General features: G+C 44.1%; 1 protein-coding gene and 1 gene segment (V, D, J or C); both read right to left on the bottom strand.

The window, feature by feature from the left end:
• Positions 1-9,925: 9,925 nt before the first annotated feature.
• On the bottom strand, positions 9,926-17,259 carry LOC119958708. The segment is given in 5 exon segments: positions 9,926-10,370; positions 12,060-12,114; positions 15,408-15,686; positions 15,802-16,171; positions 16,994-17,259. Coding segments are annotated over 4 exon segments (444 nt in total).
• A 24,553-nt stretch (positions 17,260-41,812) lies between these two features.
• Positions 41,813-69,758, bottom strand: LOC119958587. The gene is made up of 7 exons (XM_038787066.1): positions 69,467-69,758; positions 69,047-69,376; positions 54,396-54,497; positions 54,261-54,291; positions 49,858-49,910; positions 49,104-49,153; positions 41,813-42,377 (listed from the first exon to the last, which is right to left on the bottom strand). Exons 1-7 carry the CDS (start codon positions 69,756-69,758, stop codon positions 42,297-42,299), a joined length of 939 nt encoding a protein of 312 aa, XP_038642994.1. The 3' UTR covers positions 41,813-42,296.
• Positions 69,759-72,089: the final 2,331 nt, after the last annotated feature.

Genomic DNA, 72,089 nt, shown 5'->3' with positions numbered 1-72,089 from the left:
AACGTTCCCCTTCTCACCTTGAGATCGTGACCCCTTGTAATTGGCACCCCGAATCTTGGAAAAAACTTGTTGCTATCCACCCTGTCCATACCTCACATAATTTGTAGAACTCAATCAGGTCCCCCCTCAACCTCTGTGTTTCCAACGAAAACAATCATCATCTACTCAACTTTTCTTCATAGCTAGCACCCTCCATACCAGGCAACATCCTGGTGAAGCTCCGTGCACCCTCTCTAAAGCACCCACGTCCTTCTGGTAATGTGGCGACCAGAACAGCACGCAGTATTCCTAAATGTGGCCTAACCAAAGTCCTACACAACTGTAACATGACCTGCCGACTTTGTACTCAATACCCCGTCCGATAAAGGCAAACAAGATGTATGCCTCAAATTCTTGCATCGCCTCATAAAGGAAACTAAATATAAATTAACACAGTGGGCAACGGAAACGAGTTTGATAGTAGGTTTTGTAAGTGTTCACAAAGAATAAATAACAAAGAAAAGTACAGCACAGGAACTGGCCCTTCGGCCCTCTAAGCCTGCGCCGATCATAAGAACATAAGAACATAATAACTAGGATCAGGAATAGGCGATCTGGCCCCTCGAGCCTGCTCCGCCATTCAATGAGATCATGGCTGATCTTTTGTGGACTCAGCTCCACTTTCATGCCCGAACACAATAACCCTGAATCCCTTTATTCTTCAAAAAACTATCTATCTTTACCTTAAAAACATGTAATGAAGGAGCCTCAACTGTATCACTGGGCAAGGAATTCCATATATTCACAACCCTTTGGGTGAAGAAGTTCCTCCTAAACTCAGTACTAAATCTACTTCCCCTTATTTTGAGGCGATGTCCCCTAGTTCTGCTTTCACCCGCCAGTGGAAACAACCTGCCCGCATCTATCCTATCTATTCCCTTCATAATTTTAAATGTTTCTATAAGATCCCCCCTCATCCTTCTAAATTCCAACGAGTACAGTCCCAGTCTACTCAACCTCTCATCGTAATCGAACCCCTTCAGCTCTGATATTAACCTAGTGAATCTCCCCTGCACACCCTCCAGTGCCAGTATGTCCTTTCTCAAGTAAGGAGACCAAAACTGAACACAATACTCCAGGTGTGGCCTCACTAACACCATATACAATTGCAACATAACCTCCCTAGTCTTAAACTCCATCCCTCTAGCAATGAAGGACAAAATTCCATTTGCCTTCTTAATCACCTGTTGCACCTGTAAACCAACTTTCTGTGACTCATGCCCTAGCACACCCAGGTCCCTCCGCACAGCGGCATGCTTTAATATTTTGTCGTTTAAATAATAATCCCGTTTGCTGTTATTCCTACCAAAATGGATAACCTCACATTTGGCAACATTGTATTCCATCTGCCAGACCCTAGCCCATTCACTTAACCTATCCAAATCCCTCTGCAGACTTCCAGTATCCTCTGCACTTTTTTCTTTACCACTCATCTTAGTGTCATCTGCAAACCTGGACACATTGCCTTGGTCCCCAACTCCAAATCATCTATGTAAATTGTGAACAATTGTGGGCCCAACACGGATCCGTGAGGGACACCACTAGCTTCTGATTGCCAACCAGAGAAACATCCATTAATCCCCACTCTTTGCTTTCTATTAATTAACCAATCCTCTATCCATGCTACTACTTTACCCTTAATACAATGCATCTTTATCTTATGCAGCAACCTTTTGTGTGGCACCTTGTCAAAGGCTTTCTGGAAAATCCAGAGATACCACATCCATTGGCACCCCAACTGCACTGGTAATGTCCTCAAAAAATTCCACTAAATTAGTTAGGCACGACCTGCCCTTTATGAACCCATGCTGCGCCTGCCCAAAGGGACAATTTCTATCCAGATGACTCGCTATTTCTTCCTTGATGATAGATTCCAGCATCTTCCCTATTACCGAAGTTAAGCTCACTGGCCTTTAATTTCCTGCTCTCTGCCTACCTCCTTTTTTAAACAGTGGTGTCACGTTTGCTAATTTCCAAACCACCGGGACCACCCAAGAGTCTAGTGAATTTTTGGTAAATTATCATTAATGCATCTGCAATTTCCCTAGCTATTTATTTTAGCACTCTGAGATGCATTCCATCAGGGCCAGGAGACTTGTCTATCTTTAGCCCCATTAGCTTGCCCATCACTACCTCCTTAGTGATAACAATCCTCTCAAGGTCTTCACCTGCCATAGCCTCATTTGCATCAGTCGCTGGCATTTTATTTGTGTCTTCCACTGTGAGGACCGACCCAAAAAACCTGTTCAGTTCCTCAGCCATTTCCTCATCTCCCATTATTAAAACTCCCTTATCATCCTCAAAAGGACCAATATTTACCTTAGCCACTCTTTTTTGTTTTATATAGTTGTAAAAACTTTTGCTGTCTGTTTTTATATTCTGAGCAAGTTTACTCTCATACTCTATCTTACTCTTCTTTATAGCTTTTTTAGTGGCTTTCTGTTGCCCCCTAAAGATTTCCCAGTCCTCTCGTCTCCCACCAATCTTTGCCACTTTATATGCTTTTTCCTTCAATTTGATACTCTCCCTTATTTCCTTAGATATCCACGGTCGATTTTCCCTCTTTCTACCATCCTTCCTTTTTGATGGTATAAACCTTTGCTGAGCACTGTGAAAAATCGCTTGGAAGGTTCTCCACTGTTCCTCAACTGTTCCAACATTAAGTCTTTGCTCCCAAATCTACCTTAGCTCGTTCTTCTCTCATCCCATTGTAATATCCTTTGTTTAAACACAAAACACGAGTATTTGGTTTTACTTTCTCACCCTCCATCTGTATTTTAAATTCTACAATATTGTGATCGCTCTTTCCGAGAGGATCCCTAACTATGAAATCATGAATCAATCCTGTCTCATTACACAGGACAAGATCTTGGACCGCTTGTTCCCTCGTTGGTTCCATTGCATACTGTTCTAGGAAACTATCGCGGATACATTCTCTAAACTCCTCCTCAAGGTTGCCTTGACCGACCTGGTTAAACCAATCGACATGTAAATTAAAATCCCCCATGATAACTGCTGTACCATTTCTACATGCATCAGTTATTTCTTTGTTTATTGCGTGCCCCACCATAACGTTACTATTTGGCCGATAAACTACTCCTATCAGTGTCTTTTTCGTCTTACTATTCCTGATTTCCACCCAAATTGATTCAATCTTATCCTCCATAGCACCAATGTCATCCCTTACTATTGTCCGGATGTCGTCCTTAAATAACAGAGCAACACCACCTCCCTTATCATCCACTCTGTCCTTCCGAATAGTTTGATACCCTCGGATATTTAACTCCCAGTCGTGACCATCCTTTAACCATGTTTCAGTAATGGCCACTAAATCATAGTCATTCACGGTGATTTGTGCCATAAACTCATTTACTTATCATGCTGCCCTTCTAAACTAAAATATTCTACACTTCCGGATTTCCGAGAATTCTGGCCAAAAAACCCAAATACATCAACTGATTTTTAAGAAACATTGCGTGGAAAGGATAATTCACTCGAGGTGCGATTCCACTGAAAATAGATATATTTTATATTTTTTTAATGTTATTCCTAACACAGGGTCACAAACATTAATGTCACAGAAAATAGCTTTTCAATTAACAGTTAAACAATTCTTAAAATAAAAGGAAACGCTTTTTACTATTCACCTATACTTATTCTATATCAAATTAATCAAAGCACATCACAGGTCAAAATGCACATTTAACTAAAATGAGCGAAAAAAAGAGTTACATGTTGTACACTTATGTGGGTATTTCTTGGAAAGACCGTTTGAAGAGAGTAGGTAGCTTTCAGCAAACTGCCTGCAGAGCCTGCTGTCTTTTTTCTGGCTTTTGCCGTTGCTCATCTTAAAACTCTTCGGAGTCTGACACTTCTGTAAAACTGCCAAGACTACTTAGAGACCTGACACCTCCGATTATTTACAATAATCTATATCACTCTCAGATCCCATGACATGCTTACCTAAATCTAAACAAATCGTCTCAAACTATCCACTCACCTGAGAATCTCCAGCAATCACTTAGAGTCCATTTGACCTCTCTTTGTAACAATACCTTCTTCGAGTAAATTATAACATAACTTTTACGACATCCTAATTGTACGTTTTTCAGATGCACTGTCTGCCTGCAGGTTAAATCACAATTTGAAACATATACATATATATATATATGGATAGACATAGATATGTATATTAATCATGACAGAATCATCACATAATATTTGAGGTGGACATTTAGAAAAATAATATATGAGGAATGAGATGAGGCACGATGACTACTTGCATTCCTCATTGAAGGATCAGACAGAAACACGATGGGCCGAATGGCTTCCTTCTGTACATGATTCGATGACACTTTGTTACAGGACGGGGTAAATTGAAATCCTATGTCAGTCATTTTGATGATTAGATTTAACATATTTCCGAACGTCGGGGGTGGTCTGTCTAAACCTTCCTGATGTTTAAAGCGTTGGAAACTAGATTCAATTAGGAGGATCAGAGAAACGAAAGTGGATGTTTTCTAGGAATTTTAGACGAGGCAGGATTTTTTAAAAAACTAGGAACTGAAAATGGAGCCAAGAAAACACTCAATAAACAAGTAAAATGGCGCTAACTTTTGTGAAATGTAAAAAATGCTGTTTCAAACATATGCCTGCAAATCAAGTGAGATAAAAACCGGGAACAAAGCGTAGAGCCCTTCCTGAGTTTATCTGACCCTATTTTCTTGAATCTGGAACTTCGTTGACTGACATCATTCTAATTTATTGTAAAAATCTACATTTAAATAAAATAAAGTATTACTCGATAATAACGATGCAGAAGATGTTTGTATTGATCAACAATTAACTATTAAGACAATGTCAAATAGATTAAACTGCAAAGCATGTCATGCTGACAACATCGATAGTGAATTGCGAGGCTGTGAGTGGTTGGTTGCTGTCAGATGTGATGTGTTAGCATTTAAATAATTGGAATCCATCAGGGCATGCGCAGTGGTGACGGAAATTTGATGTGGTTCCTTTTGCACAGTAAAATGTGTGCTTTATTTTTAATTTCAAAGTCAGAGCCATTGGTTGAGTTTTGGAAGAAGAGGTGAATTTGAAGTTGTAATTCCGAAATTCTATGACGTCTGATGGAACTGTTCTTCATATCTGTAATGCGTTGGAACAATTAATAAAGATTAATTATCATGACAAGCCACTTGTAATTTTATCGCGTAACAACCAGGATGGGAGGACGCAATCTAAATTGAATTTGATTTGATTTGTGTCTTTCCTGCCTTGATATTCTTATTTTACTCATTGTAAGTTTGCTAAGCTTTGCAAAACGTTTTCCGTAAGTGACAGCGGATTTCATTGCATCTGGTTACACAGCATTTCCGATCCGAATCACACCCAGTTAAGTATTTCCATTCTGTTTATTCTTGAATCAAAATATTAAATCAGATGAAATTCAAGTGCAACAGATGCAGTTTCTGATAAAATATATTGCAAGATCCATCTCCCACACACTACCCAATAAACGTGTCTCTGATTTAAATATTCTTCTGAATGTCATATTCTTGTTCACGTGAACTCAGATTGCTGATAACAGGAAACAGTGGTTCAGCTCAGCAGCTCTTGAAGCATTTGCGAGAGAGAAACAGCTTCGAGTGCAGCTTCTGTGACACTTTCACAGAATGTACATTGTATTGTTGAGCTATCTGACTAGTCCCATATTCCCTCCAGTATATGGGATGGTCTAATAAACGTGATTAAATTGCAAAATAATTCGACAGTGTCGATGGAGAAAAATCCTTTGCTCTGATAGGGCAGGACGGTAATACACGTGTGTAGCACTGTGGCTTCACAACGCCAGATTTCCAGATTCGATTCCCTGCTGGGTCACTGTGTGCCGGGTCTGCACGTTCTCCCCGTGTCTGCGTGGGTTTCTTCCGGGTCCTCTGCTTTCCTCCCACAGTCCAAAGACGTGCAGGATAGGTGGATTGGCCACGCTAAATTGCCCTCCGTGTGCAAAAAGATTAGGATGAGTTATTGGGTTATGGGTATAGGATGGAAGTGTGGGCTTAAGTGGGGTGGTGCGAGCACGGTGAGCCGAATGACTTCCTTCTGCACTGTATGTTCTATGTTCTATGATCGAGGCAGAGTAGGGAATGCGTATCAAGGAGGCAGACTTTCAAAATGCAGCCAGGCCGTTTCTGGGTGATGTCAGGAAGCCGTTTCCCAGAGTGGAGTGATATGCTGGATCACTCTCGCCACGAATACCATTGGGGAAGGGATGTACTCCATTTTGTGGGGGAATACTATGGTGGCCCGTTTTCAATCCTACCACAGCATATGTTATAATTTAAATGAAACGAAAAATCTGGAATTAAAATGTAAATGGATAATTAGACGACACTGTTGTGGAAGCCCATTTTGCAAAATTGTCTGACATGCCAATGCGTTCAATGGCAATAATGAATGGGCAATAAATGCATGCCTAGCCAGTGACATACACAACCAATGACTGAACAAATTGAAGAATTAGTGGAGTTTTGGCTGTTAAAATGCAACGGTGTCAAGCTTCCAATTAAGTTTGTAATATCGACCTTTTAGGGAAATGTGTCACCATCTCAATTAACGGTCTTTTGAATTTCACTTACATATGTATTTAGTTATTTTGTTGTGAAGAGCAATGTCTGTTCCTGGTCAAAATCATTCACATTGCCAAGGATAAACTTTCTGCTTTACAAAGTATAAAATTACTTTCTGGGCAGGATCAGGCCATTTGGCTTGTCTGCCCCGGTGTAGTGTTTCGAATCGACACCACACGCACACCCTTTCACATCAAAAGAACATGTTCTCCGATTAACCACTCAACTGTGATGGTCCAGGCTCCGCCTGTGTTATCTAACTGCCCCTGAAATGCATATCTGATATTCTGCTCAATCACGCCCTGCGGTCTCAACTTCAACATTCCACACGCCCTCTGTGGAAAGAAGTTCCCCTGAACCCCCCTTTGATTTCTTCGGGAATAAATCATGGCCTATCGTACTTGTCTCTAACCTCAAGTGGAGACACGTTCTATGCGTCTATCATGTTGAATCATTTCATAATTCTTCAACGTTTCTTCAGCCATTCCTCAAGTATTACATTCGCTGCGGAACAGAGCTCCCACCTGTTCAATTTTACCTGATGCCATAGTCTTTCACTGCTAATTATATTTTCTTAACCCCTCTTTGAAACCGGAAGGGTGCAATAATATTGTTGGGACTTTACTACAGGCCTCCCAAAAGCGAGCATGACGTAGAGGTACATATATGCAGACAGATTATAGAAAAATTTCGGAGCAATAGGGTGGTTGTGATGGGAGATTTTAACTTCCCCAACATTGAATGGGATTCGTGTAGTGTTGGAGATGTAGATGGAGCAGAGTTTGTAAGGAGCATCCACGAGAGTTTTTTTAGGCAGTATGTAAATAGTCCAACTCGGAAGTTGGCCATACTTGACCTGGTATTGGGGAATGATCCCGGTCAGGTGGTTGATGTTTCAGTCGGTGATTACTTTGGGAATAGCGATCACAATTCCGTAAGTTTTAGAATACTCATGGACAAGGACAAGAGTGGTCCGAAAGGAAGAGTGCAAAATTGGGGAAAGGCAGAGCATAACAAAATTCGGCAGGAGTTAGGGAATGTGGATTGGGAGCAGCTGTTTAAGGGTAAATCCACATTTGAAATGTGGAAGTCTTTTAAGGAAAGGTTGATTAGAGTGCAGGACAGACATGTTCCTGTGAAAATGAGAGATAGAAATGGCAAGATTAGGGAACCATGGATGACGGGTGAAATTGTGAGACTAGATAAGATGAAAAAGGAAGCATTCATAAGATCGAGGCAACTCAAAACTGATGAAGCTTCGGAGGAACATCGGGAAAGTAGGACGAATCTCAAAGCGCAATAAAGAGGACTAAAAGGGGTCATGAAATATCTTTGGCTGACAGGGTTAAGAAAGAACCCAAAGCCTTTTATTCGTATGTAAGGAGCAAGAGGGTAACTAGAGAAAGGATTGGCCCACTCAAAGACAAAAGAGGGAATTTATGCGTGGACTCTGAGGAAATGGGTGAGATTCTTAATGAGTACTTTACATCGGTATTCACAAAGGAGAGGGACAAGACGGATGTTGAGGCTAGGAATGGATGTTTAAATAGTCTCGGTCAAGTTGTCATACGGAAGGGGGAAATTTTGGATATTCTAAAAGACATTCAGGTTGACAAGTCCCCAGGACCCGATGGGATCTATCCCAGGTTACTGAGGGAAGCGAGGGTCGAAATAGCTGGGGCCTTAACAGATATCTTTACAGCATCCTTGAGCATGGGTGATGTCCCGGAGGACTGGAGAATTGATAATGTTGTCCCTTTGTTTCAGAAGGGTAGCAGCGAAAATCCAGGGAATTAAAGATAGACCTGTGAGCTTGACGTCAGTGGTAAGCAAACTGTTGGAGAAAATACTGAGGGATAGGATATATTCACATATGGAAGAAAATAGATTTATCAGTGATAGGCAGCATGGCTTTGTGCAGGGAACGTCATGCCTTACAAACATAATAGAATTCTTTGAAGAAGTGACAAAGTTAATTGATGTGGGAAGGGCTGTAGATGTCAAATACATGGGCTTTAGTAAGGCGTTTGATAATGTTTCCAATGGCAGGTTGATGGAAAAAGTAAAGTCGTATGGGGTTCAGGGTGTACAAGCTGGATGGAAAAAGAAATGAATGGGTAACAGGAGATAGAGAGTAGTGATGGAAGGGAGTGTGTTAAAATGGAGACGGGTGACTCGTGGTGTTCCACAGGGATCCGTGCTCGGACCACTGTTATTTGTGATCTACATAAATGACCTGGAGGAAGGTATAGGTGGTCTGATTAGCAAGTTTGCAGATGATACAAAGATTGGTGTAGTTGCAGAAAGCGAGGAGGACTGTCAGAAAATACAAGAAAATATAGATAGATTGGAGAGTTGGGCAGATAAATGGCAGATGGAGTTCATTCCAGGCAAATGCGAGGTGATGTATTTTGGAAGATCAAATTCAAGAGCGGACTATATGGTCTTGGGGAAAATTGATGTACAGAGAGATCTGGGAGTTCATGTCCATTTTACCCTGAAGGTGGCAACGCAGGTTGATAGAGTGGTCAAGAAGGCATACAGCATGCTTGCCTTCATCGGACGGTGTATTAAGCACAAGAGTCGGCAGGTCATGTTACAGTTGCATAGGACTTTGGTTGGGCCAGATTTGGAATACTGCGTGCAGTTCTGGTCGCCACATCACCAGAAGGATGTGGATGCTTTGGAGAGGGTGCTGAGGAGGTTCACCAGGATGTTGCCTGGTATGGAGGGTGCTAGCTATGAAGAAAGAGTGAGTAGATTAGGATTGTTTTCATTGGAAAGACGGAGGTTGAGGGGGGACCTGATTGAGGTATACAAAGTTATGAGAGGTATGGACAGGGTGGATAGCAACAAGCTTTCTCCTAGTGTGGGGGTGTCAGTTACACGAGGTCACGATTTCAAAGTGAGAGGGGCAAAGTTTAAGGGAGATGTGCGTGGAAAGTTATTTACGCAGTGGGTGGTGGGTGCCTGGAACGCTTTACCAGCGGAGGTCGTAGACGTGGGCACGATTGCATCATTTAGCAGGCATCTAGACGGGTATATGAACGGGCGGGAACAGAGGGAAGTCGACCTTGGAAAAAAGGAGACAGGTTTAGATAAAGGATCTGGATCGTCGCAGGCTGAGAGGGCCGATGGGCCTGTTCCCGTGCTGTAATTTTCTTTGTTCTTTTTTTTGTACCCTGACATTCCAGATTCACTGACCACATTGGACTGAGGAATCAAGCAATTTGAACTTGCACACACAATGATTAGAGTTGAAAGCTTTTAATCAATTGTGAAATTGGATACACTTTTTTGCCGTTCTAGGACGACATCAACATGCACATCAAACTTAAAAACATTGAAACAAGAAGGGTAAATATAACCTGTCAATACTGAGCAGTGAGCTAACAGTTCCGCATGTAAACGTGCCCTTGACAGGGAACAGGTTGTGTTTTGCCCGAAGACTCTCCTGGCGGTGACGAATCGGCATTTTGTATTATTTATCATGAATGCAAAATGTGCATTCAATCGGGGATGACATTAGAGATGGCAGTCTCGTCGGCAGACTCAAGTATCCAGGCTTTCTTCCGATGACGACAAACAGAGGAAACATTCTAAACTAAGTCATATCCTGGAAGCAAAGATCAGCTCTCAATTCCCATGGTCATTAGAGTAGGGATCCGCATTAAACTCCAGCTGGGCATGAAGAGTCTGTAACATAAACCAGACACCGTTAACATGAGCTAGAGCATCATCGGAGCGACAGGTGAGGGAATTCAACACTTTGAGCATTTCCCATCAATCAGGTAGATAATTTCTGAATTGCATCTTAACTCCATCGAACAACTTCCCTTCCACAATGCTTAATCTCCTTAAGACAACATAAAACTCTCAAACTCTCAAACATCAAATTCAAGAGAGGACTATATGCTCAATGGAAGGGTCCCGGGGAAAATTGATGTACAGAGAGATCTGGGAGTTCAGGTCGATTGTCCCCTGAAGGTGGCAACGCAGGTTGATAGAGTGGTCAAGAAGGCATACAGCATGCTTGCCTTCATCGGACGGGGTATTGAGTACAAGAGTCGGCAGGTCATGTTACAGTTGTATAGGACTTTGGTTAGGCCACATTTGGAATACTGCGTGCAGTTCTGGTCGCCACATTACCAGAAGGGTGTGGATGCTTTGGAGAGGGTGCAGAGGAGGTCGAGCAGGATGTTGCCAGGTATGGAGGGTGCTTCCTATGAAGAAAGGTTGAGTAGATTAAGATTGTTTTCGTTGGAAAGACGGAGGTTGAGGGGGACCAGATTGAGGTATACAAAATTATGAGAGGTATGGACAGGGTGGATAGCAACAAGCTGTTTCCACGAGTGGGGGTGTCAGTTACAAGGGGTCACGATTTCAAGGTGAGAGGGGGAAAGTTTAAGGGAGATGTGCGTGGAAAGTTTTTTATGCAGAGGGTGGTGGGTGGCTGGAACTCTTTACGAGCGGAGGTGGTAGAGGCGGGCACGATAGGGGCCTCACGGTAGCATGGTGGTTAGCATCAATGCTTCACAGCTCCAGGGTCCCAGGTTCGATTCCCGGCTGGGTCACTGTCTGTGTGGAGTCTGCACGTCCTCCCCCTGTGTGCGTGGGTTTCCTCCGGGTGCTCCGGTTTTCTCCCACAGTCCAAGGATGTGCGGGGTAGGTGGATTGGCCATGCTAAATTGCCCATAGTGTAAGGTTAATGGGTGGTTTGTTGGGTTACGGGTATACGGGTTACGTGGGTTTAAGTAGGGTGATCATTGTTCGGCACAACATCGAGGGCCGAAGGGCCTGTTCTGTGCTGTACTGTTCTATAATTCTATAGCGTCATTTAAGAGGAATCTAGACAGGTATATGAACGGGCGGCAACAGAGGGAAGTAGATATTGGAAAATAGGAGACAGGTTAAGGATCTGGATCGGCGCATGCTGGGAGGGCCGAAGGGCTTGTTCCTGTTCTGTAATTTTCTTTGTTCTTCTATTGGGGCTGGTTTAGCTCACTAGGCTAAATCGCAGGCTTTTAAAGCAGACGATGCAGGCCAGCAGCACGGTTCGATTCCCGCACCAGCCTCCCCGGACAGGCGCCGGAATGTGGCGACTAGGGGCTTTTCACAGTAACTTAATTGAAGCCTACTCGTGACAATAAGCGGTTTTCATTTCTTTTTTCTATCTGAGTTTTGACACTTCATTGTGACGCCCTTTCTCAGTGAGTAATTGATTGGGCATTGTTTTGGAAATGTTTGCGGTGCTTTGTGACAGCATTCACCATGCAAAGCCGCACGTGCTCATTTCACAGCAAGTATCATTCTTCAAACTTAAATTGAAAATATGTGAAACCTATTTACAAATGCTCAGGTACAATTCTATTCATATTTACCACCTTTTCTTCTGCACGTGCTCCGGAATGTCTCACTTCTTCATCATTGTTCATATTGCCTGTCAGAAAGAGGACTTTTAACTGAGAAAAAATAGCCCATGTCATACTGAACCGCCTGAAAGTATAAATAATTCAGTAATAGATCAACGGATTGAGAGACCCGCGGGGTTTCAATGACTCCTGATAAACGATACCTGACTGCCGGTTCGTGCAGATCATTCTCCCGGACACCAGAAAGAAATTCAGAAGGAATTTTCATAGAATTTTTTAAATTTTTTTTCATAGAATTTTACAGTGCCATTGGAGGCCATTCGGCCCATCGAGTCTGCACCGGCTCCTGGAAAGAGCGCCCTACCCAAGGTTAACACCTCCACCCTATCCCCATAACCCAGTAACCCCACCCAATACTAAGTGCAATTTTGGACACTAAGGGCAATTTATCATGGCCAATCCACCTAACCTGCACATCTTTGGACTGTGGGAGGAAACCGGAGCACCCGGAGGAAACCCATGCGCACACGGGGAGGATTTGCAGACTCCACACAGACAGTGACCCAAGCCGGAATCGAACCTGGGACCCTGGAGCTGTGAAGCGATTGTGCTATCCACAATGCTACCGTGCTGCCCCTTGAACCAAATAGAACCGCAGAAGACAAACGCCCACAAATAAATACAATGCAGGTGTTCTGGTAATGGAGAATCTGCAGCGGAGGAAAATAATACATTTGAGAAGGAAAATCGTGACTCAGAACTTTTTTCAATTAAAAACAGCAAAGGTCCAGAACTACGGACACAGAAAATCTAGAGATCACAAGCAATGTCACTCTTGTCAACATCGCAAACATCACGAAATCATTTGTTTCAAAAAACACGGCTGAAAAATGAATAGATAAGCGAATCGACATTAGAATATAGAACAGTACAGCACAGAACAGGCCCTTCGGCCCTCAATGTTGTGCCGAGCAATGATCACCCTACTCAAATCCACGTATCCACCCTATACGCCTAACCCAACAACCCCCCCCCCCCAACCTTACTTTCTATTAGGACACTACGGGCAATTTAGCATGGCCAATCCACCTAACCCGCACATCTTTGGACTGTGGGAGGAAACCGGAGCACCCGGACGAAACCCACGCACACAGGGGGAGGACGTGCTGACTCCACACAGACAGTGACCCAGCCGGGAATCGAACCTGGGACCCTGGAGCTGTGAAGCATTTATGCCAACCACCATGCTACCCTGCTGCCCCTAGTGACTTGAAAACGCAGGGAAAAGAGCCTCCCCGAACAGGCGCAGGAATGTGGCGACTGGGGGCTTTTTACAGTAACTTCATTTGAAGCCTACTTCTGACAATAAGCGATTTTCATTTTTTTCATTTCACACAGGATACTGCAACGGCTCTGCCAATATCCCGATAATCGTACTGAAGACTTGTGCTCCAGAACTTGCTGCACACCTAGCCAAGCTGCTGCAGTGCGGTAACAACACTGGCATCTGCCCGGCAATGTCGAAAAGTGCCCAGATGTGTCCTGTACATAAGAAATAGGGCAAATGCAACCCCGTCAATTAACGCCCTATCAGTCTGCCCTACATCGTCAGAGAAGTAACGGAAGTAGCCATCAACAGTGCTATCAAGCAGCAGTTACTCTGCGATAACCTGCTCAAGGACGCTCAGTTTGGGTTCCGGGAGGGTTATTCAGCTCCTGACCTCACTGCAGGAAATTACTGCAGAAGTTCTTCAGGGTAGTGGGTGAGTGCAAAATTTTCAGCACCATTCGCGACTCCTCAGATATTTAAGCAGTTCATGTCCAAAATCAACAAGGCCTGCACAATATCCAGGTTTGAGCTGACAAGTGGCAAGTTATATTCTCGCCAGACAAGTGCCAAGCAATGGCCAGCTCCTACAACAGAGGATCTAACCACCGCTCGTTGACATTCAATGACAACACCACCGTTTATTACCTCACAATTAACCATTGCTGAGAAATTGAACTGGACTAGCCACATTAATATTGTCGCTACAAGGGCAGGTCAAAGGCTAGGAATCCTACGGCGAGTAACTCACCTCCTGACTTCATGAAACCTGTCCACCATCTAAAACACATAATTCAGGAGTGCAATACAATACTCTCCACTTTACTGGATGAGTGCAGCTCCAAAAACACTCAAGACGCTATGCACCATCCAGGACAAAGCAATCCGCTTGATTGCTCCCCATTCCAGAAACAGTGAAACCCTCCACGACTGACGAACAGTTGCAGCCGTGTGTACTTTCTACAAGATGCACTGCAGTAACTCACCAAGGACCCTCAGACACGTCCTTCCAAACCGACGGTCACTACCATCTGGACGGACAGGGGCAGACGATACCAAGGTACCCCATCACCTGGAGCTTCCCGTCCAAGTCAGTCACCACCCTGACGTGGAAATATATGGCCGCTCCTTCATGTCGCTGGGGCAACATCCTGGAACTTCCTCGGAACAGCACTTTTGTTGCTCCTGAACCTCAAGGACAGCAGCTATCCAAGAAGACAACTCACCACCACCTTCTGAAGGCCAACTAGGGATGGGCAATAAACACTGGCTAAACCGTATTCCGTAAATGAATTTCAAAAGTTGGAAATAGAGGGACTGTGGAAACGTGAACAGAGTGGACCTCCTTATTTTAGAAAGGAGAAGACTGAAACGTGATCTAACAGATGCTGCTAAGGTCTTGAAGCGGATTGTGAGAGCAGATGAAGAGAACACTGTTTGAATTTAACACAGTGGAGACCAGAACTCGGAACCATCAATAATATTGGAACCATTCCCTAATATCACCAATCGTGAATTCTGGAGAACGTGATTTTACCAGCGAATGGGTAGAAGGTGGAATTAACTACCACAACAAGTGGTTAAGGCCAATGGTAGAGATGCATTTCATGCGAAACTCAAGGGAGGGAGACAGGAATGGAAATATATTTTGGTGAGGTGAATCGAAGCTGGGTTGAGAGACGGCAGAAATGTGGAACATGAACATCAGCACGTAGGAGAGGGCGTAAGGACCTGGAAAATTTATGGATGACAAATAAGAAAAGAACACAATGGAACGAGAAAGCAGTAGCAAAGAAATAGGTTTTGGTTTTGTAATTGTCATGTGAAAATGCATTATGTCCCGCTGTGTACGCTTGAATCCGAATGGACAGATATATTAGACATTCAGAAAGCTAAACACTGATCGTGTGATATTGAAAGAGGGTCAGTGGCCGGATAACGATACATGGAAACAAGGTGCAGTGTAAATGTCAAAACACATGCTGCTGACAAACAACCCACTCATTAAGTACAGGAAGAAATGCTAATTGATACCTCTCTCCAATGAGACACTTCCACTGAGAAGGTATTGACTGGAGTTTATGTGAACGGCGCAGGTACATAGAGCTCCACTGCTCCAAGATTCCGCCGCGAGAATAATGGAACTCCTGATTGCATAGGTTCCGTCCGGATCGATTGTCCCAGCGTCGGTCTCGCCTTCGGAAAGCCGCCCTGAAACATTCCAGCGGACGGAAAATGATTCTGGGTCCACACTCTTCACCAAACAGACCAATGGGACCCTTTCCATAAAGGGGATTTCAGACAGGGGCGGGCCTAAGAGGTAAATCATTGGAGATCCTGGCGTGTTAGACGGATAAGATTCAATCACTATTGGGCATAAATTGCCACTTAATTTTGAAACAATTTCTAAAATATTCGTAATTTGTACCTGTGATGACCAATTGGGAACCGTTGCCAACCTTGAATGGCATCCCACCGAAGACCTTATCTGCACAGTAATACGCTCCCGAATCATTAGCCTGCACCCCCGCAATGATCAGAGAATAGAGAGTCAATTTGTCGTTAACGTCTCCAGAAAATCTACCGTTTGGAGAGTTGTGCTTTGTGACGATATGAACTAGTTGCAGATGCTCGCTATACTGCCGATTATACCAGTGGGCCGCTCCGCGATGCCAACCAACCCGTGTGGCAATGAGCCTTGAAGGTGCTTCCAAGCGAGAGCCTCTGAATCGCTGGAGGCTGGGACAAAACTGCCTGAGATGCAATACCTGTGAGAGACAGGATTGTCGCAGCGGGTTCTGTGATGGACGGGAAGAGATATTATTTCGGGCAGAAGGACCGCTACAATAAAGTATAAGACAGGGAATCCACTCATTAATAAATCCCAACTGAGTTAGAAGGCTGAGAGTTACATTTTAAATCATAACAGTTGCACGGGTGAGCGCCGGGGCCCCCCCGGGGGGGGGGGGGGGGGGGGGGGGGGGGGGGGGGGGGGCGTAGGGAGAGACACATTGCAAGAAACATGAAGAATTATTATTATTTGTAAGTGCAACTCAACCGTTGCAAGTCGGACGTAGGAAATCCGGTAAATAACCTCCCCGCTCCCGCCCTCCCCCCACCTCAAGAGGAAAAGCGGGGTTTAATGCAATGTTGACCAGCTGATCATGCATTTGCCGTGGTTTGAGGGACCATTCTTGGCCCGAGTGAGAAGGCTGGGGGCAACCAACTCTTCAATTCCCCACCACCTTCTTTTAGCAACAGGGGCCTGGGATATTTTACCTCCCAAAGGGGCAGATTTGTTGTATCTGTTCGACACCTCCTCCAATATACTGGAGAATGTGTACATGTGATCTTTTTTCACCATGTGATTATTCATTATTTGAACACAAAGCTAATATTCTGGTAAATCGCTGAGAAATGTTCTACTTGGCTGACTCACTCAGTGGTCTTAACCCTTGAATACGACTCTGTCAGTGGCGTTATCCCTTCAATAAGACTCTCTCAGTGGTCTTAACATTTCAATAAGACTCTCTCAGTGGTCTTCACCCTTCAATAAGATTATCTCAGCAGTTTTAACGCCAATGAGATCATTCAGAATGAGAAGTAAAGTAGCCACAAACCTGGGAAGAAATGCAGCAAAGCTAAGGGCATTAACAAGCTCATGGTCTGCTGTCCCCGGGCCGCTCGCTGTGAGATTTACCAAGTCCGGTATTTCTGTGCTCGGCTTCTTGCAAAACATGGTAAAAATGCATACATTGCACACTTTACATGTCGCGTTTAAAAATAGCTCTCTGGAAAATTCACCTCGTGCGACTGTTGGCTGAGAACTTCCTGTTTACACGTTAGGTGCCCACGCAACGCTTTGCCAGCAAAGGGCAACACGTTGTATCACGTGCGAAATGTTGGTGAAAGGCGGTGCAAAGCCCAGAGTGGTGCACATTGTGAACATAAAGTATTTGCAGGAGATTTGCGTCGGAAAAGAGCAACTGGCTGGAATTACAGGTGTTATGATTATTTAATCCAAAACACGTTCATTTCTCAAGCATTTCAGATTGAAGAATGCTGGATTCAGTTAAATGTTTTAGAAATTGTTCCACTCGGTACATGTCTGATTGTTTGCCTATTTCTGTTAGTCCTGTACCATTAGTCCTGTGCTGCAGTGAACCGTGGGCCATCTGCTCCGTGTCTGTCAGAATAATACACAAGAACCTTCTCCCACTCTCGCTTCACCACACCCGACCAGTTTGTCCTTCTGCTCATTTTCCTCTCATAGAATTATCCAGATCCCCCTTAAATGCATATCTGCTGTTGACTGTGTCCACCGCCTGTGATGGCGAGTTCGACATTCCCCAATCTCTGCACACAAATCTTTCTCCAGAAAATCCGGGGAATTCCATCAGGAAAACCATCAGTCTTATGAATCATTGGTAGTCAGAACATCAAAAACGAGACCCACAATTTTAGGCCACGAAGCAAACATTGTTCAACTGATGTCCATAAACCTGTGTTTTGTGATAAACGGGACAAACCTGGTTGCAATACCGAAAAATCCGATTGACTCGAAGAATAATGCAAGACTAAACGTGAAATCAATGTTTCAGAATCATATCTTTCAAAATAATATAACTGATTCATTTTCAACAATAAATCAGTGCACGGAAAAATGGAAAAGTACATTAATCAGCTAAAATCTTGTAATTTAGCCATTGTCTACTTGAATCCTTCCTTATCAATTGGAAATAAGATTAGTTGTGGGCAGCACGGTAGCATGGTGGTTAGCATAAATGCTTCACAGCTCCAGGGTCCCAGGTTCGATTCCCGGCTGGGTCACTGTCTGTGCGGAGTCTGCTCGTCCTCCCCGTGTGTGCGTGGGTTTCCTCCGGGTGCTCCGGTTTCCTCCCACAGTCCAAATATGTGCGGGTTAGGTGGATTGGCCATGCTAAATTGCCCGTAGTGTCCTAAAATGTAAGGTTAAGGGGGGGTTGTTGGGTTCCGGGTATAGGGTGGATACGTGGGTTTGAGTAGGGTGATCATTGCTCGGCATAACATCGAGGGCCGAAGGGCCTGTTCTGTGCTGTACTGTTCTATCATTCTATCTATCTAGTTGTATCACTCAATCGGTCATGAACTATTACCGGGGGCTGAATGATTCATTTTCAAAGACTAAATAAAACGTGGATGATAATTGGGTCGATTAATTGTGAATTATATGTTCAGTCTCCACCTTCAAGCGGCTATTGGATAGGTACATGGATTACGGTAGAATGATGGGATGTAGATTACATTGTCCTTAATCTGCGACAAACGGTCAGCACAACATCGTGGGCCGAAGGGCCTGGTCTGTGCTCTATTTTTCAATGTTCTATGTTCTTATCAAATCTGTCTCCAAACATGCTTTACAATGCCTGTGAATGATGCATTTTCACAGCGGAAGAAGGCAATGTTAATTTGAGAATGTTTCTCACTGTTGGGAACAGAAATCATTAAAAAAGCGACAACTGGTGGAATTCATATTCAAGCAATAATTGGAAAACTGCAGTAATGGAATTATTGTCGATTGTTGTAACATCTATCTGGTTCACCAATTCCCTTCTTATCCTTTAAGAAACAAGTTATCTGCTTCTCCTTTTTCAAATACCGCATAAAACCTGCATTTATGAACCGAACAAGAACTGGTTCCAAAATGAGGTGAAGATGAACAAGTAGTCGATGAAGTATTCGCTCATACTCCTGTATAAAATTGCTAAATGGTAGCATTACTGTTTTGGAACAAAGACACTCAGATCTCAGTTAGTGATGGAGGTTTCTGTTTGCACCTGGCCCAACGAATCCTTCACAGTCGAAACATTTTCTCGCCACAGATTCTGTCAGACAAACTGAACTTATCCAATATTTTCTGTTTTTTTGTTCTGACAAATCGTCTTGCCACGATCATTGTTTCAGTAGAGCAGCGCTGTCTCTCTCTAGTCCTGTACATGAATTAATAAAAATACCCTTCTTTATTATTGCCTCTCCAAACTTGCATTAGATAATGGATCATTTACTTCTTCTGGGTTAGATTGGATCTGATAACTGGCCTCCTTAAGTCTATTGTAATTGGTCTCATAATTTAATGCATTCACAAACGTTGTATTATTTGAGAGCTTTACAATTATATCTATGCGACGAAGGTCAGGTAATTCTTATGGAAAAGAAAACACTGCCGTCGGCCAAAATCTACTGGATAACTCCATGGATCTAAGTCAGAGGTATTTAACATTATTATCTGAGTTTACCTTGGCCAATTTTGTATTCAAACGTCGTCCTTCTCATTCGGTTATGTGGAACTAGAAAGATGCAGGTCTATTGTGAACATAAGTGCAAGGTAATTGATTCGTATTCCACCAATATTTTCCGCCTCCAGAATATCTCCCAGGTGGCCCTGACGTGCAGTATGCATTTCAGATATTGTTTTACCTTGATTGGTAACTGATTTTGGATGTGTCAATATCAGCAATGAAAAAGTTCAGAATAAATCTGTTCTAACTCAGAAACATGAGTGCGGAATGTAACGATGTGGATTGACTGATACGTTTCACACTGAAACATTGGGACGACACGCGGTTCCTTTTCTGACAAACTGACTCACTGTTTAAAATACACATCAAATATACAGTTCAGATAAAATTAACATTCATTTCTCGCACGCCATTTAATCACAGCTGGATTACTAGATTTCTAACTAAATCTCTATTGGAAACAGTGCTGAGGTGGAATGAATATTTAATTAGATAATTTGAAAGTGGAGTCGAAATACGATATCATAAATCCAGCTCGAAATCAGAGAAAATTTGATATATTACAGTGCCCTTGATTTCAAAATACAAAAGGAAAAATTAAACCTGTTATTGCCTTTACATTGCATCAGATTGCTGTGTGCATTGCCCGAGATAAACTCTGTCAATCAAAGAATCCCGGCAGTGCAGAAAGAGGCTATTCTGCCCATGGGGAATGCACAGACCCCATGAAAGAGTACCCTTCTAACACTCATCCATGTCCTATTCCGGTAGCCCACCAAACTTGCATATCTTTAGACTGTGGAAGAAACCGGAGCACACGAAGGAAACCCAGACACACACAGGGTAAACGTGCAAACGTCCACACAATCACCCAAGGCCGGGATTGAATCCGGGTCGCTGGTACTGTGAGGCAGCAGTGGTAACCACTATGCTACGTGCCGCCCCAAATCTGATTAATGCCAGGATCAGAAGGATGTGGAACATAAGAAAAATTTCGGAGTAGGTCATTCGGCCCCTCAAGCCCAGACTATCAGGGAACACAGTCATGGCTGACCTGGTTGTGGTCTCAACTTAATTTTCCTGTATGTCTCCCAGAATGTTGACTCTTCTCACGGGCATAAAAATGTCTAACTCAGCCTCGAACAAATTCAATGGCCCACTGCTCTCTGGGTAGATAATTCCAAACACTAACGGCCCTCGAGGGAAGCAGTGCCCCTTTGTATAGATGGGAGGCAACTTACTTAGAAGTTGTGTGCTCCATTATTAGATTACCTCAAGAGAGTAAAGATCACTTCAGATTCTACTCTGTCAATCTCCCTCAGAAATATACATTTTCCAATGAGATTGTAATCGCACCAACTCTATATGTTATGAATTGCAGTATCTCTATCCTGTCTTTGAACCTCATGAGATGTAAGAAGTATTTAGATGTTCACTTGCGATGGCAAGGCACACAGGTTATGGGATTAGTGATGCGAAATGTGATTAGAATATTTCGGTGGTTGTTCTGACGATGGGCCAAATGATCTTTTTTGTGTTGCAAACATCTATGACTGTATCCTATGATGTCTGCAAACACGTCATCGTCCGCAAAACGCCCAAAATGGGTCCTATCGAATTACATTCATCTGAGATATAGTCACCCCAATGTATTAATAATAACCTGTATTGTCACAAGTAGGTTTACATTAACACTGCAGTGAAGTAGTTTCTGTGAAACGCCGCGAGTGGCAACATTCCAGCACCTGTCCGGATACACAGAGTGAGAATTCAGACTGTCCAAACGTCTTTCGGGACTTGTGGGAGGAGACCGGAGAACCCGGTGGAAACCCAAGCAGACATGGGGTACCGTCCAGACAGTGCCACAAGCCAGGAATCGAACCTGGGACCCTGGCGCTGTAAGACCATACTGCTAACCACTATGCTGTTGTGCTGCCCAGTGGAGAATGAATGCAAATATCAGCACATGGATTTAAAAAAATAATAAATCAGAATTGCACAAGTAATCGGTAGTTGTTTCTAAGTGCATGTGTCTCCTGAGGGACCATTTGGCATCTCATTTGATTTTATGTCAGAATGTTGCACATGCTAACGATTTAGGGCGGCAAGGTGGCAAAGTTGTTAGCACTGCTGCCTCACAGTTCCAGGATCCCAAGTTCAATTTCGGACTCGGGTGCTGTCTGTGTCGAGTTTGCAATTCCTGACATTTTCAGTTTGGGTTTCCTCCGGGTGCTTCGGTTTCCTCCCACAGTCCATCTTTGTGCTGGTTAGGTGGATTGGCTATGATGAATTCCCGCTTCGTTAGGTCGGGTGGTCGGGTTACTTAGATTACGGAGATAGGCACTGTCAATTCAATGATTCGATTCTCTTTTTCTCTCTCGCACGCACACACAGATAGGTAGGTCAGAATTAGCCATATTAAAATACATTTTCTTATTGTTTCTCTATCCCTATTTCTCTCTTGAGGGAGATAAAATACACACTGCAATGGGGAACATTGCATATTTTTGGAGAGTGCATTTAAAGGGATAGCATCTGTACGATGGGTCGAATGACCCATTTGTGCGTATGACGTATTTCAAAATATTGACAGTGGCTTCTTCTCTCTTTTTCACTTTCTCTGTCTGCCTCTACTTATTGATCTAGAAAACACAGGTCTGAATGTTGTACATGTTCGACATGTTAATGAACGTTCCCCTTTCTCTCGGTCTCCACTCCCTCAAACACGTGCATGCACACACACGTCACAGTGTTTAACATATTAAGGAAACTATTCTCTCGGAAGCACCCTAACTGAGTCGTCAGTACAGTAATTAATCTGTTCCCTTTCCGATTCACAAAATCTGTGTGACATGAAATGCCTCCTTCGGGAAGCAAACCAAGGGTTTGGGAGAATATTGGCACACACAATCGAAGCGGACCCAAGTATAAAAATTAAAGTTGCTGTCGCCCAGATGGCCGAGTTCATCTTTGAGGAGGGGCACCTGACTGGTGGAGGTTTAACCTGAGGATCACCACACTTCAGGCGAAAAGAAATGTTCAGAAGGTGGGGCTGTCACGAGTGAGCTCAGCCAGAACGGGGTTTGAACCCGTGCTGTTGGCTTTCTCGTAAATCAGCTACTTAGCCCACAGAGCTGAACCGGCCGCCACGAATATGCTAAGAGCAACACAACGATGAAAAGATCGCGATGCCATCTTTCAGAACGTATTTTAATGTCAGAACTAAATGAACCTTCAGTTCTGGAAAGTGCAACGGACATCGTTTAGAACATAGAAAATTACAGCGGAGTACGGGCCCTTCGGCCCTCGATGTTGCGCCGACCCGTGAAACCATCTGAAGCCTATCTGACCTACACTATTCAATTTTCATCCATATGTCTACACAGAGACCACTTAAATGCCCTTAACTTTGGCGAGTTTACCACTGTTGCAGGCAGGGCGTTCCACACCCCTACTACTCTCTGAGTAAAGAAACTGCCTCTGACATCTGTCCTATATCTACAACCCCTCAATTTAAAGCTATGTCCCCTCGTGTTGGACATCACCATCCGAGGAAAAAGACTCTCACTGCCCACCCTATCTAACCTTCTGACTATCTTATATGTCTCTATTAAGTCACCTCTCAGCCTTCTCCTCTCTAACGAAAACAACGTCAAGTCCCTGAGCCTTTCCTCGTAAGACCTTCCCTCCATGCCAGGCAACATCCTAGTAAATCTCCTCTGAACCCTTTCCAAAGCTTCCACATCCTGCCTATAATGTGGTGACCAGAATTGCACGCAGTACTGCAGGTGTGGCCCCACTAGAGTTTTGTACAGCTGCAGCATGACCTGGTGGCTCCGAAACTCAATCCCTCTACTGATAAAGGCGAGCACACCATATGCATTCTTAACAGCCCTTTTAACCTGGGTGATAACTTTCAGGGATTTATGTACCTGGATGCCGTGATACCTCTGTTCATCTCCACTACCAAGAATCTTGCGATTAGCCTGCATTCCTGTTACTCCTTCCAAAGTAACCTATAACATCCTTCAGCACTATCCACAACTCCACCGACCTTCGTGTCATATGCAAATTTACAACTCGGGAAGGGGCCATACTGGACCTGGTATTGGGGAATCCCGGCCAGGTGGTTGATATTTCAGTCGGTAATTACTTTGGGAATTGCGATCACAATTCCGTAAGTTTTTGAATACTCATGGACAAGGACAGGAGGGGTCCGAAAGGAAGAGTGCTAAATTGGGGAAAGGCAGAGTATAACAAAATTCGGCAGGATCTAGGGAATTTGGATTGGGAGCAGCTGTTTAAGGGTAAATACACATTTGAAATGTGGGAGTCTTTTAAGGAAAGGTTGATTAGAGTGCAGGACAGACATGTTCCTGTGAAAATGAAAGACAGAATAGGCAAGATTAGGGAACCATGGATGACGGGTGAAATTGTGAGACTAGCTAATATGAGAAAGGAAGCATACATAGGATCGAGGCAACTCAAAACTGATGAATCTTTGGAGGAATATCGGGAAAGTCGGACGAATCTCAAACGCGCAATAAAGAGGGCTAAAAGGGGTCAGGAAATATCTTTGGCCAACAGGGTTAAGGAAAATCCCAAAGCATTTTATTCGTATGTAAGGAGCAAGAGGGTAACTAGAGAAAGGATTGGCCCACTCAAAGACAAAAAAGGGAATTTATGCGTGGACTCAGAGGAAATGGGTGAGATTCTTAATGAGTACTTTGCATCGGTATTCACAAAGGAGAGTGACAAGACGGATGTTGAGGCTAGGGATGGATGTTTAAATAGTCTCGGTCAAGTTGTCATACGGAAGGGGGAGGTTTTGGGTATTCTAAAAGATAATAAGGTGGACATGTCTCCAGGACAGGATGGGATCTATCCCAGGTAACTGAGGGAAGCGAGGGTCGAAATAGTTGGGGCCTTAACATATATCTTTGCGGCATCCTTGAGCACGGGTGAGGTCCCGGAGGACTGGAGAATTGCTAATGTTGTCCCTTTGTTTAAGAAGGATAGCAGGGATAATCCAGGGAATTATAGACCTGTGAGCCTGGCGTCAGTGGTAGGAAAACTGTTGGAGAAGATACTCAGAGCTAGGATCTATTCACATCTGGAAGAAAATAGACTTATCAGTGATAGGCAGCATGGTGGTTTTGTGCAGGGAAGGTCATGTCTTACAAACCGAATAGAATTCTTTGAGGAAGTGACAAAGTTAATTGATGAGGGAAGGACTGTAGATGTCGTATACATGGACTTTAGTAAGGCGTTTGATAAGGTTTCCCATGGCAGTTTGATGGAAAAAGTGAAGTCGTATGGGATTCAGGCTGTACTAGCTAGATGGACAAAGAACTGGCTGGGCAACAGGAGACAGATAGTAGTGGTGGAAGGGAGCGTCTCAAAATGGAGAAGGGTGACTAGTGGTGTTTCACAGGGATCCGTGAACGGACCACTGTTGTTTGTGATCTACATAAATGACATGGAGGAAGGTATAGGTGGTCTGATTAGCAAGTTTGCAGATGATGCTAAGATTGGTGGAGTTGCAGATAGCGAGGAGGACTGTCAGAGAATATAACAAAATATAGATAGATTGGAGAGTTGGGCGGAGAAATGGCAGATGGAGTTCAATCCAGGCAAATGCGAGGTGATGCATTTTGGAAGATCAAATTCAAGAGCGGACTATATGGTCAAGGAAGGGTCTTGGGGAAAATTGATGTGCAGAGAAATCTGGGAGTTCAGGTACATTGTACCCTGAAGGTGGCAACGCAGGTTGATAGAGTGGTCAAGAAGGCATACAGCATGCTTGCCTTCATCGGACGGGGTATTGAGTACAAGAGTTGGCAGGTCATGTTACAGTTGTATAGGACTTTGGTTCGGCCACATTTGGGATACTTCGTGTAGTTCTGGTCGCCACATTACCAGAAGGATGTGGATGGCTTGGAGAGGGTGCAGAGGAGGATCACCAGGATGTTGCCTGGTATGGAGGGTGCTAGCTATGAAGAATGGTTGAGTAGATTAGGATTGTTTTCGTTGGAAAGACGGAGGTTGAGGGGGACCTGATTGAGGTCTACAAAATTATGAGAGGTATGGACAAGCTGGATAGCAACAAGCTTTTCGCAAGATTGGGGGTGTCAGTTACAAGGGGTCAGGATATCAATGTGAGAGGGGGAAAGTTTAAGGGAGATGTGCGTGGAAAGTTTTTTACGCAGAGGGTGGTGGGTGCCTGGAACGCTTTACCATCGGAGGTGGTAGAGGCGGGCACGATGGCATCATTTAAGAAGCATCTAGACAGGTATATGAATGGGCGGGAACAGAGGGAAGTAGACCTTGGAAAATAGGAGACAGGTTTAGATAAAGGACCTGGATCGGCGCAGGCTGGGAGGGCCGAAGGGCCTGCTCCTGTGCTGTAATTTTCTTTGTTCTTTGTTCTAACACATCCTTCTACACCCTCTTCCAGGTCATTTATAAAAATGACAAACTGCAGTGGCCCCAAAACAGATCCTTGCGGTACACCACTAGTAACTGAACTCCAGGATGAACATTTGCCATCAACCATCACCCTCTGTCTTCTTTCAGCTAGCCAATTACTGATCGAAACCCCTAAATCACCTTCAATCCCATAGTTCCGTATTTCCTGCAATAGCCTACCGTGGGGAACCATATCAAACGCCTTACTGAAATCCATATACACCACATCAACCGCTTTACCGTCATCCACCTGTTTGGTCACCTTCTCAAAATACTTAATAAGGTTTGTGAGGCATGACCTACCCTTCACAAAGCCGTGTTGAGTATCGCTAATCAACTTGTTCTTTTCAAGATGATTATAAACCCTATCTCTTGCAACCATTTCCAACATTTTACCCACAACCGAATTAAGGCTCAAAGGTCTATAATTACCAGGGTTGTCTCTACTCACCTTCTTGAACAAGGGGACAACATTTGCTATCCTCCAGTCTTCCGGTACTCTTCCTGTCGACAAAAACGACATAAAGATCAAGGACAAAGGCTCTGCAATCTCTACCCTGGCTTCCCAGAGAATCCTTGGATAAATCCCTTCTGGCCAAAGGGACTTAACTATTTTTACACTTTCCAAAATAGCTAACACCTCCTCCTTGTGAACCTCAGTCCCATCTAGCTTGATTGAGTGCACCTGAGAATTCTCCTCGACAACATTGTCTTTCTCCAGTGTAAACACTGACGAAGAATATCCATTTAACGCTTCCCCTATCTCCTCTGATTCCAGACACAACTACTATCCTTGATTGGCCCTAATCTCACTCTAGACATTCTTTTGTTCCTGATATACCTATAGAAAGCATTAGGGTTTTCCTTGATCCTATCGGCCAACGACTTTTCCTGTTCTCTCCTTGCTCTTCTTAACTCTCCCTTTAGGTCCTTCCTGGCTAACTTGTAACTCTCAAGTGCCCTAACTGAGCCTTCATGTCTCATCCTAATATAAACCTTCTTCTTCCCCTTGACAAGTGCTTCATCTTCCTTAGTAAACCACGGTTCCCTTGCTCGACAACTTCCTCCCTGTCTGACAGGTACCTACTTATCAAGGACACACAGTATCTGTTACTTGAAAAAGCTCAAGATTTCGATTGTACCCATCCCCTGCAGTTTCCTTCCCCATCCTATACATCCTAAATCTTGCCGTATAGCATCATAATTGCCTTTCCCCCAGCTATAATTCTTGCCTTGCGGTATATACCTATCCCTGTCCATCGCTAAAGTAAACATAACCGTATAATGATCACTATCACCAAAGTGCTCACCTACATCTAAATCTAACACCTGGCCGGGTTCATTACCCAGTACCATATCCAATGTGGTATCGCCCCTTCTTGGCCTGTCTACATACTGTGTCAGAAAACCCTCCTGCAGACACTGCACAAAAACTGACCCATGTATAGTATTCGAACTATTTTATTTCAAGTCAATATTTGGAAAGTTAAAGTCCCCCATAACAACTACCCTGTTTCTCTAGCTCCTGTCGAGAATCATCTTTGCAATCCTTTCCTCTACATCTCTGGAACTATTCGGAGGTCTATAGACAACTCCCAACAGGGTGACCTCTCCTCTCCTGTTCCTATCCTCAGTAGACGAGTCCTCAAACGTCCTTTCTGCCGCCGTAATACTGTCCTTGATTAACAATGCCACCCCCCTCTTTTACCATCTTCTCTGTTCTTACAGAAACATCAAAAGCCTGGAACCTGCAACAACCATTCCTGCCCCTGCTCTACCAATGTCTCCGAAATCGTGACAACATCGAGATCCCAGGTACCAACACATGCTGCAAGCTCACCCACCTTATTCCGGATGCTCCTGGCGTTGAAGTATACCGACTTCAAACCAGCATCTTGCTTGCCGGTGCCCTCTTTCGAACCTTTATCCCTATACCTGACCTCACTACTCTCAACATCCTGTACACTGGGACTACAATTTAGGTTCCCAACTCCCTGCTGAATTAGTTTAACCCCCCCCCCCGAAGTGCAGTAGCAAATCTCCCCCCCCCCCCCCACAGTATATTAGGACCCCTCTGGTTCAGTTGAAAGCCATCCTGCTTGTATAGGTCCCACCTACCCCAGAATGAGCCCCAATTATCCAGGTAACCAAAACCCTCCCTCCTGCACCATCCCTGTAGCCACGTGTTCAACTCCTCTCTCTCCTTATTTCTCACTTCGCTAGCACGTGGTAACAACCCAGAGAGAAGAACTCTGTTTGTACTATCTCTCAGTTTCCACCCTAGCTCCCTGAATTTCTGTCTCAAATCCCCGTCTCTCTTCCTACCTATGTCGTTGGTACATATGTGGGCCACGACTTGTGGATGGCCCCCCTCCCCCCCCTTAAGGATCCCAAAAACACGATCAGAGACATCACGAACCCTGGCACCTGGGAGGCAACACGCCAACCGTGAGTCTCTTTCGTTCCCACAGAACCTCCTGTCTGTTCCTCTAACTATGGAGTCCCCAATGACAAGTGTTCTGTTCCTCTTCTCCCTTCCCTTCTGAGCAACAGGGACAGACTATGTGCCAGAGACCTGTGCCCCATTGCTTACCCCTGTTAAGTCGTCGTCGTCCCCCAACAGTATCCAAAACGGTATACTTGTTATTGATGGGAACGACCACAGGGGATCCCTGCACTGCCTGCCGTTTCCCTCTAATTATCTGTGAAAATGAAGAATTCTGAAGATTACAATGTCGCAAAGTCCTCATGATTTGCAGGTTGCTTCACAGACCATCTGCATGCAAACACTGGAATATATTTACAAGATGCAAAGCGGTATTTTCTAATACAACAAAGTGTATATCAATTGGGCACACGGAATTTGGCAGGAACAGGATGAGGCTGTTTTGGTCACAGGCCTCTTCCACCATTCACATAGGCATTAACTGCCTCCATTGCCTTGCTTCTTTTTTCTTTAATCTACTTACTCAACAGGAACACATCAGTCTCTTGTCCTAATGCTTAATTGCGGGGGTGGGGGTGGGTTGGGGTAGCTGGGGCCAAGCGTTCCCTGTTTCTGCGTCGTTTTGTGTTCATACAGCTGACTGACATCAACGTGAACTGCCTGCTCTCCATTTAAACTTTCTACCCCCTTGTTCGGGACTTCACCAATAACCCGTGGACTGCCCCCCCCCCCCCCCCATGTCCCCCACCACACACACACACACACACAGAACTTCATGCCGCGAACATGCAGGATTTTTTTTCATCTCATTAGCTTGATGTTGATAAACCGTTCCCGGGCACCGAATCTGTGGCTGTGAGCTGCACTTAAACTGACATATATGAAACAATGGATATGTAGCATTCTTGAATTCTGGTCTATAAATGATTGCTCATTCTCGATTGGACAGTCATTTGGTTTTCGATTTACAGGAAGCAGGAAATGATTATTAAACAAAACGTTTTGGAAAGATTAATCTTGGCAATTTATCGATAATTTAGGTGTGACATTAGTCAAATAATCAAACTATCTGAACCCATTATGTTTTTGGAGGCCTGGAGGCGCTTCCGGCGCGTACACTCCACAGGGAGCAAAGGTTACGGGCAGAGAACAGAGACGAGTATAAGGGATTAAATGTCAATGATTTATCTGAATGGACGACGGCTCTATGGCTCCCTGCCGGTAATTCTTAGAATGGTTGAAAACTCATGGCACAGAAGGAGGTTAATCCAGCCTCTCTTTGATAGCCGCCGAAAATCGAGCCAGCCAGACTGCACATATTTTGTAGCATTTTGTCATTAGTCCTGTTACAATGGGTTCCAACAAGTGAGGTGCTTATCCAGAAACCTTCACAAATGGGTTGTATGCTTCCGCCTCGACAGTACTTTCAAGTTGTGAGTTATCACCTCCGCAAATCTTTTTCCTTGCATAAATACTCAGCTTCCCCTAGTCCCTGTACAAATTACTTTACGGCGAAGTAAATACTCCTTTGACATTTACTGCACTCAGTGTCCTCCAGTCGAAGGAGAACGACACCAGCTGCAACCTTTCAGCCCTGGAAAAATCCCCGTAAATCTCCTTCGTCCCAGTTCCGATACAATTTACCCTTCCTAGAACTGGTCACAATACTCAAGTTGTGGCTGAAGTAACGCGTTATATAATTTTTGTTCCTGCTTAACTTCCGCATAACTTTTGTACTCATATTTTATAGTTCAGTTAATACAACGTTGAACCATTATTTAAAATGAGTATTGGCAGGGGCGGGGGGGGGGGGCGTTGTAGGCTAGAAAAAAATAGGGCGGTCAGTGGAGACAAAAGTAATGGAAATAATGCTGAGAGAAATAATAAAATGTCACTGAAAAAGGCACAGATTGAGCAGGGATAGTCAGAATTGTTTTTTTAGGGAACTGTCGTGTCTTAGTGACATTTTCGAGAGATCAATAAGGGAGAATGATGAGGGTCGTGGATATTTTCCCCACGGATTTCAGTGAGGCATTGGACAATATCGTACATGGCAGTATGGCAGAAAAGTGAGAATTCTTGGGACAAAGGGGAAAGTGGCATTTTCGATCCAAAATTGGTTCATTCCAAGTAACAGAGGGTAATCGTCAATGGCACTTTTGCAAATGTCAACGGTTTACTGTGTATTTACAGATGGCTTGGTATTGGCGTCCGTGCTGCTTGCTATATCATCGAATTATGGTATCATGGAACACCTACAGTATAGAAGGGAGCCATTCGGCCGGTAGAGTATGTACCGACGCTCAGAAAGAGGCCCACTTTCCTCCCTAATCTAATAAGGCAAACACCTAACCTGAACCCCTTGGACACTAAGGAGAAATATAGCATGGACAATCCAACTAACCGACACATCTTAGAACTGTGGGAGGAAACCGGAGCACCAGGAGGAAAATCATGGACACATGGGACAAATGTGGAAACAAAACAGTCACCCAAAGCCGGAATTAAATGCAGATCCCAGGCGCTGAGTTAATGATTTAGAATTAGAAGTAGGAGTCATGAAAGGGAAATTTGCAGATGATGGGCTGAAATAGCCTTGAGGTTGATTGCAAAAAAGGTAACTATCGACTCCAGAATGATATGAATGGTTTCGTTGAGTGGGCATAGAAAGAGCAAATGGAATTCAATCCAGAAACGTGTCCGAAAATGCATTTGTCGATGGTGTTGGCGGGAGGGGGAGCGGCAACGATGCAAATGGATATTTAATGAACCAGCAACTTTTAAGAGCGGTTGAGAAATAAACAAAACATCGAGCGAGTTCATGTCCACAGGTCCTTTAAGCTGCCAAGGCAGATGCACCCGGTGGTGTAGAAAGCCAATGGAACATTTTATTTAAATGGTTGAGGAACACAAAAAACAGCGATGTAATTATGGAACTCGATAAAACGCGTGATCGTCCATTTTGCTTATCGTTCTGCTCTCCACATTGCACGAAGGACGGCAATGGCTTGGGAAAGATATGCTTTAACGAGAATGCTAAAGGGTTTGAATAGCTATGAGGTAGGATTAAATAGGCTACTGATATTTTCCCCAGAGCAGAGAAAATTAAGGAGTGACTAAATTTGGCGGCACGTTGCCACAGTGGTTAGCACTGCTGCCACACGGCCGCGAGTTCAGGGTTTCGATCCCGGTCCCGGGTCCCTGTCCGGGTGCAGTTTTCACATTCTGCCAGTGTCTGTGGATCTCACCCCCCCAATCCGAAGTTTCGTCTGGTCGGTGGATTGGCCACACTAATTTTCCCCTCAATTGGAAACAAAGGAATTGGGTACTCTGAGGCTGAAATGCTCACCAGTTAAAATTTATTTGGATCTGCAACTAAGGTGCTTGCGGTAAACTGCAATTCCGCAGACTACGTGCTGAAATGTGCGGTTATAATGAGCGGCTGGTATCGTTCCACTCGTTTTAGCCGGTTTAGACACGTAGTGCAGGAAGAGGGTAAAGTTGTGTGGAAGATTAGAAAATAAAGGCTAGAGGAAAAGGAGAGAGTGCAGGTTAACGATGACGAACCGAAACTAGTGAAAGGGGCCGATGGCTCAGGAGGGGTGAGTAAAGTTTCCAGAACATGTCATAGAACAGAAAGCGGCAGCAATCTACCTTCCGCAACAGCAAGAAAGGGGTCAAATATGAGGAGGCGGTCAATGTAGGGATGAATGTGTCGCAACAACATGCAAAACAAGGTAAATAAGCTTCTTACGCACATTGAAAATGGTGGGAACAATGTTGTGGGTATCACAGAGACGTGGCTGCATCCTTGTAAATATACAAGGATATGTGTCCTACCGAGATAGCAAGCAGATGGGCAAAGGGGGCGGGGTTTTCTCGTTCGTCAGAAATTTACTTAAATTGATAGAAATCAACAATATTGGTTCAGAAGGCGTAGAGTATGTGTCAGTATCGTTGGGGAACCACAACGGAATTAATGCCCTGATGGGAGATATGTACAAGCCCCTTACTTGTAGTCACGAGGCGGTGCAGACAATAAATCAGGAGATATTAAAGGCATATCAGTGAGGCACTATTACAGTAATCATGAGGGCATTCAAAATGCAGGTAGAATGGGAGAACCAGGTTGTTGCAGATTCAAGAAAATTAATTTGTGGAATATCTACGAGATGCTGTTTTGGAAAAGCTTGTGGAAGAGCCGACAAGGCAACAGGCAATTCTGGATTTAGTGGTGTGCAGACTTGTTTAGTGAATTTAATGTAAAGGTATCCTACGGGAGAAGTGATCACAATATGCTAGAATTCACCCTGCAGTTTGAGAGGGAGAAGCTGGAATCAGATGTCACAGATTTACAATTAAATATCGGTAACTACAAACACAAGAGCGGGAAGCTGGTCAGAATTGATTGGAAAAGAAGCCGAGCAGGGCGACAGTGGAACAGTAATGGCAGGAGTTTTGGGGGGTTATTCGGGAGGCACAATTGAATTTCAACCCAAGAAGGGGGAAACGTGCTAAAGGGAGGTCGAGGCAATCATGATCGACAAGGGAGGTCAAGGACATCAGAAAAGCAAATGAAAAAACATAAAAGGTGGCGAGGATGAGTAAAAAGCCTGAGGATTGGGGAAACTTTAAAAGAAAGCAAAGGGCAACTAAAAAAACAATAAGGCGGCAAAAGATGAAAAATGGATGTAAAGTAGCTGGTAGTATAAAATAAGATAGGAAGAGTTGTTTTCAATATATAAAAGATAACAGAGAGGCAAGAATGCACATTGGACCATTGAAAAATGAGGCTAGAGAAGTGGTAATAGGGAACGAAGAAATGGCGATGGAACTGAATAAGTACTTTGCATCAGTCTTCACATGGAAGACACCAATGGCACCACAGAACGTCAATGGAGTCACGGGCAGAGATGAGTATAGTTGTCATCATTAAGCTGAACGTGCTGGGGAAACTGAAAGGTCTGAATGTGGATAAATCACGTAAGCGGATGTTGTTCTGAAGGAGATAGCTGAGGAGAATGTGAAGGTATTGGTGGTGACCTTTTTAAGGCATCACTAGGGGCAAGGAAGATCCGAAAGGATATGAAAATGGCAAATGTAACATCCCAGTTTAAGAAGGAAGAGAAGCAAAAGACAGGAAATTATAGGCCAGTTAGCCTGTCTTCGATTTTTGGTAAAATTTTACAGTCCATTATTAAAGATGAGATTGCGGAGGACTGAGAAGTGCATGATAAAATAAGACTGAGTCAGCACGACTTCGTCAAGGCGGGGGCATGTCTGACAATTCTGTTAGAATTGTTTCAGACTGCAACAAGGAAGGTAGACAAAGGAAAACCAGTGGACGTGATCTATTTGGATTTAATGAAGGCCTTTCTCAAGATGCTGTCAAGGAGGCTGTTAAAATAGACATGATTCTATGGTGTTAGAGGCGAGGTACTGATCTGGACTGAGAATTGGCTGACTGACAAAAGGCAGAGAGTAGGCATAAAGGGGTCCTTTTCAGGATGGCAGCCGGTGACTAGTGATGTGCATCAGGGGTCTGAGCTGGAACCACAGCTTTTGACAATATACATTAACCATACTGAAGAATCAATTGAGGGCACTGTTGCGATGTTTGGAGATGGTTCAAAGAAATATAGAGTGTCAGGTTGTGATGAGAAATCAGGGGGTTTGCAGGAGAGCTTGGACAGGTTAGGAGAGTAGGCAAACAATTGGCAGATGAAATATAATGTGTAAAAGTGTGAGGCTTTCCACTTTGGTTGTCAGAAAGAGGCGTTGACTGTTTACCAAATGGGAATAGGCTTCGGTAATCTGAAAAGGCCTCAGGTATCCAAGTTCAGGAGTCTCTTCAGGATAACGTCTCGGTTCAGCTGGTAGTTGGGCAAATATAATCTCGAGAGAGCGAGAGAACAAGTGCATGGATGTGCGCTGATGCTTAAACGACCCCATTTGAAATATTCTGAGTATTTCTGGGTCCAGTATCTAAGGTAGGATGTTTTGGCCTTAGTACGGGTCCAAGGGAGGTTCACAAGACTGATCTCCAGAATGAAGGAATTGTCGTATGAGGGGCAGTTGCGGACTCTGTGTCTGCACTTGGTGCAGTTTCGAAGGATGAGGGTTGATCTTAATGAAACTTACATGGTCCTGAGAGTCCTACATAGAGTGGACCTTGAGAGGATGTGTCCACTAGTCAGAGAAGGAGGACCTCGAGGGCACAGCATCAGACTGAAGAGACGATCCTTTAAAACAGAAATTCGGAGGAATTTCTTCAGCCAGAGGATTGTGAATCTGTGGAACTCTTTGACGCAAAATGCTGTGGAGGCCGAGTGACAGTGTTTTTAAGACATAAATCGGTAGCTTCTTGATTATTAAGGGGTGCAGCGGTTATGGGGACAAGGCAAGAGAATGGGTGAAGAGAAACATCACAGACATGATTAAATGGTGGAATAGACTCGATGAGCCAGATCACCTAACATTGTTCCTATATGCTTTGATCGTGTGGTTTTATGGGATGACTACATTCTCTCAACGGTAAATTTTATATTTAAAAAAAAACCTTAGAGTGCCCAGCTATTTTATTTCCAATTAAGTTGCAATTTAGCGTGGCAAATTCACCTAAAAGAGGTGGGGGGCGGTGGCATTGGTAATTAGAGATAGTATAACAGCTGCAGCAAGGCAGTTCGTGGAGGATCTGCCTGCTGAGGTAATGTGGGTTGAAGTCAGAAAAAAAGCAAGGAACAGTCACCTTGTTCGGAGTTTTTTTTGGGGGGGGGAGGGCACCAGCAGCAGAAATATGGAAGAACAGAATCGGAACATATTTTAGAAAGGTGCAGAAGTCACAGGTAGTAGTCATGGGTGACTTCAACTTCCCAAATAGAGCGGAAACTCTTTAGATCAAATAGCTTGGATGGGGTGGTGTTTGTAGTGTGTCCAGAAAGCTTTCTAACAGTCTGTAGATTGTACGACAAGAGAGGAGGCCATATTGGATTTGGTACTTGGTAATGAACCAGAGCAAGTGATAGATTTGTTAGTGGAGGAGCATTTTGGAGATAGCGACCACAATTCTGTGACTTTCACTTTGGAGAGGGATAGGTGCGTGCAACAGGGCAAGCGTTACAATTGGGGGATGGGTAAATGCGATGCTGTCAGACAAGAACTGAAGTGCATAAGTTGCGAACATAGGCTATCAGAGACGGACACAATTTAAATTTGGAACTTGTTCAAGGAAAAGATACTACGTGACCTTGTTATGTCCTTGTTATGACCTTGTTATGACCTTGTTAGGGGCAGCAGGGTAGCTAGGTGGTTAGCATAAATGCTTCACAGCTCCAGGGTCCCAGGTTCGATTCCCTGCTGGGTCACTGTCTGTGTGGAGTCTGCACATCCTCCCCGTGTGTGCGTGGGTTTCCTCCGGGTGCTCCGGTTTCCTCCCACAGTCCAAAGATGTGCAGGTTAGGTGGATTGGCCATGCTAAATTGCCCGTAGTGTCCTAATAAAAGTAAGGTTAAGGGGGGATTGTTGGGTTACGGGTATAGGGTGGGTACGTGGGTTTGAGTAGGGTGATCATGGCTCGGCACAACATTGAGGGCCGAAGGGCCTGTTCTGTGCTGTACTGTTCTATGTTCTATGTCTGTCCCTGTCAGGCAGGGAAGAGATGGTCGAGTGAGGGAACTATAGTTGACAAGAGAGGTTGAATGTCTTGTTAAGAGGAAGAAGGAGACTTATGTAAGGCTGAGGAAACAAGGTTCAGACAGGGCGTCAGAGAGATACAAGACAGCCAGGAGGGAACTGAAGAAAAGGTTTTAGGAGAGCTAAGAGAAGGCATGAAAAATATTTGGCGGCGAAGATTAAGGAAAACCCCAAGGTCTTTTAAACAAATGTGAGAAATATGAGAATGACTAGAGCGAGGGTAGGTCCGATCAAGGACAGTAGCGGGAGATTGTAAATTGAGTCTGAAGCAATAGGAGAGATCGTGAACGAAAACTTTTCTTTAGTATTTACGAATGACAGGGGCCATATTGTTGGAGAGGACAGTGTGAAACAGATTGGTAAGCTCGAGGAGAAAATTGTTCTGAAGGAAGATGTGGTAGGCATTTTGAAAACTTTGAGGATAGACAAGTCCCCCGACCCTGACAGGAGATATCCAAGGAGTCTATGGGAATCAAGAGATGACATTGCACAACCGTTGGCAATGATCTTTTCGTCCTCACTGTCAACCAGGGCATTGGAGAGTGGCGAATCTCGTGTCCCTGTTCAAAAAAAGGAATAGGGATAACCCTGTTTATTACAGGCCAGGTGGTATTACTTCGGTGGTAGGCAATGCAATGGAACGGGTACTGAGGGATAAGGATTCTGAGCATCTGTGAATACACTGCTTGATTCCGGATAGTCAGCACGGATTTGTGAGGGGTCTTACCTCACAAGTCTTATTGAGTTATTTGAAGAGGTGATCATGCACGTTGATGGAGGTAAAGCAGTGGATATAGTGTACATGGATCTCAGTAAGGCAGTTCCCCATGGTAGGCTTATGCCGAAAGTAAGACGGAATGGGATAGTGGGACACTTGGCCAGTTGGATAACGAAGTGGCTAACCGAGAGAAGTCAGAGCGTGGTAGGGGATGGCAAATATTCAGCCTGGAGCCCCTTTACCAGTGGCGTACCGCAGGGATCATTTCTGGGTCTTCTCCTGTTTATGATTTTTATTAATGACTTAGATGAGGGAGTTGAATAGTGGGTCAGTAAATGTTCAGACGATACGAAGATGGGTGGAGATGTGGATAGTGAGGTGGACTGTTGCCGGCTGAAAAGATACATAGATAGGCTGCAGAGCTGGGCTGAGAAGTGAAAGATGCAGTTTAATCCTGAAAAGTGTGACGTTGTAAATTTTAGAAGGACAAATATGAATGCGGCACAGGGTTAACGGTAGGGTTCTTGGAAATATGGAGAAGCAGAGAGATTTTGGGGTCTATGTTCATATATCTTTGAAAGCTGCCACTCAAGTGGATAGAGCTATGAAGAAGGCCTACGGTGTGCGAGCATTTATCCGCAGAGGTATTGAATTTAGGAGCCGTGAAGTGATGATGCAGCTGTACAATACCTTGGTAAGGCCACATTTGGAGTACTGTGTGCAGTTCTGTTCCCCTCATTTTAGGAAGGATGTGGAAACTTTGGAAAAGGTGCAAAGGAGATTTACCAGGATGTTGCCTGGAATGCAGAATAGGTTTTACGAGGAAAGGTTGAGGGTGCTGGGCCTTTTCTCATTAGAACAAAGAACAAAGAAGAAAGAAAATTACAGCACAGGAACAGGCACTTCGGCCCTTGCAGCCTGCTCCGATCCAGATCCTTTATCTAAACCTGTCTCCTATTTTCCAAGGTTACTTCCCTCTGTTCCCGCCTATTCATAAACCTGTCTAGATGCTTCTTAAATGATGCTATCGTGCCCGCCTCTACGACCGCTGGTAAAGCGTTCCAGGCACCCACCACCCTCTGCGTAAACAACTTTCCACGCACATCTCCCTTAAACGTTCCCCCCTCACCTTGAAATCATGAGCCCTTGTAACTGACACCCCTACTCTTGGGAAAAGCTTGTTGCTGTCCACCCTGTCCATACCTCATAATTTTGTAGACCTCAATCAGGTCCACCCTCAACCTCCGTCTTTCCAACGAAAACAATCCTAATGTACTCAACCTCTCTTCATAGCTAGCACCCTCCATACCAGGCAACATCCTGGTGAACCTCCTCTGCACCCTCTCCAAGGCATCCACATCCTTCTGTTAATGTGGCGACCAGAAATGCACGCAGTATTCCAAATGTGGCCGAACCAAAGTCCTATACAACTGTAACATGACCTGCCAACTCTTGTACTCAATACCCCGTCCGATGAAGGCAAGCATTCTGTATGCCTTCTTGACCACTCTATCAACCTGCGTTGCCACCTTCAGGGTACAATGGACCTGAACTCCCAGATCTCTCAGCACATCAATTTTCCCCATGACCCTTCCATTGACCACATAGTCCGCTCTTGAATTTGATCTTCCAAAATGCATCACCTCGCATTTGCCTGGATTGAACTCCATCTGCCATTTCTCTGCCCAACTCTCCAATCTATCTATATTTTGTTGTATTCTCTGACAGAATTAAAACGGAAAAGGTTGAGGGGCGACTTGATGGAGGTTTCTTAGATGATCAGGGGAATAGATAGAATAGACAGTCAGAGAGATTTCCCCCGGGTGGAACAAACCATTACAAGGGGACATAAATTTACGGTGAATGGTGGAAGATATAGGAGGGATGTTTGAGGTAGGTTATTTACACAGAGAGTATTGGAGGCATGGAATGCACTGCTTGTGGAAGTAGTTGCGTCGGAAACATTAGGGACCTTCAAGCGGCTATTGGATAGGTACATGGATTACGGTAGAATTATGGAGGTGTATATTAATTTGTTCTTAATCTAGTACAAAAGTTAGGAACAACATCGCCGGCCGAATGGCCTGTTCCGTGCTGTATTTTCTATGTTCTATGTTCTATGTACCCTTCACATTGGGTTGTGAGGATGAGACCCATGCAGACAGAGGGAGAGAATGTGCAAAGTCCACACGGGCAGTGACCCGGGCCATGATCAAACCTGGGTCCTCAGCGCCGTAGGCCGCAGTGCTAACCACTGCGCCACACCCCATGAATTTTCTATGATTCTACTATGCCGTTATAAGGAATATACAGATCCGTACTTGTCATGATCGAAAACATTGATTGTTGTTGTTGTTGTTCAGCTAAAAGAACAACACATTCGGCAAATAAAGTGAAGTTACGACGCAGGATCAGGGTATCAGGGTTGAGTATTCTCCTTCTGTCCCCATGATGAGTGTATGGCCCATGATAACGGATTACTTTATTTTTCTATCACAGAATCATAAAGGTCGATTGGCGTATAATGCACATTATTCTCAGATGGTAACCGAAATTGAGAGATGATGTTATACTTCAGGGATAGTACGTCTTGCAGACAAGTTCGTATGCTTTGCCCCCCACTGTAGAACGGCCTCGAGGCCCGAACGTTCCAAGACTCTGCCATCTCAAATTGTGTTCCGATCTGAATGCTCACATTCCATAACTAATGGGCAACGCAGAATGCGAGCTCAACACTTCTTCAAGTCTCTCTACGCGTAACAGAACTGGCCCCACTATAAGAACACTTTGACACTCGGAAATATTTTACATAGATAGAATTCACAGTGCAGAAGGAGGCCATTCTGCCCATCGAGTCTGCAACGGCTCCTGGAAAGAGCACCCTACCTCCACCCTATCCCCATAACCCAGTAACCCCACACAACACTAAGGGCAATTTTGGACACTAAGGGCAATTTATCACGGCCAATCCACCTAACCTGCACATCTTTGGACTGTGGGAGGAAACCGGAGCACCCGGAGGAAACCCACGCACACACGGGGAGGATGTGCAGACTCCGCACAGACAGTGACCCAAGCCGGAATCGAACCTGGGACCCTGGAGCTGTGAAGCGATTGTGCTATCCACAATGCTACCGATTGCAATAAGATTGCAATCCTGTAGAAATATGTTTTCATTCTTTTCTGTCACAGTTTAAGTTAATTGTGTATCTTATCAATCAAGGACACTTTTAAAAGTGGAAGGAACAGGAAAAGGATATTTATAGAATTTACAGAGCAGAAGGAGGCCATTCGGCCCATCGAGTCTGCACCGGCTCCTGGAAAGAGCACCCTACCTCCACCCTATCCCCATAACCCAGTAACCCCACACAACACTAAGGGCAATTTTGGACACTAAGGGCAATTTATCACGGCCAATCCACCTAAGCAGCACATCTTTGGACTGTGGGAGGAAACCGGAGCGCCCGGAGGAAACCCACGTACACACGGGGAGGATGTGCAGACTCCGCACAGACAGTGACCCAAGCCGGAATCGAACCTGGGACCCTGGAGCTGTGAAGCGATTGTGCTATCCACAATGCTGCCCATCGAGTCTGCACCAGCTCCTGGAAAGAGCACACTACCCAAGGTTAACACCTCCACCCTATCTCCATAACCCAGTAACCCCACCCAACACTAAGGGCAATTTTGGACACTAAGGGCAATTTATCATGGCCAATCCACCTAACTTGCACATCTTTGGAGTTTGGATTTCACTGAGATGATGTGATATGCAGTGGTCGCCCCTTCAATATCACATACGTGAAATGGCTGTGCTTCCGATAATTGCGACTTTTTTAAGATTCTGAAGTTGTCCCATCCATCGGGTTTCCAAATCATTTCCGACACATCCTTCGAAATGAAAGGGGTCCTAGAATCAACAGTATTCTGGGAAGATATTTTCAATTTGCCTTCTATTTGTATGAAGACGGGCTTTTGGCACCACCTGTGAATTACCAGGCTTGGAATTTCATCTTCTAGATCTGGAATTACTCCACGTGATTAAAGAATTTCTCCCGATCGATACGATTGAATAAGTTAACAAAGAACATAGAACAGTACAGCACAGAACAGGCCCTTCGGCCCTCAATGTTGTGCCGAGCAATGATCACCCTACTTAAACCCACGTAACCCGTATACCTGTAACCCAACAATCCCCCCATTAACCTTACACTACGGGCAATTTAGCATGGCCAATCCACCTAACCCGCACATCTTTGGACTGTGGGAGGAAACCGGAGCACCCGGAGGAAACCCACGCACACACGGGGAGGACGTGCAGACTCCACACAGACAGTGACCCAGCCGGGAATCGAACCTGGGCTGTGAAGCATTGATGCTAACCACCATGTTACCCTGAGGCCTGAAATTCTAACGGCTTTGATTCGATCACATTCGATCTACATTCGAGTGAAAACAAGCCTTGTCTGAGAGACCTGTGCTTGACGACTTTCCAGCCCCTCTATTTGAATTCAGATGTGTATGATATAATCCAACAGCAAAATATAAATTGATATCAACAGTGCTATGGGAGCGGTGTTTCCAAAAAACCAAAATGTATCATGGAGGTCAACCAACCTCTCCTTTTAATGGATTGTTAGTTTTTGAAGCACACGGCTTGTTCTCCAGGTGTAGTATTGCAATTATGGACACGTGGGTTTTGAATCACAAAACAATGTTTATTCCATGAATTCAACTTAATCTTTTAAATAATCATTGGATCACTTAACACCCCTTACTTCAAAGATAACCCCAAAAATAATACAACACTAAATAATCCCTCAAAATATTCCTCCTGACCTCCAAAAGACATCACCTTCAACAACAGACATGAGGTTACATTCAATATACTTATAGTCTTTGGATTTTCAGACATCAACAAACCAGTTCTGAGTTTTCTTCTTGCAGCTTTTTTGTAAAACACACAAACACTCCCTGCTTTCGCCTCTAACCTGAAACCAACAACAGAAGTGAGCTCAGCTCAGCTCCCCCACCCTTTGACACCACTTCAGTAATATGAGCTGTTCTATTTCTTAAAGGTACATTGCTTAAGCATCCATTTCTTAAACATACTCTCACATAACAACAGGAATACGAATTTAACAGTTCATTTATATATCAAGAAACTTACTGGTCAGTCTGTGGGCGATGGATCTTGAAAGAGGGTCTTCCGGGTGCTCTTTTAATTGTTCGGGAAGTACAAGTTTATTTCCACAAGGCAGTTTGTTCATTCGCAAATCCCGCGCGCTGCATAATTCATCAGAGAGAAAACATCTCTATTCTCATTTGCGACCCGCCTTCTTTTGTGACCTTTTTTCCAAATTGACCAAATCCAGGGAGGCGTAGAGAGGTCCGCCGGGAGACTGGGAAATACATGAAATGTTAACATTCAAAAACAGTTAAAATTAATGTCCGATCAGTCCATCTTGGTTTTACATTTGACAGATTCATAAAATGATACAAGAACAACGACGGAGGCCATTCGGCCCATTGTGTCTGTGCCAGTTCCTGAATGAACAATCCAATTCTCCTACTCTACCTATCTCTTCCCCAATACCTTTGCCTTTTTTTCTCCATTTCCAATATTTATTCAATTCGATTCTTAATGTTTCCCTCTGTACTTTTGGTATTTGTTTATGTTTAATCTGTTTCTACAAGGACGGTTTGCTGGAAAGACATAGAATTTGGGGGGAAAATATTAACACAGAATTCAGCGTTGTTCAGTCAGAAAATTAGAACAATGAGTCTCCCAAATTTATTGAAATACATTGATATGCTCCAGTGAATCCAGTCATTATGTTTTTCATGCGCCACCTGCACAGTTGGATGGCTCGCGTAGAATTAATCACATCCAGGTAATATCATAAACCATCAAAAAAAGTGTGTATATACAACAACCCTCACGATTGCAGGAATGCACTGGTCGTTTTAAAGTAAATTTCCCGAAAAATAGTTACTGTTTGAGACGATGGACACTCGTCAGTCAATTTGTGCAAAATACGATCCTATAACCATTATGGTGATAATGGTACGCGGCGCATACTCGTGCGACTCGACCAATGTAGTCTACCTCATACGCTGCAGGAAAGGATGTCCCGAAGCGTGGTACATTGGCGAGACCATGCAGACACTGCGACAACGAATAAACGGGCATCGTGCGACTATCAACAGGCAGGACTGTTCCCTTCCAGTTGGGGAACACTTCAGCAGTCAAGGACATTCAGCCTCTGATCTCCGGGTCAGCATTCTACAAGGAGGCCTTCAGGAGACGCGACAACGCAAAATTGCTGAGCAAAAACTTATAGCTAAGTTCCGCACGCATGAATGCGGACTCAACCGGGATCTGGGATTCATGTCGCATTACATTCGGCCCCCACCAACAAGCCTGGACTTGCAGAGGCCTACCGACTGAACTGGCTTGGGACAATTCACACCTCTTTAACCTGGAGTTACCTCTCTCTCTGCATCTTTGATGATTTGATTGCCTGCAGGTGCTCGCATTCCGGGGCATCTCTGACTGTGTCTATATAAACATTTCTGGAACAAGCCTTTCCATTCACCTGAAGAAGGAGCCGTGCTCCGAAAGCTCGTGTTTGAAACAAACCTGTTGGACTTTAACCTGGTGTTGTAAGACTTCTTACTGTGCTCACCCCAGTCCAACGCCGGCATCTCCACATCATTATTGTGATAACAACCCAGGTAGTTTATGTTTTCTGAGTGATTAATTATCAAGATAGAAACAGCTGATAACTGCAGCATGTTGTGTTTCACATATTGCTAATGACATTTACACTCCACCTGGAAACACAACCGAACCTCGTTTAATACCACAATCTATTAAAAGTTGTGGGTTTGGTGAACTCCCTGATACACCTTTGCGTTCTTTAAACCCTGGCTCATAAAAGGAGGATTTGCTGGTAGCGCATGAGGTTATCGTACAAGGCATTTCGGAGTAATAAACCTCAATAAAAAAACAAAACAAATTTAATGGCCTGGACTGCGTAAAGATGCAGCTGGAGCTTGTCGTACATGTCACATATGCCAGGTGCGAGGACACCGTCAAGCGATAACCAAACCAATATTCAGGAATTTGAAGACCTTTTTTTGAGAGTACCAATGGATTGAGTGTGATTCCTTCCAAAAATCAACATTTGGACACCGTATTTGTTGATCATTACTGATGTGTCCTCTGGATTTCTGGAGGCAATTGCATTGCGGAATATTGCAGCTAAGGTTTGTTGCGGAGTTAACTAAATCTTTCACCAGATCAGGAGTACCAAATAAATCAAAGCAGATGAAGGATCAAATGTTATGTCGCTGTTATTCAGGGAACCTAATGGGGAGCTTAGCAACAAAGCAATTACAATTAGACGAGTATAAGGGCAGCACGGTAGCCTTGTGGATAGCACAATTGCTTCACAGCTCCAGGGTCCCAGGTTCGATTCCGGCTTGGGTCACTGTCTGTGCGGAGTCTGCACATCCTCCCCGTGTGTACGTGGGTTTCCTCCGGGTGCTCCGGTTTCCTCCCACAGTCCAAAGATGTGCAGGTTAGGTGGATTGGCCATGATTAATTGCCCTTAGTGTCCAAAATTGCCCTTAGTGTTGGGAGGGGTTACTGGGTTATGGGGATAGGGTGGAGGTGTTGACCTTGGGTAGGGTGCCCTTTCCAAGAGCCGGTGCAGACTCGATGGGCCGAATGGCCTCCTTCTCCACTGTAAATTCTATGATGATAATCTCGCTTCACAAGGAATGTTATAAATGTGGCACCAAACGTTAAAGAGGAAGCCAGCTTTTCATACAGCTGGATCGTTTTTAGGGGGGAGGTGCGGTGGATGTACGATTTAAAAAAATATTGTACTCTAGACTTTTTCTGTGATGTTATTGAATTACCCTGGTTTGAAACACCGGAGGCCGTATGTCAGCTAACGTTGGACTTCTGGAGTCCTAAATTTGAGATGTTGATGGATTTTAAAAAATGTACTTGCTTACATAAAGATAGCTACTCGACTATTGTTTCTCTTTACGGTGCTCACTCTAGTATAGGTAATTTATGAGGGAAAATGGTAATTCCCAGTTGAGCAGCTGATGTGACAATTTAGTGAGTTCAGACTGGAGAATTTATTATGCTGGGAAGAAGATGATGTAATTAATGGGAGGCCCCATGCCTGTCTGTAGTTTTACAGTTTGCCATTTAATTATAAGTTGATCAGAAGTGTCTGACAAGACAGACGGATTTTCAGTTTGTTCCTGAAGGGAATTCTCTTCGATGGTCTGCACAGATATTCAGGTAACACTGATTGCGCCATTTGGCAGTAAGCCGTTTTTGAACTACTTAACTGCTGGATTGCTTAACGAGAATATACAGTGCCAGGTGTAGATGGTGGGTTAAACGTTTCTCCTTGGATCAGTTCCTGGGAATATGATGTTATTGGTATTACTGAGACTTGGTTGAGGGAAGGGCAGGACTGGCAACAGAATATTCCGGGGTATAGATGTTTCAGGCGAGATAGAGAGGGAGGTAGAAGGGGTGGAGGAGTTGGATTACTCGTCAGAAATGATATCACAGCTGTGATTAAGCAGGGCACGATAGAGGATTCGAGTGGGTGGAGCTAAGAAATAGGAAGGGTGCAGTAACATTGTTGGGACTTTACTACAGTCCCCCCAAAAGTGACCATGAAGTAGAGGTACAAATATGCAGGCAGATTATAGAAAAATGTAGGAGCAATAGGGTGGTTGTGATGGGAGATTTTAACTTCCCCAACCTTGAATTGGATTCGTGTAGTGTTGGAGGCGTAGATGGAGCAGAGTTTGTAAGGAGCATCCAGGAGAGTTTTTTTTTAGAGCAGTATGTAAATAGTCCAACTCGGGAAGGGGCCATACTGGACCTGCTTTTGGGGAATGATCCCGACCAAGTGGTTGATGTTTCAGTTGGCGATTACTTTGGGAATAGCGATCACAATTCCGTAAATTTTAGAATACTCATGGACAAGGACAAGAGTGGTCCGAAAGGAAGAATGCTAAATTGAGGAAAGGCAGAGTATAACACAATTCGGAAGGAGCTGGGGAATGTGGATTGGGAGCAGCTGTTTAAGCGTAAATCCACATTTGAAATGTGGGAGTCTTTTAAGGAAAGGTTGATTAGAGTGCAGGACAGACATGTTCCTGTGAAAATGAGAGATAGAAATGGCAAGATTAGGGAACCATGGATGACGGGTGAAATTGTGAGACTAGCTAAGATGAAAAAGGAAGCATATGTAAGATAGAGGTGACTCAAAACTGAAGAAGCTTTGGAGGCATATCGGGAAAGTAGGACGAATCTGAAACGCGCAATAAAAAGGGCTAAAAGGGGTCATGAAATATCGTTGGCGAACAGGGTTAAGGAAAATCCCAAAGCCTTTTATTCGTATGTAAGGAGCAAGAAGGTAAGTAGGGAAAGGATTGGCCCACTCAAAGACAAGAGAGGGAATTTATGCGTGGACTCAGAGGAAATGGATGAGATTCTTAATGAGAACTTTGCATCGGTATTCACAAAGGAGAAGGACAAGACGGATGTTGTGGCGAAGGATGGATGTTTAAATACTCTAGGTCAAGTTTTGAAAGGGGATGGTTTGGGTATTCTAAAAGACATTAATGTTGACAAGTCCCCAGGTCCCGATGGGATCTATCCCAGGTTACTGAGGGAAGCGAGGGTCGAAATAGCTGGGGCCTTAATAGATATCTTTGCAGCATCCTTGAGCACGGGTGAGGTCCCGGAGGACGGAAGAATTGCTAATGTTGTCCCTGTGTTTAAGAGGGGTAGCAGGGAAAATCTAGGGAAATACAGACCTGTGAGCTTGACGTCAGTGGTAGGTAAACTGTTACAGAAGATACTGAGGGATAGGATCTATTCACATCTGGAAGAAAATAAACTTATTAGTGATAGGCAGCATTGTTTTGTGCAGGGAAGGTCATGTCTTACAAACTTAATAGAATTATTTGAGGAAGTGACAAAGTTAATTGATGAGGGAAGGGCTGTCGATGTCATATACATGGACTTTAGTAAGGCGTTTGATAAGGTTTCCCATGGCAGGTTGATGGCAAAAGTGAAGTCGTATGGGATTCAGGCTATACAATCTAGATGTTTAAAGAACTGGCTGTGCATCAGGAGACAGAGCGTAGTGGTGGAAGGGAGTGTCTCAAAATGGAGACGGGTGACTCGTGGTGTTCCACAGGGATCCGTGCTCGGACCACTGTTGTTTGTGATCTACACAAATGACCTGGAGGTGGTCCGATTAGCAAGTTTGCAGATGATACACAGATTGGTGGAGTTGCAGATAGTCAGGAGGACTGTCAGAGAATACAACACAATATAGATAGATTGGAGTTGGGCAGATAAATGGCAGATGGAGTTCAATCCAGGCAAATGTGAGGTGATGCATTTTGGAAGATCAAATTCAAGAGCGGACTATATTGTCAATGGAAGGGTACTGGGGAAAATTGATGTACAGAGAGACCTGGGAGTTCAGTTCAATTCTACCCTGAATGTGGAACCGCAGGTTGATAGTGTGATCAAGAAGTCATACAGCATGATTGCCTTCATCGGACGGGGTATTGAGTACAAGAGTAGGCAGGTCATGTTACAGTTGTATAGGGCTTTGGTTAGGCCACATTTGGAATACTGCGTGCAGTTCTGGTCGCCACATTACCTGAAGGATGTGGATGCTTTGGAGAGGGTGCAGAGGAGGTTGACCAGGATGTCGCCTGGTATGGAGGGTAATCCCAGAATCCTTTGAAGAAAGGTTGAGTAGATTAGGATTGTTTTCATTGGAAAGGCGGAGGTTGAGGGGGGACCTGATTGAGGTATACAAAGTTATGAGAGATATGGACAGGGTGGATAGCAACACGCTTTTTCCAAGAGTGTGGGTGTCAGTTACAAGGGGTCACGATTTCAAGGTGAGAGGGGGAAAGTTTCAGGGAGATGTGCGTGGAAAGTTATTTACGCAGCGGGTGGTGTGTGCCTGGAACGCTTTCCCAGCGGAGGTGGTAGAGGCGGGCACGATAGCATCGTTTAAGAGGCATCTAAACAAGTATATGAAAGGGAGGCAACAGAGGGAAGTAGACCTTGGAAAATAGGAGACAGGTTTGGATAAAGGATCTGGATCGACGCAGGCTGGGAGGGCCGAAGGGCATGTTCCTGTGCTGTAATTTTCTTTGTTCTTTGTTCTATGTAAAAACTCATTCACTGTTAATTGTAAAGCTGTAACTTCATTGGCAACATCGTGCAATCTGTGTATATATACAAGTTTGTTTGACCATAAAATATACCTATTGGTCAGTCTCATGACTCTTGTGGTGAAGCAGTCTTCTCTTTATGTCTGCAGATTGCATATTGTTGGGATTCACCTGCGGAATACCAGCAACACACACACACCGACACATAATCACAGGCAGACACATACACCGCGCACACAAATACGTCCCACCTTCTCGAAAACCAATCCTTTTAATGTCGTCTTACAATAACGGAAACATGTATCGAATTATGTACAGTACGCCTGCCGATCACGTCATTGTAATTCCAGTGGTGAATATATTTCGCAAAAACTGTCTGGCTCTCACACAAGCTCAAGCACATAGACACACACACATTCACCCAAACTAATGAATCAGTTGTCAATTTACAACAATGCAAACATGACTAGATTAACCTATCATGGGTTTTGTCATCTCTTTATTGCAATTTAATTGAATAATATAATTACCAACAACAAACTGGTTGGATGGAGGGGATTAAGAATGACCATAATGATACACAAAATGAAACAAATTCAGAAAGTGGGGAGTATGAAATTAAATCTGCTGCAAACACAAACTTTGAATGGGAATACCTAAGCGGAACATTACAACATTATTTGCATACGGTGGGGAGAGGGCTGAGGAATTTTCTCTGATTCCAGTCAGGATGACAAGTGACATTTGACACAAATTTAGCTGATCTAGGGAGTGGGCTGCTCCTTGTTCACTGTTTGAAATATCCGGTAGCATGTACCATGGGCCTCATCCCAAAATTAATTTTCTCTATTTTATTACAAGTGTTTCAATGCACTCACCAGCGTGTCCTCTTGTGTTTCACGTGTGGCTCCTGTTTGACGGTGATCTCCTGTGTGTGTACATTGTTACGACATGAATTGAAATGTCATCCCAGTTTAAACAATCTATAAATACTTAAGACATTGTGCGGTAAGCCAATGGTTCCAATATTTCGGGGTGGAGGTCAATGAGCCACGATTGTTGAAGCACTAAGAAACATTAAAATAATGTTCCTCAGTGCTTCAGTGGAGCCCAATTCTCCAACAAGCTGCTTGCTTACTAAGACCAGTGCTTGCCGTCTTTTGACCATCTGTTACATCACTGATACTACAATTCTCAAATATGTTTTCATGAGACCAATAAGACAATGATTGCAGAGCGGGTTAATGGTGCAAAAGGCAGGTCGTGGACAGAAATAAATTGTTCACATTGTGGGTTTTTTAACTCATCAAAAGACGGGACAATCATTCGCTGGTTTTATCCTCAGTGCAATACCAGACGAATCCGTCAAACTACGGCTTTTTAATGCTACAAAATACCGGCAGTTAACTGACAGTCATCAGTTAACTGGTGCATTATTCGTGCAAACCTTTCACCAATAAGAACCCAGTTGCAAAAAGGTGAATTATGTTTCTGAATTTGGCTGACTAACAGAAAACCAAAAGACTTGGCCACATGTTTTTCCCCCAGCAGTAGTCAATTAATGCCGTTATTGCACATTTGAATATCCCCATTCTACCGTTTAATTTCCACAGACTTTTCAAATATACTTACCCGTTTGTCGCTTATTTGGGACTCCTCTCTCCGTTCTCATCTTCAAGCTAAAGCTGGGTGGAAACAAAGATACCAAACAAGTGTTATACCTTAGAAATCCTAACACCTGTGCAGCACATCGTTGAAAAGAGGATTGATGAAGATCTAAGTATATATTGATTTAATTTAATAGAAAATTACTATATATGTTTGTGTTGGTTCGGGGGGGGGGTGGTTCAATCAGCGATCTTGCAGACGACACAAAGATTGGCCGTGCGGTTCAGAGTGAGGTTGACTGTCTTGTGTCACAGGAAGATAGAGACGGGATGGCCCATGGGCAGGGAGGGAGCAGTTGACATTTAACGGTGGAAAGAGTGAGGTGATAGACTTTGGAAAAAGTAACTTGACAAGGAAATATTCAATGAACGGTGTGACACTGGAGAGTTCAGAGAGCCATGTGAGAATCCCTTTAAGAAATCAGTGTTCATCAAACAGCTGTAGTGGGTGTATTGTTAAGACATGGGTGTTTATCAAATAGCTGCAGTTATGTCAGAGTGTGGGAGGAGCTGGGCTGTGTATCTGCTTTTACTTTCGTATTTGTGCTGGCAGCTACAGTAGGTGTTTAGTTTGGTTTTCAGAGTTGGTGCTGCATCGAGCCAAACACGGTGTAATTTTGATCTCTCTCTGTATAAAAAGAATATCTTAATATCACTTCGTGATAACTGCTCTCAGTAGAGAATTTAAACCTGTTGTCTTTGTTAAAGAGGGTGTTTGTCTTGTGGTTGTTGCGATGAAAGATTCAGGGTGCTGTATTCTTTAGGGGGGGAGTATTTGAGTTCATAGTTGCTGAGATGTTACTGCGTGTTTATAACATTTTAACTGAAATCATATAATAAACATTGCTTTGTTTAAAAAGTACTTTATATCTCTGTTGCATAACACCTGTAGTGTGGGCCCTTGTGCTTCTCACAACCAAAATCGATTAAATGTTGAGGGTCAGGTAAACTCCATGACACACTTTGGGGTTCTCTAAACTCTGGCCTGTGTTATGAGGAACAAATAAATCGTCGCTTGTTTGTCCATAGACGTCTGAAGTTAGAATAACAGGTTATAGGTTGGTGGAAAATGCATGTGATACACTTGCCATTAGCAATCGTGCCATAGATTACAAATGCAGAGAGGACAAGAGGCACGGTAGCATAGTGGTTAGCACAGTTGCTTCGCAGCTCCAGGGTCCAAGGTTCGATTTCCGGCTTGGGTCTCTGATTCTGCGGAGTTTACCCTTTCTCCCCAAGTCGCGTGCGTTACCACAGGGTACTCTGGTTTCCACCCACAGTCCAACGATGTGCAGGTTCGGCGAAGTGGCCATTCTATGTTGCCCTTAGAATTCAAAACGTTAGCTGGGGTGACGGGGATAGAGTGTAAGTGTGGGTTTAGGTAGGGTGCTCTTTCCAAGGGCCGGTGCTGACTTAATGGGTCGAAGGGCTTCCAACTGCACTGTAAATTGTATGATCTTATGATTTTATGTTGGAATTGCATTGAAATTCAGTGAGGCCACAGCTGACGTACTGTCGCCAGTTCTGGTCAACACATTACAGAACCAGGCAACGTGCCTCAATGACTACCGTCCAGTGGCCCTGACCTCAGTCATAATGAAGTGCATTGAGAGGTTGATCATGAAGCGCATCACCGCCATACTCCCAGAACGCCTTGACCCACTGCAATTCGCATACCGTTGCAACTGGTCCACATCAGACGCCATTTTCCTGGCCCTACACTCATCCCTAGAGCATTTCGACAACAAGGACTTCTACATCAGGCTCCTATTTATTGAGTAGAGCTCCGCCTTCAACACCATAATTCCAGCCAAGCTCATATCAAAGCTCCAAAACCTAGGACTTGGCTCCAAACTCTGCAACTGAGGAAATGGACAGAAGGGCATGATGGGTAGTTAGGCCAAGTTAGGAGTAAAATCTTACCACAGTAAAATAAGGAGTTAGGTTAGTGGACTTTAAAACATGTCTAACTTAGGCTAGAGAAAATGGGCAGCCACGAGGACTATTTCTTTGTTGCACGGGATACTGGGAAAAGGGGCCTCAGGCCAGATTAAGGAATGTGGGGAAAGCCTCTGGGAGCTTTGCATTTGCACCGTTGCCTTATTTGGTCGTGTGTATCTGAAACTTGATGCTGAATCCATGTGTGTGAAAAAAGATGCTGTGTTCCTTTTGTCTCACTCACTCTAGAAGTTTCAAATGACATGTAGTCTCCTGCCTTGTTATCAGAGTAAATGAAGCTTGCAAGCTGTTCGAAATAAACGATAATCGATACGTACAATCCGACTCAGAGTTCACTGAGACCAGACTGATGGCAAAAAGAACTCAAAATCGTCACAACTGGATCCTCGATTTTCTGACCAACATACCACAATCAGTAAGAATGAACTACGACCTCCTCCACAATAGTCCTCAATACCGGGGCCCCGCAAGGCTGTGTACTTAGCCCCGCCCCCCCCCCCACTCTACTCCCTGTACACACACGACTACGTGGCAAAATTTAGTTCCAACTACATCCAAAAGTTTGCCGACGATACGACCGTAGTGGGCCGGATCTCGAATTACGACGAGTCAGAATACAGGAGGGAGATAGAGGACCTGGTGGAGTGGTGCAGCAACAACAATCTTTCCCTGAATGCCAACAAAACTAAAAAGCTGGTCATTGACTTCAGGAAGCAAAGTACCGTACACACCCCTGTCAGGAGCCGAGGTGGAGATGGTTAGCAGTTTCAAATTCCTAGTGGTACACATCTGCAAAAATCTGTCCTTGTCCACGCACGTCGACGCTACCACGAAGAATGCATAACAGCGCCTGTACGTCCTCAGGAAACGAAGGAAATTCGGCATGTCCACATTAACCCACATCAACGTTTACAGATGCACCAGAGAAAGCATCCTATCTGGCTGCATCACAGCCTGGTATGGCAACTGTTCGTCCCAGGAACGCACGAAACTTCAGAGAGTCGTGAGCACCGGCTAGCCCATCACACGTACCTGCCTCCCATCCATTGACTCCATCTACACCTCCCGCTGCCTGGGGAGAGCGGGCAGCAGAATCAAAGATCCCTCCCACCAGGCTTACTCACTCTTCCAACTTCTTCCCCCGGGCAGGAGATACAGAAGTCTGAGAAGACGCACGAAGAGACTCAAAAACAGCTTGATCCCCACTGTCACCAGACACCAAATTGACCCTCTTATGGACTGACCTCATTAACACTATATCCTGTATGCTTCACCCGATGCCGGTGCCTATGTAGTTACAATGCATATCTGGTGTTGCCCGATCATGTATTTCCTTTTATTCCCTTTTCATCCCATGTACTTAATGATCTATTGAGCTGCTCGCAGAAAAATACTTTTCACTGTACCTCGGTACACGTGACAATTAGCAAATCCAATCCGATCCAATCCATTAGGAAGGACGTGATCGGACTGGAGGTGGTGCAGAGGAGATTCACCAGGACGTTTCCTAGGTTGGAACATTTAAGTTATGAAGAGAGATTGGAAAGGGTAGCGTCATTTTCGGTGTAGTCGAGAAGACTGAGAGGCAACCTGATCGAAGTGTACATGGTTAGTGTACAAGGTTAGGGGCCTCACGGTAGCATGGTGGTTAGCATCAATGCTTCACAGCTCCAGGGTCCCAGGTTCGATTTCCGGCTGGGTCACTGTCTGTGTGGAGTCTGCACGTCCTCCCCGTGTGTGCGTGGGTTTCCTCCGGGTGCTCCGGTTTCCTCCCACAGTCCAAAGATGTGCGGGGTTAGGTGGATTGGCCATGCTAAGTTGCCCGTAGTGTAAGGTTAATGGGGGGATTGTTGGGTTACGGGTATACGGGTTACGTGGGTTTAAGTAGGGTGATCATTGCTCGGCACAACATCGAGGGCCGAAGGGCCTGTGCTGTACTGTTCTATGTTCTATGTTCTATGTTATAAGGGGAATGGACAGGGTGTACAGGGAGCAGCTATTCCCATTAGTTGGAGACAGTCACGAGAGGATACAAGTTCAAGGTGAGTGGCAGGAGGTTGAAAGCAGATTTGAGGGGAAACCTTGTTACCCAGAGGGTGGCAGCGGCCTGGAATGCCCTGCCTGCGAGAGTGGTTGAGGCGGGTTGCCTCATATCTTGTAAAATATTTGTCGATGAGCAATTGGAGCATGATAACTTTGAAGGCTGTGGACCAAATGCTAACAACGGGGATTACGTGCTGATGTGTCGGTGCAGACTCGATGGGCCGAAGGGACTCTTCAGCAGTTTTTTAAGACTCTTTGAAAATACTGGCAGATTGTTTTGAATTCATTATTTGAAATAGCTTTAACACCTTGCAAAACAAAGAAAGTTGGTCGATGATCCACTTAGTAACTTATTTTGTAACTCACCTTTCATTGTGGCATTCTTTGACTCTGCCCTCTGAAAGAAAAAACATATTTATAATAAGCTAATCAAAACGTCCGAGAAGGAACTCACGTTGGTAAACAAGTATTCAAATGTTCCTGATAACTATTAATCCTCACCGGATCTGCCACTTTTACAATGCCAAATGGAAATAAGAATCACGAGTAGAACCAGTATCACCAGGACAGGAATGCCAACAGGAACCGGCAGACTGCACCATGCTATAAAAAAAAACAATTAGCCATTGCCATTGATCAAACCATTCTTTACAGATATTCTCAAAAGCCGAAAGTGACCAAGATAAAACGTTGGAGTCACAAATCGCGGGTCAATGAAAATGAAATCATTTTGACGGATAATTGAACAGACAGAATTAAATCAGTTGCACAATCTTTTCGAGTTAATACAATGGCCCTGACAGCACTCTCAGCGTTGTGCCATATCCACCATACAGTAGGTATGATGAAAACATCATAGAAATGTCTTGTTTCAAATATGAATCATATAATGATAATTCCCAGATGGAACCTAGTCGGCTCCCCGTTCATGTCTGCCCATGTTCGCTCATTGTCTGCCACACTCAACCTTCTGTTTCACCCATAACATTCCAAACTATTCCCAATATGGAATAAGTCCCAATCTTCTTTTGACACTATTGAATCTGCTCACACAGCCTTTAATGGTGTTCTAGATCACAAACCCCACAGTGTGAAAAAAGGATCTGGTCACATTATTTTCACCAATAATCTTGAATATGTGACGCCCTGGTTATCCACCCGGTTTTACAGTAAGAAGTCTTCCAACACCAGGTTAAAGTCCAACGGGTTTGTTTCAAACACTAGCTTTCGGACCACTGCTCCTTCCTCAGCTGAAGGAGCAGTGCTCTTTCACTTGAGGAAGGACCAGTGCTCCGAAAGCTAATGTTTGAAACAAACCTGTTGGACTTTAACCTGGTATTGTAAGACTTCTTACCGTGCTCTCCCCAGTCCAACGCCGGCATCTCCACACCCGGTTTTACGTGGAACGTGTTTCTCTTTATTATCGCTCAAGCCGATAAAAATCAGGCTTCTGAACAATTCGAGTGAATTTGTCATGTGAGAGTATATTTAAGAAATGGATGTTTAAGCAATGTACCTTTAAGAAATGAAGCAGCTCATATTACTGAAGTGATGACAGAGGGTGGGGGTAGTTCAGCTGAGCTCACTTCTGTTTTTTGGGAGTTTTAGTTTCAGTTTTGAGGAAAAGAGCTTGAATGTGTCTGTGTTTGCAGTGAGCTGGATCTGCGGTGATCTCTGCCAGGGAAGACTATCTCTCAGTCATTTGAGTGACTTAAACTCATAATAGTAATGTTTAACCTGATGTGTTTCTGTTTAAATGTGTTAAGTCTTTTGGAGGTTTCAAGGAACATTTTGAGGGATTATATAGTATTGTATTATTTTCGGGGTTCTCTTTCAAGTAAGGGGAGTTAAGGGATCCAATGTTTATTTAAAAAGGTTAAGTTGAATTCATGGCATATTCATTGATTTGTGTTTACTGCCCCACGTGTCCATAATTGTAATATGACGCCTGGAGACCAAGCCGTGTGCTTCAAAACAACAAATACATTAAATAGAGAGGCTGGTTGAACTCTCGGAAACCATTTGGGGTTCTGAAAATGCCACTACCATAACAATTGGGGGCTCGAGCCGGAAAAAAGACTATTGGCTTTTGTGAAATTAAAGACAGTGAAGGATTGTTGATTTTCCGGTGTGGTATTTTACTTTAAGTTGGGAGAGTGTTGTGAACAATGACTTTTTCAGAAGCTCAGAAGTTTTTGGGTGTGGAGAATATCACAACAGTGCCTTACGGACAGAGACGAAAAACAGACTGTTAGATTTGGCAAAAACATTGCAGTTAACATTACCTGACAAAATGCAAAACTATCAGGCAATTATGGTGGTGGTTAAGCATTTAAAGTTGCCTGAGAAGGTGTCTGCCTCCTTGGAAATGGCAAAAATCCAGTTCCAAATTAAACAAATGGAACATGAGAAAGAACTAAAGCGACTTGAATACGAAAGAGAGGGGAAAGAAAAGAAGAGAGACGAAAGGAGAAAAGAAAGAATAGCCCTAGCAGAACAAAAAGTAAAAGGAAGGGAGATACAGATCAAGGAAAAAGATAAAGAGAGGGAGTTTGAAATTCAGAAAATGGCCATGAAACATGAAAGTCAATTAAAATAGGCAGACACAAAGGGAAACGTACAGTTGGATGATATTGATGAGGATAGTGAAAAAGAGCGTAATAGTTGAAGGCTTGGTGGGAATCTATTTAAATATGTCCAAGCATTACCAAAGTTTGACGAGAAGGAAGTGGAAGCCTTTCTCATTTCATTTGAGATTGTAGCTAAACAAATGAAATGGCCACAGGATATTTGGGTGTTACTGATTCAACCAAAGCTGGTACGTAGAGTTTATGAAGTGATGTATCACTACCGGAGGAGGTATTTGGAACGTATGAAGAGGTGAAGAAATCCATCTTAAGTGCATATGAGCTATTGACTGAAGCTTACAGACAAACGTTTAGAAATTTAAGGAGAAAAATTGGTCAAACATACATGGAGTTTGAAAGGCTCAAACAGAGTAATTTTGATAAGTGGACAAGGGCATTGAAAATATACCAAACGTATGAAGCTCTCAGATATATTATACTTTTGGATGAAGTTCCTGAAGTAGTGAGAACTCATGAGGAAGAACAGAGGGTTAAACCTGCGAGATTAGCAGGAGAAATGGCAGATGATTATGAATTAGTTCATAAATCAAAGATTGCCTTCTGTCAGAGAACAGCAAAATATAGTTAGATTGCAGAGTTGAGCAGAGAAATTGCAGATGGAGTTCAATCCAGGCAAATGCGAAGTGATGCATTTTGTAAGATCTAATTCAATAACGGACTATATGGTCAATGGAAGAGTCCTGGGGAACATTGATGAACAGATAGATCTGGCAGTTCAGGTCCATTGTACCCTGAAGGTAGCAAAGCAGGTCGTTAGAGTGGTCAAAAAGGCAGCCAGCATGCTTGCCTTCATCGGGCGGGGTACAGAATACAAGAGTCTGCAGGTCATGTTACAGTTGTATAGGAATTTGGTTAGGCCACATTTGGAATACTGCGTGCAGTTCTGGTCGCCACATTACAAGAAGGACGTGGATGCTTGAGAGAGAGTGCAGAGGAGGTTCACCGGGATGTTGCCTGTTATGGACGGTGCTAGGTACGAAGAAAAGTTGAGTAGAATAAGATTGCTTTCGTTGGAAAGACGGAGGGGGACCATATTGAGGTCTACAACATTCTGAGAGGTATAGACAGGCTGGATGGCAACAAGCTTTTTTCCATGAGTGGGGGTGTCAATTAGAAGGGGTCACGATTTCATGGTGAGAGGGGGGAGGATTAAGGGTGATGTGCGTGGAAAGGTTTTTACGCAGAGGGTGGTGGGTGCCTGCAACGCTTTGCCAGCGGAGGTGGTAGAGGCGGGCACGATAGCATCATTTAAGATGCATCTGGACAGATATATGAACGGACGGGGAACAGAGGGAAGTAGATCCTTGGGAAATAGGCAACAGATTTGATAAAGGATCTGGATCGGCGCAGGCTGGAAGTTCCGAATGGCCTGTTCCTGTGCTGTAATTTTCTTTGTTCTTTGTTCTTTGACATTAATTTCTGCTGGTGAGGGATAGAAACTGGGGGCATGAGAAATACTCAAGTGGTAAAGGTCAAGATGATCTGATGGGAGACAATAAAGAGAGTGTACCTCAGATTTTAAAAGAAATCCAGGACGGTGGAAAAGAAAAGAAAAGGTTCAAATGTTTTCACTGTAATAAACAAGGCCATGCAAAGGCACAGTTTTGGTGGTTGAAGACATGCACTTGGACTGCTAATGTGGGAAAACCGGATCAGACAGTTGGATTTGTTAGAGTGGTAAGGGAAAGCCCAAGGGAAGCGAAGGAGGGGCAAACGAGTGTACAGCCTCTTCACGAAGTAATTGTAAAGAAGGTGCCAGATGTTTTTAAGTAATTCACTTGTGTGGGCAGAGTTTACTCATGTGTATCAGGAGGAGCAGGTAAAGAAGTCACAATTTTAAGAGATACAGGGGCTTGTCAATCTTCAATGGTAAGAGATGAGGAATTATGTAGTTTGGGAAGAATGTTGCCAGAAAAGGTGGTGACATGTGGAATTCAGGGTGGGAGGAGTAACGTTCCATTATATAAAGTAAGGTTGGAAATTCCAGAGAAGAGTGGTGAAGTGGCAGTAGGAGTAATAGATAAACTATCTTGTCCAGAAATACAGTTTATCTAGGGTAATGATATAGCTGGATCGCAGGTGGGCGTGAAGCCTACAGTGCTTGATAAGCCAGTGGAAAATCAGGCAACTGAATCGTTGAAGGACGAATATCCTGGGATTTTTCCGGATTGTGTAGTGACCCGGTCGCAAAGTCACAGGTTAAGTCAAGAGGATAAATCAAAGAGTGAAGATCAAGATGAAGTGCAATTGCCAGAAACGATTTTTGATCAGATTGTTGAAAAAGACCAAGTAAAGGTGGAGGATGAGGCGGATCTTTTTAGTTCAGGAAAATTGGCGGAGTTACAACAGAACGATGTACAAATAAAACGGATATATCAGAAAGCATATACGGAAGAGGAATCTGAGAGTATACCAGAGTGTTATTACCGTAAAAATGATGTCTTGCTGAGAAAATGGAGACCTGTAAATATGCAGGCGGATGAAACGTCGGCAGAATTTCAGCAAGTAGTATTGCCGGTAGGATATAGAAAGGAGGTGTTACGTGTTGCACATGAGGTACCAGTGGGAAGACATTTGGGAATAAGGAAAACTCAAGCTATAGTCCAGAAACATTCTTATTGGTCTGGAATACATAAAGATGTCTTAGAATTTTGTCCATCACGTCACACATGTCAAGTGATAGGGAAACCCCAACCAGTGATAAAACCAGCGTCCTTAATAACCATTCCAGCATTTGAGGAACCTGTTACAAGGGTACTAAACGATTGTGTCGAACCGCTTCCGAAAACAAAATATGCAATCCATATCTTTTGACTGTAATGGATGTGTCTACTAGGTTTCCAGAGGCCATTCCAGTACGTACTATTACACCTAAAAGGATTGTGGAGGGGTTACTTCAATTATTTGCTAGATATGGACTACCCACAGAAATTCAATCGGATCAAGGATCAAATTTTACTTCAAATTTATTCAAAGAAGTTATGGATAGCTTAGGAACAAAACAATTTAAATCAACTGCGTCCCATCCAGAATCGCAAGGAGCATTAGAAAGGTAGCATCAGACATTAAAGACAATGTTGAGGGCGTATGGTCAAGATTTTCCAGAGGATTGGAATAAAGGAATTCCATTCGTATTGTTTGCAATTCGGGATGCACCTAATGAGTCTACCAAATTTAGTCCTTTTGAACTAAGTTTTGGTCATGAGGTAAGAGTACCACTTAAATTGATTGAGGAATAATTGGTGGGTGAGAAATCGGAAATTACACTGTTAGATTACGTGTCAAATATTAGGGAACGATTAAATAGAGCAGATGAATTGTCTAGACAACATTTGAAAGTTGCACAATATGTAATGAAGCGGGTAGCGGACAAGAAATCCAAAGTTCGTAGTTTTGTCAGTGGGGATCAAGTTTTAGTGTTGTTACCAGTGGTTTGGTGAGCCTTTAAAAGCTAGGTTTTGTGGACCGTATCAGATTGAGAGCAAATAAGTGAGGTGAATTATGTGGTTAAAAACACTAGATAGAAGGAAGACTCGCCGAGTGTGTCATGTGAGTATGCTTAAAACGTACTTTGAAAGGGAAGTAGAGAAAAAGGAAGGTTTATTGATTCTAACTCAAAGTGACGAACCAAATCCAGATGACTGTGAAATTGACATACCTCAAATTAATTTGGAAAAAGAGGATGTTGTTAAAAAGTGGGATGAATTGTTAAGTTACCTCCCAGTGGAAAAACGAACAGATCTGAAAGAGTTATTGAAATCACATGGGCAAGTTGGTAGAGATAAATTGGGAAGTACTAAAATGGCTATATATGATGGAGATGTGGGAAATGCTGTTCCAATGAAACCAGATCTATATAGACTTAACCCTTTAAAATTGGCACAGGTTAACAACGAGATTGAGAATATGCTTTAAAATGGCATAATTGAAGTGGGTTGCAGCCAATTGAGCTCACCCATAGTGATGGCGCCTAAACCAGACGGTACCCAACGGTTATGTGTGGACTATAGAAAGGTTAATGCAGTTACAAGAACGGACACTTATCCTATCCCACGTTTGGAGGATTGAAAAGGTTGGACAATCCGTTTTTATTTCTAAATTGGATTTACTTAAAGGTTATTGGCAGGTACCTTCATCCGAAAGGGCGAAGGAGATTTCAACTTTTGTGACTCCAGATGGAATTCAAGGTTGTCATTTGGCATGAAAAGCTCCCCAGCCACATTTCAACGGGTAACTAACAAATTCGTTTCAGGATTACCCAATTGTGCGGTACACATCAACGATCTGGTAATTTTCAGCCAGACATGGGCAGAACATTTAAAACATCTGATGGCGTTATTCGATCGACTTCAGGAGCCGGGTTTGCTGATAAACCTAGCCAAAAGTGAATTTGAAAATTTCAATGGACTGCGGGGTTTCGACAGGCATTTGTAGAAAATGTGATTCTGTTAAAAGGTGTTTCTTTTGTCTTCTGGAAGTAGTTTGGGAAGTTATTAAGCATTACCTAGTGTTGTATTCCAACGGTTGTGTCTGGACTATAGAAAGGTGAATGCAGTTACAAGAACTGACTCTTACCCTATCCCACGTTTGAAGGATTGCATTGAGAATGTGGGATATTCTGCTTTTATTTCAAATTCCCAGACGTGGAAAGAACATTTAAAACATCGTGTCGAGTTCTTCGATTGACTTCAGGCGGCGGGTTTGGTGATGAACCTAGCGGAAAGTGAATTTGGAGATGCCCGAATTACTTTCCTTGAGGAGTTTCCGGTACCCTCAAGACGAAGGGAAATAATGCGATTTCTTAGCATGAGTAGATTTGATCGAACCTTTGTGCAAAAGTTTTGTGGCAACAATACATTAACGGGAGAGGCTGGTTGAACTCCATGATACATTTTGGGGTTCTGAAAACGCCGTTCCCATAACAATCTCGACATGTAGGGGCCTCACGGTAGCATGGTGGTTAGCATCAATGCTTCACAGCTCCAGGGTCCCAGGTTCGATTCCCGGCTGGGTCACTGTCTGTGTGGAGTCTGCACGTCCTCCCCGTGTGTGCATGGGTTTCCTCCGGGTGCTCCGGTTTCCTCCCACAGTCCAAAGATGTGCGGGTTAGGTGGATTGGCCATGCTAAATTGCCAGTAGTGTAAGGTTAATGGGGGGATTGTTGGGTTACGTGGGTTTAAGTAGGGTGATCATTGCTCGGCACAACATCGAGGGCCGAAGGGCCTGTTCTGTGCTGTACTGTTCTATGTTCTATGTTCTATGTTCTATGTCCCCTCGAAGAAGAACATTCCCTGCTCTTACCTTCTCTCCACATTAACTAATATTCCCCATTCCCAGTGTGTCATTCTGATAATTCGACTTCACATTCCCTCTGCGGCCATTCCTCCCAAAGAAAATAGTGCCGGCAGCTGAGGATAACGCTCCTAACTTGGCCAACCAGTGATTCATGTGCATTCACCCTAATGTCCCAGCACGGTCCTCTATTTAATGAAGGGACTAATGCATTTTAGGACCTTTAGCATCCATTTCAGTTGCTCATTCTATCTGCAAAGCTTTATGTAGTATGTAGAATGATTACAGCCCAACCGGAAGTCATTCAGCCCATCGTATATTCGCCGTCGCTCTGCAACACCAATTTACTTAATCCCATGCCTGTCTTTGCACTCGATGGCGAATTACTATTTCACTTCAAATAAATTTCTGCTTCGCTGTTGACAACTTCGAGTGTATCTGCCTCAAGTGCAATCCCAGGTTTTGCATTTCGGATCGTAACTGCTCGCTTCCCAGAAGTGATTATCAACCTGTCGCTGTCGCTTTTTGGTCAGTCAATTTTACCCACGACCTATGGTTCGCTGTCCTTCTGCGATTGCAAATTGTTTATTCCTATCTGCTCCGTCCAGAGAAAAAGTTATTTTCAACAGATTTTCAATTCTCCTCTCAACCTTCCCTTGTTAAAGAAAAAAGCTCCAGTTTCTCAAATGGGTTAATTTCACCGAAGTTCATCAACCTGTGGACTATATTCATCAATGTTTTACATAGATCACAGAAGATAGGAGCAGGAAGAGGCCTTTTTGCCCTTCGAGCCTGAACCGCCATTCCTCACGATCATGGCTGATCATCTAACTCGATTTCCTAATCCTGCTTTCGCCCCATAGCCTTTGAATACATTATTCCCAAGTGTTATACCTAGCCGCCTCTTGAATATATTCAAAGGTTTAGCATCAACTACTTGTTTTCATTCCACAGCCCTCTCACATTGAACTGAACATTCACTGAGCTTGTAACTGATCAGGTTTAAATAGAATTTTGCAAAATTTGCTCATTGGCTCAGTGGATGGACCCAGAGTCGTTATTTAGAAAGTCCAGGATCCTCTGTGAGTTATTAACCGTCTTCCATCTTCAACTATTTGTGCAGATAGACCCCCAAGTTGCCACTCATTTCTTTCACAAATTGTTACAATCCCAATTCTGTAAAGATTCATCATCTGAGGTTAATCGATTAACATAAGAACATAAGAACATAAAAACTAGGAGCAGGAGTCGGTCATCTAGCCCCTCGAGACTGCTCCGCCATTCAATGTGATCATGGCTGAACTTTTGTGGACTCAGCTCCACTTTCCGGCCAGAACACCATAACCCTTAACCCCATTATTCTTCAAAACATTATCGATATTTATCTTAAAAACATTTAATGAATGCGCCTCTACTGCTTCACTGGGCAAGGAATTCCATAGATTCACAACCCTTTGCGTGAAAAAGTTCCTCCTAATCTCAGCCCTAAATCTACTTCCCCAGAACTAGAGGCTATGCTCCCTCGTTCTGCTTTCACCCGCAAGTGGAAACAATCTGCCCGCAACTGTCCTATCTATTCCCTTCATAATTGTTTATGTTTCTGTAAAATCCCCGCTCATCCTTTTAAATTTAATAGATTTCATAGAGTGTACAGTGCCGAAGGAGGCCATTCAGCCCATCGAGTCTGCACCGGCTCTTGGAAAGAGCACCGTACCCAAGTCCACACCTCCACCCTATCCCCATAATCCAGCAACCCCACCGAACGTTAAGTGCAATTCTGGATACTAAGGGCAATTTAGCATGCCAATCCACCTAACCTGCACATCTTTGAACTGTGGGAGGAAACCGGAGCACCCGAAGGAAACCCACGCACACACGGGGAGAACGTGCAGACTCCTCACTGACAGTGACCCAAGCCGGGAATCGAACCTGGGACCCTGGAGCTTTGAAGCATTTGTGCTATCAACAATGCTACCGTGCTGCCCTATGGATTCCAAAGAATACAGTCGCAGTCTACTCAACCCCTCCATGTAATCCAACCCCTTCAGCTGTGGGATTGACCTCGTGAATCGTTAAATTGAGGGGAGACAGATATAGGACAGATGTCAGAGGTAGAATATAGAACATAGAACATTCCAGCGCAGCACAGGCCCTTCGGCCCACGATGCTGCACCGTCCTGTGAAACACCTCTAAAGTCCCTTATCGTCCATATGCCTATCCAATGACCATTTGAATGCGTTTAGTGTTGGTGAGTCCACTACTGTTGCAGGCAGGGCATTCCACGCCCTTACTACTCTCTGAGTAAAGAACCTACCTCTAAAATCTGTCCTATATCTATCTCACCTCAATTTAAAGCTATGTCCCCTCTTGCTGGACGTCACCATCCGAGGAAAAAGGCTCTCGATGTCCACCCTATCTAATCCTCTGGTCATCTTGTATGCCACAATTAAGTCCCTATTTAACCTTCTTCTCTCTAACGAAAACAGCCTCAAGTCCTTCACCCTTTCGTCATATGATCATCCCTCCATACCTGGCAACATTCTTGTAAATCTCCTCTGTTCCCTTTCCAATGCTTCCACATCCTTCCTATAATGTGGCGAACAGAACTGCACACAATACTCCAATTGCGTCCGCACCAGAGTTTTGTACAACTGCAACATGACCTCATGGCTCCGAAACTCAATTCCTCTACCAATAAAAGCTAACACACCGTACGCCTTCTTAACAACCCTCTCAACCTGGGCGGCAACTTTCAGGGATCTATGGACATGGAAACCGAGATCTCTCTGCTCGTCCACACTGCCAAGAATCTTACCATTAGCCCAGTACTCTACCTTTCTGTTATTCCTTCCAAAATGAATCACCTCACATTTTTCTGCGTTAAACTCCATTTACCACCTGTCAGCCCAGCTCTGCAGCTTATCTATGTTCCTCTGTAACTTGTAACATCCTTCTGCACTGTCCACAACTCCACCGACTTTAGTGTCATCTGCAAATTTACTCACCCATCCTCCTACGCCCTCCTCCAGGTCATTTATAAAAATGACAAACAGCAACGGCCGCAAAACAGATCCTTGTGGCACACCACTAGTAACTGGACACCAGTCAGAGCATTCACCATCAACCACCACTCTTCGTCTTTTATCAGCTAGCCAATTTTTGATTCAAACTGCTAAATCACCCTGAATCCCATGCCTCTGTATTTTCTGCAATAGCCTACCGTGGGGAACCTTATCAAACGCTTTACTGAAATCCATATACACCACATCAACTGCTTTACCCTCATCCACCTGTTTGGTCACCTTCTCGAAGAACTCAATGATGTTTGTGAGGCACGACTTACACTTCACAAAACCATGTTGACTATTTCTAATCAAATTATTCCTTTCCAGATGATTATACATCCTATCACTTATAAACCTTTCCAAGACTTTCCCACAACAGAAGTAAGGCTTACTGGTCTATAGTTACCGGGGTTATTTCTACTCCCCTTCTTGTACAAGGGGACAACATTTGCAATCTCCTCCATAGCTTCCCAGAGAATCCTAGGATAAATCCCATCCGGCCCAGGGGACTTATCTATTTTCACACTTTCCAGAATCGCTGACACCTCCTCCTCATGAACCTCAAGCCCTTCTAGTTTAGTAGCCCGTGTCTCAGTAGTCTCCTCGACAACTTTGTCTTTTTCCTGTGTGAATACTGACGAAACATACTCATTTAGCACCTCTCCTATCTCCTCGGACTCTACGCACAACTTCCCACTACTGTCCTTGACTGGCCCTACTCTTACCTTAGTCATTCTTTTATTCCTGACATACCTATAGAAAGCTTTAGGGTTATCCTTGATCCGACCTGCCAAAGACTTCTCCTGTCCTCGCTTGACTCTACTTAGCTCTCTCTTTAGAGCCTTCCTAGCTAACATGTAACTCTCAAGCGACCCAACTGAACCATCACGTCTCATCTTCACATAAGCCTCCTTCTTCCTTTTGACAAGTGTTTCAACTGCTTTAGTAACCCATGGTTCCCTCACTCGACCACTTCCTCCCTGCCTAACAGGTACATACTTATCAAGGACACGAAGTAGCTGCTCCTTGAACATGCCCCACATTTCCATTGTGTCCATCCCCTGCAGTTTTCCTCTCCAAGCGATGCATCCTAAGTCTTGCATCAGCGCATCATAATTGCCTTTCCCCTAGCAATAACTCTTGCCCTGCGGTTTATACCTATCCCTTTCCATCGCTCAAGTAAACCTAATCGAATTGTGGTCACTATCACCAAAATGCTCACCTACCTCCAAATCTAACACCTGTCCTGGTTCATTACCCAGTACCAAATCCAATACGGCCTCGCCTCTTGTTGGCCTATCTACATACTGCATCAGGAAACCCTCCTGCACACATTGGACAAAAACGGATACATCTAAAGTACTCGAACTATAGTGTTTCCAGTCAAATATTAGAAAGTTAAAATCCCCCATAACAACTACCCTGTTATTTTCGCTCCTATCCAGAATCATCATTGCAATCCTTTCCTCTATATCTCCGGAACTTTTCGGAGGCCTATAGAAAAGCCCTAACAGGGTGATCTCCCCTTTCCTGTTTGTTAACTCAGCCCATACTACGTCGGTATTCGAGTCCTCATCAAATGTCCTCTCAGCCACCGTAATACTGTCCTTGACTAACAATGCCACCCCTCCCCCTCTCTTACCAACTTCCCTGAACATACTGAAATATTTAAATCCTGGCACCTGCAACAACCATTCCTCGCCCTTCTCTATCCATGTCTCCGAAATGGCCACAACATCGAAGTACCAGGTACTCACCCACCTTATTCCGGATGCTCCTGGCATTGAAGTAGACGCACTTTAGACCACCTTCCTTCCTGCCGGTACACTCCTGCAACTTTGAAACCTTACTCATGACCTCACTACTCTCAGCTTCTTGTGTACTGAAGCTACAATTTAGGTTCCCAACCCCCTGCTGAACTAGTTTAAACCCTCCCGAGGAGCATTAGCAAACATCCCCCCGAGGATTATAGTACCCCTCTGGTCCAGGTGTAGACCATTCCGATTGTAGAGGTCCCACCTACCCCAGAATGAGCCCCAATTGTCCAGGAATGTGAAACCCTCCCTCCTGCACCTTCCCTGCAGCCACGTGTTCAAATGCTCTCTCTCCTTATTCCTTGACTCGCTAGCACGTGGCACGGGTAACAACCCAGAGATAATAACTGTTTGTTCTAGCTCTAAGTTACCACCCTAGCTCCCTGAATTCCTGCCTTATGTCGCTACCCCCTTTCCTACCTATGTCGTTGGTACCTATGTGGACCACGACTTGAGGCTGCTCCCCCTCCCCCTTAAGGATCCCGAAAACACGAACTGAGACATCCCGAACCTGGCACCTGGGAGGCAACACACCAACCGCGAGTCTCTCTCGTTCCCACAGAATCTCCTATCTATCCGCCTAACTATGGAGTCTCCAATGACTAATGTTCTACTCCTTTCCCCCTTACCTTCTGAGCAACAGGACAGACTCTGTGCCAGAGACCTGTACCCCATGTCTGACCCCTGGTAAGTCACCCCCAACAGTATCTAAAGCGGTATACCTGTTACTAAGGGGAACGACCACAGGGGATCCCTGGACTGACTGCTTACCCCCAGCCCCTCTTACCGTCACCCATCTATCTTTATTCTTTGGCGTAACTACCTCCCTGAAGCTTCTATCTATGACCCCCTCTGCCTCCCGAATGATCCGAAGTTCATCCAGCTCCAGCTCCAGTTCCCTCACACGGTTTTGTAGATTCTTTACTCAGTGAGTAGTCAGGGCGTGGAATGGCCTGACTGCAACAGTAGTGGACTCGCCAACACTAAACGCATTTAAATGGTCATTGGATAGGCATATGGACGATAAGAGCTTTAGATGGGCTTTAGAGCTGTTTCACAGGTCGGCGCAACATCGAGGGCCAAAGGGCCTGTACTGCGCTGTAAGGTTCTATGTTCTATGTTCTCTGTTCTCCCACAGTCCAAAAGATGTGCGGGTTAGGTGGATTGGCCATGCTAAATTGCCCGTAGTGTCCTAATAAAAAAAAGTAAGGTTAAGGGGGGGGGGCGGTTGTAGGGTTATGGGTATACGGTGGATACGTGGGTTTGAGTAGGGTGATCATGCCTCGGCACAACATTGAGGGCCGAAGGGCCTGTTCTGTGCTGTACTGTTCTATGTTCTATGTTCTATGTTATACACACCCTTAAGTGCCAATACGTTATTTCTCAAGTAAGGAGTCCAAAACTGAACTCAATACTCCAGGTGTAGCCTCACTAACACCTTATACAATTGCAGCATCACCTCCCTAGTCTTAAACGCCATCCTTCTAGCAATGAGGGACAAAATTCCATTTGCCTTCTCAATCACCTGTTGCACCTGTAAACCAACTGTTTGAGACTCATGCACTAGCATACCCAGGACTATGTGCACAGCAGCATGCATTAATATTTTATCATTTGAATAATAATCCCTATTATTGAACAGAGAGGCAAAGCACCATCCACCCTTTTACGCAATTCCCTCGGATCAGAGCTGATCAAGAATGCGATATAAGGTTATTATATCAGAAAGCAAATCAAACGTTTTAAAAAAGGATTTGGCGAGGCAGTTGTCCTTTGGCAAATAAGCTTCCGGCACAAAAAGAGAAAACTGAATCAATTGCGTTTCTCAGCACACTCGTCCATGTAACCTCCTATAGGGATTTATCTTTGCCTCATGGCGCCTGCAGTGCAGAAAAAACCTCAACTCAATTAGAAGATATACTGCCGGAAAACAGCGATGGAAAAAGGTTCAATTATATCTTTCAAAAGGGAAATCAAAAGTTGACATGAATGACAATTGATCACATGGTTATGACAAAATGGCGGGCCAAAAAGGAGAACGCACTCAAAAGGAAAGCCGAGGCAGGATCGGCCAAATGAAATCGTTTTGCCTGCATCGCTGAAAGCTTCTAAGAGATTTTCAGAAATAAAAGGGCAAACAAGAAAGTTATTACCAGACAACAACCTGCTCTGGGCAGAGAGAATCCCGTTTTAATGTAACCAATTTAACAACCTAAAGTACACACATGCATAAACAACCTCACCGGCTATATAGATGGTTTCTGAAGATGCCTAAAACCTAAATCCAACTGGCTCTGAACGCAATCCTTCTTTTCACTGATCTCCCACTCACCTGTCCACGTCCCTGTTCCTTTGGCGAACGACACGCTCTTTCCCAATGTTTTTCCTTCAGGCCCCAGTTGAGCAACACAAGTGCAGATACTGCCGTTTGTCCATGTTTCCGTCGACACCATGATGTGATTTCGGATGCTGTAGGTTCCGTCCGCCTCCATTGTACCGGGATCGCTCAGACTCTCGGTGACCAGGCCGGAAATGTTCCAGAAAACAACAATCTGCCTGGAAGAAACTCCACTGACCAAACACACCAAGGGGACGGATTCCGTTAAATTCAGTTCAATCGGTGGGACAAGAACCAGCAGAGCCGTCTTGTTGGTGGAACTGTCTGGACCGATATTGGGACAAAAATAAGAAATAATTTACACACAATGATAACGTTGTGCACGATCTGAATTCATTTAACTTGTTCTCTTACCTCCAACCAGTAATGTAGGTGCATTCTGGAGCGGTGCATAACCATCCTTATCAGCACAATAATAGGAACCCGAGTCATTCACCTGTACTTTGCGAAGTTCCAGTATCAATTCATTTTTGTTGCTGCCTTTTTTAGAACTGAAATTACAGTATTTCCCCTCACAGGCTGGGATATCGATTAGTTTCGGGATTTCACCCACACGTTGTTTGTACCAGAAATAGGTAGCCTCCAATTCCACTTCGTAAATGTGATGACAGGCTACATACACCGTCTCCCCGACGTCAGCTGTCATTTGGAAGGGAGTGTGAGATTGAGAGGTCTCGGATTCTGTAACTAGAAAGATTATTGTGACATCACCTCTGATTATCGTGATTTAGGAAGCAAACGTTGGAAGAACGTCCATGTAATTTAAAAACAATCTTATTAATGTCGTTCATTATTCTTGGTTATATTTGTTCTCCAATTGACCTTTTCGTCCCTTGAAAGTAAGAATCATAAAAATGAATTAAAACTACCCGTTCCATCGCTTTCCCCCGATGACTGGGTCACATTTTCAGAGCTACGAAGCCTGATTTTGGCTGATTCCAGTTTAACATTCCGAGGCGTCACTTACTCAGGAGCCTGAGGAGTTGGAAAATCAGGAAGAGGCGTAAAGATTCCATGGATATATTGATGCGGTGATTTCACTAGTTTGCTTCTGCAGGCTGAATGGTCGCAGACTGACCTGGCTCAGTCCTAGTGAATTGCTCCACTTACAGATGCGGTGGAAACTATGACGAAACATGGGGTGCGGTATCCTGCCGAACACCACATGTATTTGACACACTTTGGTCACCGCCTGTGCTTCACAGTGGACGTTCGGCCAAATCTAAATGCACAGGCTGATCATTTAGAGGTTTACCTAGCATATTAATTATGTGGATGTGTGGTGTCTATTGAAGATAATGCTTAATTAATTCACAGAATGTGAGCTACAGGAAGAGAGAGTTGGAATTTCTTGGGCATGTCATAAGAAATCAAAATTTGGAAGGTCTGATGCTGACGGGAAAGCTCAAAGGTAAAAGAGATCGAGATAGACATGGAACGATTTTTCAAAAGAGCCTCACCAACTGTATGAATGTACCACGATCGGGGCCCTTGATCGGTGTAATGAGGTGCCTTCATCAAAGATAGCACCCCATGTCCAACAGTGACAGTGCTATGATGGAGCGAGTTCCAGGAATGTTACACCCTGACAGTGAAGCAAATGCAATGCAGTTTCCATCAGCTTTGTCTCTGCCAGGGAGGCGAGCTTGCAGGTGGTTCTGTTTATAAACGGGTGCTGCCTTGTCCTTCTGGACGATAAAGGGATGGATTTTCAGCACGGTAGCATTATGCGTCAGAGCTCCAGGGTCCCAGTTTCGATTCCGGCTTGGGACACTGTCTGTGCGGAGTCTGCACATCCTCCCCGTGTGTGCGTGGGTTTCCACCCACAGTCCAAAGATGTGCAGGTTAGGTGGACTGGCAATGCTAAATTGCCCTAAGCGTCCAAAATTGCCCTTAGCTTTGGGTGGGATTACTGGGTTATGGGGATAGGGTAGAGGTGTGGACCTTGGGTTGGGTGCTCTTTCCAAGAGCCGATGCAGACTCGATGGGCCAAATGGCATCGTTCTGCACTGTAAATTCCATGAATTCTATGATTATCGCTAGGAATTAAGACGGGAATGTAATTGTGTACTTTGTGGGCTATTCTGAAGAGATGATCTTCACAACTAATGACATGAACTGTTTACATAGATACTGGAAACTTATTGGAAGAATTGTGCGTGGATAGATTTGAAATGTGTGCTTGCAGCCTTGGCGCATTTTTGCAGTGTTGCGTGTGGATATATATTGTTCTCTGAATTTACTGTGAGACACGTACTCTAGGAATACATCACGAGTGGGACGTGCGCATTTTCTTCAAACCGGGCACTGCAGAGTGACCTGGAGCTGGAGTCACATTTATGAGAGACATTATATGAGGTGCATAGTACACCAGCCTGGTCTTTGTTCAGTTGCATCAAACCTGGGCGGCACACTTCCTTCAGCTTGCGGTTTCTAGTTCCGTGCCATTGTGTAACATCTGCAGACAATTCTGAACGCGAAGCGCATCAACTGTAAAAACAGGAAAACCACTGAGAGGTACTGGCTCAAATTATTTTCCATCACCGGCCGAAACTGGATAGAATCTTGACAACTCTTTCTGCCCTTGTTCTCGTGCACGCTGCAGAATGGGCTGTGTGCAAGCCGTCACTCTGTGGTCGACAGCAAACAGGCATGGTCACAGCCAGTGAGCCTCTTTACTGTGAACATTTGTTTGACGGTGCAGGCTCGACTGACTCTTTCTCTTGTTATTCCAGGTCATGCATTTCTGGAGACGACTTCAGATCGACGTTGAAGCGCAACACTTTCCGCTCAACTGAGAACCTATTCGACTGGAAAATCATGATCCAAGGTTCCTCACAAGAAAGACGCATGAACTCAGTCTTTTGTCCCAACTTGCATTTCTCGCCATTATCCTGAAGATTGCTTGTAATGCGCTCACGAGTAATGTTGTGAAGAATTTCCACCACGTGTTTCGCTGCTTTGCCCAGAATTAGGT

Source organism: Scyliorhinus canicula, chromosome 30, assembly GCF_902713615.1.
Source record: "Scyliorhinus canicula chromosome 30, sScyCan1.1, whole genome shotgun sequence".
NCBI classification, from domain to species: Eukaryota; Metazoa; Chordata; class Chondrichthyes; order Carcharhiniformes; family Scyliorhinidae; genus Scyliorhinus; species Scyliorhinus canicula.
The sequence above is the reverse complement of the archived record's forward strand: the minus strand, read 5'-3'. Positions and strand labels throughout refer to the sequence as shown.

Bases quoted from the DNA above. Each gene is read 5' to 3' on its own strand.
- LOC119958587 (XM_038787066.1), bottom strand. From the start codon at position 69,758: ATGACAGCTGACGTCGGGGAGACGGTGTATGTAGCCTGTCATCACATT. The intron at 54,498-69,046 runs GTGAGTGGGAGA...TTTTTTTTATAG, and splicing joins AGGAACAGGGACGTGGACAG to CATGGTGCAGTCTGCCGGTT. The intron at 49,911-54,260 runs GTGAGTTACAAA...GTTTCCACCCAG, and splicing joins AAAGAATGCCACAATGAAAG to CTTTAGCTTGAAGATGAGAA.